This window comes from Pinus tabuliformis, chromosome X (genome assembly GCF_031772625.1).
Source record: "Pinus tabuliformis cultivar Carrire ecotype Pingquan chromosome X, CPIR1, whole genome shotgun sequence".
NCBI lineage: Eukaryota > Viridiplantae > Streptophyta > Pinopsida > Pinales > Pinaceae > Pinus > Pinus tabuliformis.
Genome location: NC_142308.1, coordinates 1,234,788,855 through 1,234,860,943, shown reverse-complemented (window position 1 = coordinate 1,234,860,943; position 72,089 = coordinate 1,234,788,855). Strand labels below are relative to the sequence as shown.

Below are 72,089 nucleotides of genomic sequence, written 5' to 3'. Positions count from 1 at the left end.
TTTTAGGATAGCCTTGCCAATCTTCTCTTCAATGATTGCTCTTGCTCTTGCTCGGGCTTTGTCTTGACCTCAGCTCCGATACCATGTTAAGTTATGGTATTTTCTATGCTTATAACAGTTTACTTCTTTTTCTTATTATATTCCACCGATTAGCAATCACATGTACATAAAGTAAAGTGCAGATAGAACATTAAACGGTCGACAGAAAACAAGCCAAGACAAGAGACACAAGATGTGGCGGCTAGCCAGGGACAAACCCCACAATGTGTGGGGAAACCCTTTGATCAAATCTTCTTTTATCTTCAATAATTCAGCAGAGAGAAATAGTACAATAAATCTGATTCATATCAGCAGTAGCAAACCCTAGATCAGTAGCATCAGCATTAGCGGCTTCATTATCAAACTAGGGCAGACCATATCTCACAAACCGACAGTCGGATTGACTTCATTCCACCACCAAAAGTTTCGGCTTCCAGGGAGGTTCAGATGAACCTACAGCGCAGTTTAGATGATGAGATCTTCTAGGCCACACAAGTCAATCTTTACTTCTACAGTTGCAGCTTCAGTTTTAGCAGTTTCCGGCTTCAAACTAGGGCAGTTGATATCTTGCAAACCGTTCGTCGGATTGACTTCATTCCACCACCAAAAGTTGCGGCTTTCAAAGGAGGTTTAGATGAAACTACAACGTAATTCCAAAGAGGAGATATTCTAGGCCATGCAAGTCAATCTTTACTTCTGCAGTTGCAGCTTCAAATTCAACAGCTTCCGGCTTCACATGTGTGAGAGAGAGAGACCCATTTCAGCGCAATAGAGAAGAGACTTATATCTGCGCAGAAGAGAGAGAGAGATGTGATGAGATGAGTGAGTCTAAATGAGGAAAAGTCCTCTTATATTTATACACAACATTGGTGGGTGAATAGATGCAACTGTTGGGATTCTGAGCCTACATGAGTTGTAGGTCGGCTTGATAATAATTCCATAATCAAAATAAATTCATATCTCCATGAATACTTATCGGAATTGGATGATCTTTATATCAATCCTACACCTCTCGACGAGAGGAATCTAATAAAAATATTATTAGCCATGAATAAGATGACCCACATGAAGTTTTACCCTGGTTTCCAATTTTAACAAGAAGGCACTAGGTGCTTGTTGAGTTGGCAACCGATCCAGTGTGTGCACGTGGTCGAAGAGGAGAGAAGGCACTAGGTGCTTGTCGGGTTGGCAACCAATCCATTGTGTGCACATGGTCAAAGAGAAGAGAAGGCACTGGGTGTTTGTCAGGTTTGGCAACCGATTCAGTGTGTGTACAGAAAGGACAAAGAACAAAGGCAGAAGCAAAGAACAACTTGAAGATAAGTATCAATATTTTATTTCAGTTTTGATTATGCACATAGTCTATTATTTTTATTTATGATGGTTGAGTTTTGAGCTAACCAAATGTGATATGTTTATATATGATTATTTGATCAAAGAGCTAATTTGACTTGTTGTCACAAGAAGTAAACGAAATTGCAAGTATCACCTTATTGACGAGCTATCAATGAGGTATGATTTGAATTTATTTGAATTCCTTTTAAGTCCAATGGAAATTATGTGCTTTCTATAGGAAAGCCTAGATATGCTCAGTTTGGGTGGTTGGAACTGGTTGTAAGAGTGTTACTAGCAACAGTAAAAGGAATTGGAACATGCAACGGTATGTTGATAAATGAATTAACGAGCAGGGCCATTATGGGACATTGGAACCCAATAGTGTCCATTGATTGCCATGAGCATGCTTGGTCGGTATGATGGTTTTGAAGTAGGGACATGCCTTGGTTTTTAGACCTTCTTATGCAAGGAATTATTGCCAAGGGATGGATCACCCAAGAAGGGTATGTCGGGGAACTTGGAAGTTGAGTGACTGCACGGAAGGGGGTGACCAGATTGCCTAAGGGACTGGGAAGCAAAGAAGGGAAGGCTGAGGAATAAATTTGTTTTGGTCATTAGAATTGTTAGATGGAATCAGAAGCACATTGGGAGTGTGCCCTAGAACAATGAGTCTATAATTGTTCCTGAGAGAATAAGTAGCACAAGGATTGTAGCATTGCACATGCTGGTAGATTTTGATTTTGGCAGTGGATTCTGGACTTCCAGGGAAGGAAGTGAATCTTGGTAATACTTTGAGGGTGGAGGTGTGAGCCTCTGAACTCCCTTGTTGCTAATGCATGTATTGTATTCTTCATTTATTGGTTAAAGCAAATGTGCATATATATATGTATGTGCATATCATTGTGAATACCGCATTGAGTTGGGTTTATAAAGCTCCATAAGCGGTATGTTTGTCATGTTTAAACAATTGGCGTTGTAATAATACATCGAGTTGTCTTTATAAAGCTCCATAAGCCATATGTGTTGATGGTCATAACTGCCATAGGACATCGAGGATGGTGCTCCCCCAAGGGGGAAAGTTTTATAACATCCCCTGGTCAATTTCACATGTAAATAAAAAGAAGACCAAGGTCATGGGACATGTATTCCAGGCTGAATGGTGGGCATCACTTGTGGTTTACTAATGGCTATGGAAATTAGCAAAGCAAAGAGGAAATAATTGGCATTTAATTATGAAAATAAAGGAAAATAGGAGAAAAGAAAGGTGAAGACACACAAATTTTCTTGCAAGGGAAATTAGAGGAAAATGAAGAAAAAAGGGGACATCAATGATAAAAAGGAATTAGAGAAACAATTCATAGATTTTGTCAATTTTAGCTTGGATCATTTGAGAGAGAGAGAGAGAACTCCAGGAGAAGAGAGCAAGCAAAGGACAAGCAAAGGGAAGAAAAGGAAAGCAAGGGAGCACAAGGAGAAGGTTGGATCAACAAATTCAGCAAGAGGATTTTGCAGGTCATAGGTTCCATTTTTGATTTCCTAGATGAGGTGTGAATGCATGGTACATGCATTTGTTTATTTGGTTCATTTTTTGTCATTGGCATGGATTTTTCTTGGTTTAACATTTGTTTCAATCTTGCCTTACCATTTCCTGAATAGCCATGGTGTGATAGGATTCATTTTTTTTTGAGATTTGGATTGTCGAAAGGTTTTGGAACCGGGTGAGGTGGTCTCAGGAAAATATCAAGGGTTGGGGGTGGAGATGGTTTTCTTTAGGAATCCTTTGATAGGTGGGTAGAGAAAGGAAAATTCCTCAAGGTATGGTGAGAATTTTGAGGCATCCAAGCTTGGTTTGGTTTTGTGATCTCGGGACTGGTTTAAGTGAGATCATGGTAGCTTGATGGAGGAGGTGGTTTAACCTCTGGATTCCATGTTTGATTATGTCTTGGTTTATCCCATGAGATCTCGCATTAATGCTTGGAATATGGCACGGGGATGATTGGATGAAAGAAAGATTTGGTTCATCCCAATCTATGGTCACGTGGTACGTGAAAGTCCCTAACTTGGTTGGCTTTTGCATAAGTTAATATGGGTTATTATTCTATTGTAATTAATGAGCTATGAGGATTTTATGGCTGATTTGTCATGGTTGCTATTTTGGTTATATGCTAGTTATATACCTGGTTATATTATGTGCTCTAGTTATGGATCTTGTTCATGATTTGATATTTTATTGAATGGTTTATGAATTCATGGGCTAACAAGTGTTTTTGTAACTGGATTGAGAGGGCATTCAAACTTCTTGGTGATTCTCAGATGAGGTTTAGAAGTTTATGATCAAATATGCGTTCATGACCTGTAGCTTATATGTTTATCATGTGTTTGACGAAATGTCTATCATGTACTAGGCATGTTCTGGTCAAGATCTTGTTCAAGTTTTGAATGGTTAGCCTTGTTATCATGTTATTTATGTTTCTGGAAACTTACAGGCAGTTTTAGGCAGTGGTCTGGAGGCTTGCCTGAAAAATTGGCATAGATCTTGCGATCACATGCACATAATAGGGGATTTTTGGTCATAACCACATGAAAGCATGCTTATGGGTGTGGTTGGAGCCTCATAATTACATGCATAGTGTGTTTAAGGGTGCGGTTGGGGTGTTAAGTAAGTGAAAAAGAGTTCCAGCTCAAGGATTGGTGGTTTTCAGGCTCCTTAGTGGTTTTTAGTCTCTGAGGGATGTTAGTAAGTTGTCAGATTGTGGGCCCCACTTCCATCACTGGAACTTGGAGGTCAGGTCATGTCATAGTAACACTTAACTCATGTTTACCCTGGAGAGGTTGTCAAAGCGGGTAAATTTGGGAGGGGGTGTTACAACCCCCCTTCACATTTAATTGTGTCTGAATTTTGGAAGAGGATTATAGAAAATTAGTCGAAGAAGCATGGAAGCCTCTTACCCAGAGCAAAGATGGATCTTTCACGTTTCAGTTTGTTGAAAACTTGAAGTTTGTAAAAATGAAGACTAAATTTGGGTTAAGGCATATAATGAAAATGTAATTCCATGTTGAGGGAGACAGAAGCAAAAATTAACAAATTGTATGCATTGAACTCTTCAGGTATTTTTTTTCTTGCTACAGAGAAGGAAACCTAGGGATTAAAGAGTTGTGCCATATGGATTTATTAGGGGGATAATAACATTAAGTTCTTCCATAGATGTGTCAATAATCATAGGAGTGCGAACATTATTTGATCCATGAAGGACGGTGACGAGAGTTATTTCTCCTCATTTCAGGACATTGCATGCATCAATGTTCATCATTTTAAATCCCTTTTCTCCTAGCCTAGAGGATGCCCCATTTTGGGGCTTCTTGATTCTCTCTTTGTTTCCTCCTTGCATATATGCATATAAATGCTTCCCTTACAGAAGAAGTCACAACAAGTGAATTTCAAGTAACCCTTTTCTTTGTGCAAAAGAAGAAAAGTCCTGGTCCTGATGGTATGATAGTGGAGTTCTACATTGGTTTTTTTTATTTAATCAAAGAGGATCTCTTAAAGGTTATAAAAGAATCCAAGAGTTCAGAACAAGTCCTAGGCACAATTAATTTGAATTTAATTTCACTTATTCCTAAGAAACTGGAGGTGAATTATTTAGATAACTACAGACCCATCTCATGTTGCAATGTGATTTATAAATTGATGTCTATAATTATTGCAACTAGATTGAAGCCTATTTTGAGCAAAATAATTACGGAGGAATAGTCTGGTTTTTTTACAAAACTGTCAAATTCATGATGTTATCTAACTAACTGAGGAAACTTTCCATTCTATCAAAACTAGGAACATCCCGTTTTCTCATATGAAAATTGATCTTCCGAAAGCCTACAACTGTGTGGATTGGACCTTCCTAAGGTTGGTTCTCATCCAATTGGGCATAAATCTCATCACAGTTAACTGGATAATGGGATGTATTTCCTCTTCTAATTTCATTGTACTTATTAATGGTCTCCCATTGAACTTTTTCAATTCCACTCGAAGCTTGTGCCAAGGTTTCCCCTTATCTCCCCTTTTCTTTCTTTTGGTGGTAGATTTGTTAAGTAGGATTTTGCGAGATGCCATTGAAAAGGGAAGACTAAAGGGCAATTGTATATCTCAAAATGTCTCCATCTCTCATGTGTTGTTTGTTGATGTTGTTTTTCTTTTTGCGATGGGAGATATGTGTTATCTTCAAGAGATCCCCATTATCTTAGATCGCTTCTCCCTTCTTACTGGAATGATAGTAAATATCCAAAAATATACTCTATCTCATTGTTGCCTGTTTGAAAGGATCTTGTATTTTGTTCAAAAATACTTTCATTTCAGTTAAAGCCAATCAAAGAAAGAGTGAAATATCTAGGATTTATGTTAAAACCAAACAATTAACGATTCAATGATTGGTTATGGATGATCAAGAATGAAGGCAAGATTTTTGTCTAGACAAACATATTTTTGTCAAGAGGTGGACATCTAGTCTCGATAAAATATGTTCTTGAGAGCATCCTTGTCTATTGGACCTCCATTGCAAGGATGCCTAAAGGTATTTTAAATAAGATAAGGAAGTTGGGTTTTCATAGCTAGCCAGCTCTCAGTACAATCCTCCTGGATGCTCATAGGCAATCAAAGCTTCTCACAAGCCTTCTCCTCTGCCCTTCAAGCTCCTATGTCCTTGCGTAGTTCCTCTAGGATGATCTCCTTCACCCAGTGGAACACTACTCTCACACACTGCTCTAACACACTGTCAGAACTGTGCAATCCTCAAGGAACCTTTTCTTGACTGCATGGATGAGTTTCCTTTATAAGAAAACACATGCAACTGATAGTAACCTGTCCTTGACATTTAGCTCAACTGGGTCTTTCTCTGAATAGACATGCGTGAGTTTCTGATAAGGGAATCTTCAATTATTTGGAGTACACTGGTTCAGTGCATGCATGTATCAACTCATTGATAACTCACAATTAGTTCCTCAAATAGTTTGGAACTAATTTAACTGGACTTAACTCAGTAAACTGAGCTAACTAATTACAACTCAAATATAACTCAATATTATCTCCTTAATTAAGGGATAATCTCCTTAATTTAAGGGAAAACTGTTGCATGACTGCAGAAAGACTTCTAACTTGAATTTCTCCAACTAATTAATCCATAATTAATTAATTAATTAATTCCAAGCAACTGGTGAGACTAAATTCGAATTTAATTCACAATTTTAATTCAAGGACAAATTAAAATTGGAATATTCTGGATTCTATTTTTATCATTTCTTGTTGTTATTTTCAACACTCCCTCTCAACAAGAAAGGAATTCAACTCGATCCTGATCCTGAACCTTTGGAATTTTCTGCATGCAACACTTCTCTCTAGTGTTGTTGCTCCAGCAACTCCAAAAAAAAAAAAAATCCAACCTGAATCAGTACAATACATCTGTCATCAAAGTCTTTGACTGCTATTGTCTCTGTCAACTGAAAACTCTGCACTTCTGCTGACTCAGCCTTTCTGCACTATTGTCAATCCTTCTCTGCGCTCTTCAGTATCTAACTGCTCTAGCCTCTGTCACTTTGATCTCTGACTGCATCAATCCCACTGATTCCTCCCGCTACTCTGTACTTTGGGCTCCCGTAGCAAGGTACGATCCATGAGATAAAACTTCTCAATGGACCCTGCCTAATTTCAGCCTTCTTGGGACTATCACTTCACATCGCCCCACCTCACACCTGGAGGTATGGCTACATGTGATCCCTCTACTGACTCTAATTGTGGCTCCTCCACAATTGTCTGAGACTTCTTCTGGGACTGCATGTTGAGAGGTAATTTACTCTCCCTCTCAACCACCAAGTCTCTAACATTTGCCTTGCTCCTCAAGGCTGTGCATGCATCTTGAACCTCAAGAGCATACAGGTTCTTGACTCGTGAACCGATCTGCTTCACCTATCTCGTGGTGATGTGTCTAAGGAAAACCTTTCCCTTACTAAAGACAACATCGTAGCCTTTGTCCTCCAACATCGTGACCGATACCAAGTTCTTCTTCAGTCCAGGCACATACTTCACATCAGTCAGGGTGATAGGAGCTCCATGCTCCCTCTAAAAAGCAACCGTTCCCACTCTTGAAACACTAAAACTTTCGTCGTCATCCATCTCTATGCGCATCTCGAGGTCTTTCTCCTCCAAGGTACTGAATAAACTTTTATCGTCGGTCATGCAGAATGAGGCTCCACTATCAAGATACCAACCACAACCCATCATTGATGACACCATGCATGCGATGAGGATGAAGTCCATTTCGAATTGAGAGGCTAATGCCTCACCTTCCGATCTTTCCGAGGATCCCTTCTTAGACTTTTTCGATAGGCAATTAGTCTCAAAATGTCCCATCTCGTTTTTGTTGTTGTTGTAAGTATGATATGAATTCAATTTTCACCTGCAACCCCGAACTTCAAACTTTGAATTCTCTTCTCCGTATACTGTTCACAACTTCGATAAACTAGGCTCTGATACCATGTAGAAATTTCTACATAGATCAGCTAGCTCTGATACCATGTAGAAATTTCTACATAGATCAGCAAGCTCTAATACCATGTAGAAATTTCTACAAATCAGCTAGCTCCGGTACCATGTAGAAATTCTGCAAATTCTCTACAAATCTCACTTTAAGACTATGTAGAAAATCTGACAATAGATTAACCCGATAATGCAATATACCAAAGCAAAATACTATAACTTACTTCTACTATCAATTTGCTTTGCGGAAGCTTAAAGATCGAGCTTAATCAGAGTTGAACACATATAACCAGAAAAAGAAGAATCAATGCACATGAAACACAAAAAATACTCAGGGGAAAGCCTCAGCTAAAAACCCCACTATCTGTATTATCATACAAGGTGGAAATACGTTAGAATTACACAAAGCCTTAGCTCTCACAGCTAGCCAACTCTCAGTACAATCCTCCTAGATGCTCATAGGCAATCAAAGCTTCTCACAAGCTTTCTCCTCTGCCCTCCAAGCTCCTATTTTTTTGCGCAGATCCTCTGGGATGATCTCCTTCACCTATTGGAACACTACTCTCACACACTGCTCTAACACACTATCAGAACTGCACAATCCTCAAGGAAACTTTTCTTGACTGCATGGATGAGTTTCCTTTATAGGAAAATACATGCAACTGATAGTAACTTGTCCTTGACATTTAGCTCAACTGGGTCTTTCTCTGAATAGACACGCATGAGTTTCTGATAAGGGAATCTTCAATTATCTGGAGTACACTAGTTCAGTGCATGCATGCATCAACTGACTAATAACTCAAAATTAGTTCCTCAAATAGTTTGGAACTAATTTAACTGGACTTAACTCAGTAAACTGAGCTAACTAATTACAACTCAAATATAAATCGATCTTATCTCCTTAATTAAGGGATAATCTCCTTAATTTAAGAGATAACTGTTGCATGACTGCAGAAAGACTTCTAACTTGAATTTCTCCAACTAATTTCTCTATAATGAATTAATTAATTAATTCCAAGCAGTTGGTGAGACTAAATTCGAAGTTAATTCACAGTTTTAATTCAAGGACAAATTACAATTGGAATACTCTAGATTCTATTTTTATCATTTCTTGTTGTTATTTTCAACACTCCCTCTCAACAAGAAAGGAATTCAACTCGATCATGATCTTGAACCTGTGGAATGTTCTGTATGCAACACTTCTCTCTAGTATTATTGATCCAGCAACTCCAAAAAAAAAAGACATCCAACCTGAATCAGTATGATGCATTTGTCATCAAAGTCTCTCACTATTATTGTCTTTGTCAACTGAAAACTCTACGCTTCTGCTGACTCAGCCTTTCTGCACTATTGTCAATCCTTCTCTGTGCTCTTTAGTATCTGACTGCTCTAGCCTCTGTCACTTTGATCTCTGACTGCATCAATCCCATTGATTCCTCCCACTACTCTATACTTTAGGCTCCCATAGCAAGGTACGATCCATGAGATAAAACTTCTCAATGGACCTTGCCCAATTTTAGCCTTCTTGGGACTATCACTTCACATCAACCCACCTCACACCTGGAGGTATGGCTGCATGTGATCCCTCTGCTGACTCTAATTGTGGCTCCTCCACAATTGTCTGAGACTTCTTCTGAGACTGCATCTTGAGAGGTAATTTACTCTCTCACTCAACCACCAAGTCTCTAACATTTTCCTTGCTCCTCAAGGTTGTGCATGCATTTTGAACCTCAAAAGCATACAGGTTCATGACTCGTGAACCGGTCTGCTTCACCTATCCTGTGGTGATGTGCCTAAGGAAAACCTTTCCCTTACTAAAGACAACATCGTAGCCTTTGTCCTCCAATTTCGTGACTGATACCAAGTTCTTCTTCAGTCCATGCACATACTTCACACCGGTCAAGGTGATAGGAGCTCCATGCTCCCTCTAAAAAGCAACCATGCCCACTCCTGAAACACTAAACCTTTTGTCATCACCCATCTCTATGCTCATCTTGAGGTCTTTCTCCTCCAAGGTACTGAATAAACCTTTATCGTCGGTCATGCGGAATGAGGCTCCACTGTCAAGATACCAACCACAACCCATCATTGATGACACCATGCATGCGATGAGGGTGAAGTCCATTTCGAATTGAGAGGCTAATGCCTCACCTTCCGATCCTTCCGAGGATCCCTTCTTAGACTTTTTCGATAGGCAATTAGTCGCAGAATGTCCCATCTCGTTTTTGTTGTTGTTGTAAGTATGATATGAATTCAATTTTCACCTGCAACCCCGAACTTCAAACTTTGAATTCTCTTCTTTGTATACTGTTCATAGCTTTGATAAACTAGGCTCTGATACCATGTAGAAATTTCTACATATATCAGCTAGCTCTGATACCATGTAGAAATTTCTACAAATCAGCTAGCTCCAATACCATGTAGAAATTCTGCAAATTCTCTACAAATCTCACTTTAAGACTATGTAGAAAATTTGACTATAGATTAACCCGATAATGCAATATACCAAAGCTAAATACTATAACCTACTTCTACTATCAATTTTCTTTGCAGAAGCTTAAAGATCGAGCTTAATCAGAGCTGAACACATATAACCAGAAGAAGAAGAATCAATGCACATGAAACAAAGAAAATACTCAGGGGAAAGCCTCATCTAAAAACCCCACTATCTGTATTATCATACAAGGTGGAAATACATCAAAATTACACAAAGCCTTAGCTCTCACAGCTAGCCAGCGCTTAGTGCAATCCTCCTGGATGCTCATAGGCAATCAAAGCTTCTCACAAGCCTTCTCCTCTGCCCTCCAAGCTTCTATTTCCTTGTGCAGTTCCTCTGGGATGATCTCCTTCACCTAGTGGAACACTACTCTCACACACTGCTCTAACACACTATCAGAACTGCACAATCCTCAAGGAACCTTTTCTTGACTGCATGGATGAGTTTCCTTTATAGGAAAACACATGCAACTGATAGTAACCTGTCCTTGACATTTAGCTCAACCGGGTCTTTCTCTGAATAGACATGCATGAGTTTCTGATAAGGGAATATTCAGTTATCTGGAGTACACTGGTTGAGTGCATGCATGCATCAACTCATTGATAACTCACAATTAGTTCCTCAAACAATTTGGAACTAATTTAACTGGACTTAACTCAGTAAACTGAGCTAACTAATTACAACTCAAATATAACTCAATCTTATCTCCTTAATTAAGGGATAATCTCCTTAATTTAAGGGATAACTATTGCATGACTGCAGAAAGACTTCTAACTTGAATTTCTCTAGCTAATTAATCCATAATGAATTACTTAATTAATTCCAAGCAGTTGGTGAGACTAAATTCGAATTTAATTGACAATTTTAATTCAAGGAAAAATTAAAATTGGAATATTCTGGATTCTATTTTTATCATTTCTTGTTGTTATTTTCAACACTCCCTCTCAACAAGAAAGGAATTCAACTCGATCTTGATCCTGAACCTTTGGAATGTTCTGCATGTAAAACTTCTGTCTAGTGTTGTTGCTCCAGCAACTCCAGAAACAAAAAAAACATCCAACCTGAATCAGTATGATGCATCTGTCATCAAAGTCTCTAACTGCTATTGCCTCTGTCAATTGAAGACTTTGCGCTTCTGTTGACTCAGCCTTTCTACACTATTGTCAATCCTTCTCTGCTCTCTTCAATATCTGACTACTCTAGCCTATGTCACTTTGATCTCTTACTGCATCAATTCCATTGATTCCTCCTGTTACTCTGTACTTTGGGCTCCCATAGCAAGGAACGATCCATGAGATAAAACTTCTCAATGGACCTTGTCCAATTTCAGCTTTCTTGGGACTATCACTTCACATTGGCCCACCTCACACCTGGAGGTATGGCTGCATGTGATCCCTCTACTGACTCTAATTGTGGCTCCTCAACAATTGTGTGAGACTTCTTCTAGGACTACATGTTGAGAGGTAATTTACTCTCCCTCTTAACCACCAAGTCTCTAACACTTGCCTTGCTCCTCAACATTGTGCACGCATCTTGAACCTTAAGAGCATACTGGTTCTTGACTCGTGAACCGATCTGCTTCACTTGTCTCGTGGTGATGTGTCTAAGGAAAACATTTCCCTTACTAAAGACAACATCGTAGCTTTTGTCCTCCAACATTGCGACTGATACCAAGTTCTTCTTCAGTCCAGGCACATACTTCACATCGGTCAGGGTGATAGGAGCTCCATGCTCCCTCTGAAAAGCAACCATGCCCACTCCTGAAACACTAAACCTTTCGTTGTCACCCATCTCTATGTACATCTTGAGGTATTTCTCCTCCAAGGTACTGAATAAACTTTTACCACCAGTCATGTGGAATGAGGCTCCACTATCAAGATACCAACCACAACCCATCATCTATGACACCATGCATGCGATGAGGGTGAAGTCCATTTCGAACTAAGAGGCTAATGCCTCCCCTTCCGATCCTTCAGAGGATTCCTTCTTGGACTTCTTCAATGGGAAATTAGTCGCAGAATGTCCCATCTCGTTTTGTTTTTGTTGTTGTTGTAAGTATGATATGAATTTGATTTGCACCTACAACCCCGAACTTCAAACTTCCAATTCTCTTCTCTGTATACTGTTCATAGCTCCGATAAACTAGGCTCTGATACCATGTAGAAATTTCTACATAGATTAGCTAGCTCTGATACCATGTAGAAATTTCTACAAATCAGCTACCTCCAATACCATGTAGATTTTCTGCAAATTCTCTACAAATCTCACTTTAAGACTATGTAGAAAATCTGACTATAGATTAACCCGATAATGCAATATACCAAAGCAAAATACTATAACCTACTTCTACTATCAATTTGCTTTGCAGAAGCTTAAAGATCGAGCTTAATCAAAGTTGAACACATATAACCAGAAGAAAAAGAATCAATGCACATGAAACACAGAAAATACTCAAGGGAAAGCCTCAGCTAAAAACCCCCCTATCTATATTATCATACAAGGTGGAAATACGTCAGAATTACACAAAGCCTAAGCTCTCACAGCTAGCTAGCTCTTAGTACAATCCTCCTAGATGCTCATAGGAAATCAAAGCTTCTCACAAGCCTTCTCCTCTGCCCTCCAAGCTCCTATTTCCTTGCACAGTTCCTCTGGGATGATCTCCTTCACCCAATGGAACACTGCTCTCACACACTGTCAAAACTGCACAATCCTCAAGGAACCTTTTCTTGATTGCATGGATGAGTTTCTTTTATAGGAAATCACATGCAACTGATAGTAACCTGTCCTTGACATTTAGCTCAACTGGGTCTTTCTCTGAATAGACATGCATGAGTTTCTGATAAGGAATCTTCAGTTATCTGGAGTACACTGGTAGAGTGCATGGATGCATCAACTGACTGATAACTCACAATTAGTTCCTCAAACAATTTGGAACTAATTTAACTGGACTTAACTCAGTAAACTGAGCTAACTAATTACAACTCAAATATAACTCAATCTTATCTCCTTAATTAAGGGATAATCTCCTTAATTTAAGGGATAACTATTGCATGCCTTCAGAAAGACTTCTAACTTGAATTTCTCCAATTAATTAATCCATAATGAATTAATTAATTAATTCCAAGCAGCTGGTGAGACTAAATTCGAATTTAATTGACAATTTTAATTCAAGGACAAATTAAAATTTGAATATTATGGATTCTATTTTTACCATTTCTTGTTGTTATTTTCAACACTCCTTCTCAATAAGAAAATAATTCAACTCGATCCTGATCCTGAACCTTTGGAATGTTCTGCATGCAACACTTCTCTCTAGTGTTGTTGCTCCAACAACTCCAGAAACAAAAAAAAAAACATCCAACCTGAATTAGTATGATGCATCTGTCATCAAAGTCTCTGACTGCTATTGCCTCTGTCAACTGAAAACTTTGCGCTTCTGCTGACTCAGCCTTTCTGCACTGTTGTCAATCCTTCTCCGCGCTCTTTTGTACCTGACCGCTCTAGCCTCTGTCACTATGATCTTTGACTGCATCAATCCCACTGATTCCTCCCGCTACTCTGTACTTTGGGCTCCCGTAGTAAGGTACAATCCATGAGATAAACTTCTCAATGAACTCTGCCCAATTTCATCCTTCTTGGGACTATCACTTCACATCGCCCCACCTCACACCTGGAGGTATCGCTGCATGTGATCCCTTTGCTGACTCTAATTATGGCTCCTCCACAATTGTCTGAGACTTCTTCTGGGACTGCATGTTGAGAGGTAATTTACTCTCCCTCTCAACCACCAAGTCTCTAACATTTACCTTACTCCTCAAGGCTGTGCATGCATCTTGAACCTCAAGAGCATACAGGTTCTTGACTTGTGAATCGATCTACTTCATCTATCTCATGGTGATCTGTCTAAGAAAAACCTTTCCCTTACTAGAGACAACATTGTAGCCTTTGTCCTCCAACATCGCGACCGATACCAAGTTCTTCTTCAATCCAGGCACATACTTCACATTGGTCAGGGTGATAGAAGCTCCATGCTCCCTCTAAAAAGAAACTGTGCCCACTCCTGAAACACTAAACCTTTTGTCGTCAGCCATCTCTATGCTCATCTTGAGGTCTTTCTCCTCCAAGGTACTGAATAAATTTTTATCATCGGTCATGTGGAAGGAGGCACCACTGTCAAGATACCAACCACAACCCATGATTGATGACACCATGCATGCGATGAGGGTGAAGTCCATTTCGAACTGAGAGGCTAATGCCTCACTTTCCGATCCTTTAGAGGATCCCTTCTTGGATTTCTTCAATGGGCAATTAGTCGCAAAATGTCCCATCTTGTTTTTGTTGTTGTTGTCGTAAGTATGATATGAATTCGATTTGCACCTACAACCACGAACTTCAAACTTCAAATTCTCTTCTCCGTATACTGTTCACAGCTCCGATAAACTAGGCTCTGATAGCATGTAGAAAATTCTACATAGATCAACTAGCTCTGATACCATGTAGAAATTTATACAAATCGGCTAGCTCCGATACCATGTAGAAATTCTGCAAATTCTCTACAAATCTCACTTTAAAATTATGTAGAAAATCTTATTGTAGATTAACCCGATAATGCAATATACCAAAGCAAAATACTATAACTTACTTCTACTATCAATTTGCTTTGCGGAAGCTTAAAGATTAAGCTTAATCAGGGTTGAACACATATAACCAGAAGAAGGAGAATCAATGCACATGAAACACAGAAAATACTCAGGGGAAAGCCTCAGCTAAAAACCCCACTATCTGTATTATCATACAAGGTGAAATACATCAGAATTACACAAAGCCTTAGCTCTCATAGCTAGCCATCTCTCAGTACAATCCTCTTCGATTCTCATAGGCAATCAAAGCTTCTCACGAGCCTTCTCCTCTGCCCTCCAAGCTCCTATTTCCTTGCGCAATTCCTCTGGGATGATCTCCTTCACCCAGTGGAACATTGCTCTCACACACTGCTCTAACACACTGTCAGAACTGCACAATCCTCAAGGAACCTTTTCTTGACTGCATGGATGAGTTTCCTTTATAGGAAAACACATGCAACTGATAGTAACCTGTCCTGGACATTTAGCTCAACTGGGTCTTTCTCTGAATAGACATGCATGAGTTTCTGATAAGGGAATCTTCAATTATCTGGAGTACAGTGATTGAGTGCATGCATGCATCAACTGACTGATAACTCACAATTAGTTCCTCAAACAGTTTGGAACTAATTTAACTGGACTTAAGGGATAATCTCCTTAATTTATGGGATAATTGTTGCATGACTACAGAAAAACTTCTAGCTTGAATTTATCCAACTAATTAATTCCAAGCAGCTAGTGCGACTAAATTTTTAATTCATAATTTTAATTCAAGGACAAATTAAAATTGGAATATTCTGGATTCTATTTTTATCATTTTTTGTTGCTATTTTCAACAATATCTAGCATAATATCTTATAGTACGGTCAAAGATAGCCCACATACATTATCTAATCATATTAATCCATTACGAGTTGGTTATTTAGAATACAAGTCTAGGAAGACTTATCGAGATGATGAGACACTTCTGTTTCAACCAATGGTTATGTCAAGCTCTCATTTGCTTGCTCTGATCTATGAAATAAATCATGCCAACAATAACAAAGTCCTTCCACAAGGCATTTCTCATTACATGATTTCACATGATTCTCATTAGGTATGTCATCCATCTATATATTTCTTTCAATATTTGTATATTATTCACTATATATATCATGATAGAATAAAAACATGGTTAGAGGAATCGTTTCGTGCAAAATCTCATTTAAATAATAATGTTCTTATCTTGCATATGATAGCTATAGGTTTAGATATTATTTATTTTTATACCTATAGTCTATTATGAATTCAACTTCTATTGATATTTTGTGATTAAAAACAATTGCGGATAAGAAACTTGAATGACTACATTGGCATTTTGATTTTATCTAGTTCAATATCAACTAATGTATTGTAGTTTTAGTAGTACATTAATTAGTTTTGTTTTTAGTAGTTTTAGCATTATTATGTTTTAATATCTTTTTGTAAATATCTAGGTATGAACTATCATGTTAAATCTTTAGAATACATTCAAGATTTATGAAAAGGAGAAGTGCATTAACTAAGGATTTTCTATTGATTTGTCATAAGTTTATTTTAATTGTTAAACTTTCTCTTATTCAACTTGTTGAACATTTTCTACGTCTTAATTCTATTTCTTTTAAAGAAGATAAGTTAGATATTGTTGAGTTGAAATCATATCTTGATGTTAATGATGAAATCGGATGTGATTCACAAGATAGTTTCTATCTTATTTCTCCATGTACATTTCCCACTGATAAACAAGAGATCTCTTACACAAAAAGTATGAGCTACTTGTTTGTTTAGATCCCTCTGGAAGAACTAGTTGTGGAAAGTAATTCATGTTGATGTTGAGACACTTTAGTTCCAACCAATTGTGATGTTAGGCTCTCATCATTCACCTTTATCTATAGGATCAGAGGGAAAACAAAAGGAGGAAGAATCTCTACCTAAAGAACCAAGAAAGTTGTCACCCTTTTGAATATTTCATAGACACTAGAGAAAATTTGAAGGAAAAACATTCTCTTGTAATCAACATTGTCATTTAGAATATCATCTTTTGTTTTAACTATAGCAAGTGAAGTTGCAATTTTTGAAGTTTCCCTCTTAGACCTTTTCGACGATGGTCTCTTCAAGATGTTTCTCAAACCTTATTTTGAAAATTTTGATGATATGCTTCTATGCTCTTCAACTACTTCTAAATACAATTCTTGACATAGATAATCTTTTGACTTCCAATGTATTAAAAGAGGATGAGACAAACATTATTTAATTAGTAGAAGAAGATGTTTCAAATGTACATGATATTAAACATGTTTTATCTTGTTTAAGAGAAACTAGAGTTGATTTTGATAAGGTTGATGGTGTTAATATATTTCCCAGATTAAAGCCTTTGAATGATGCATTAACAACTAATAATGAGTTACAAAATAATATTTCTTTTGAGGAGACTCTAGGTAGAGAAATTGATCATTACTTGATTTCTAATAGCCATTATTATTTATATCTTGATATGTTTGATGTTTTTCATGTGCAGATAATTATACCTGATATTCTTATGAGGCATTAACTTTTAATGATATACAATTTGAAATGATGCATTAACAACTACTAATGAGTTACGAAATAATATTTCTTTTGAGGAGACTCTTGGTAGAGAAATTGATCATTACTTGATTTTTAATAGCCATTATTATTTATATCTTGATATGTTTGATGCTTTTCATGTGCAGATAATTATATCTGATATTCTTATGAGGCATTAACTTTTAATGATATACAATTTGAAGATGGGAAAAATGAAGTGGCTTTTGGAATCATTCCAACTCCTAATCATTTGGAATACTAATTGCAATATAATAAGGAACATTGGTGTTGTGTCGATTCCTTATTTTCTTATTTCAGAATTAAATGACATTTTTTTGTTGTATGAAGTGGTGTATGAAGCTAAAGATGAACCATCATCTCTCCTGGGTTATTTATCATCTTGTTCATAATTAAATTCATTCAATATTCTTGTTTAAGTCTTACTTTTGATTTCTCATTATCAATTAAGAATTATAAGGAATTAGTTATGAAATGTTTAGGGCAATTAGTTTTAAAATTGTGAAGCAAGAATCATTTAAAAAAAACAAATTGATGTAACTGGATTGATAAAGATCTTAACATTAATATCATAATTCTACATTTAGTTAGAATTTATCTTTAGGATAGATAAAAAAAATTATTCCAAATTCATTTGTTTCATTTGATTTTAATAAAAAATCCCTAAACATCTCAACATCTCCTGCATTGGTAAATAGCTTTTATCTATCTTGATCTTAATTTAAAGGAAACAATGTACTTATATGCAAAATAATTGGAGGATCCAATACGGACAAGAGTTTAAATTAACACTTCAACATATCTCTCTGAATTTAGTTCATGTTTTCTTATTTGATATAAGATATTGGTTTATGCCCACGGGGCTTTGGATTGACGGTGAATGGGTGCACTGTTAAGGCACTCCTTACAATAGGTCACTGGTTCAAATCCCCTGTGGGTGCTTGCCTACCAAAAAAAGAAAGATATAAGATATTGGTTTACACATTTTTCCTTGATTGGAATGTTGGGATATTTAAGGTCTATCTTATTGCTTTAGGTTGTTTATATGTAATTTTTTTATAATAATAATGTTTCCTTCTTTTTCATGCTTTCAAGTTTGCTTGATTATTTTGATTGACTATGCTAATTTTTTTAAGAAGCGAATTGAAAACCTTGACAAAAAAACAATAAAATATTGTGTACAGCCGAAAACATCACATCTAATCATCTATACAAAATTCTAGGACTTAAAGATAGAACCTTTATATTTGTGGCGGAAGTGTTTTTGGCTATGGATTTATATCGAACACTAGCACACCAAACTTTAGGTCTCTTTCAAAACTTTTCTTTGAACTCCATCCACTTCACATTAAAGCTGATGTCTATAATGATTGAGAGAGGGAAGACTTTACGCTAAATTTTGGAATTGGTATTCTACCAAGCAAATCTAAAACACTCATGTACCACCCCACTTCCTTAGGCTAAATTTTGAAGTGGGTATTCTACCAAGCAAACTAAAACACTCATGCACCTCTCCACTTCCTTAATATCCAATTGCATATGGAAATCTTATAATAGAAATCAAAACGATGAAAAGAAAATTGAAGTTGAAACACTTTAAAAATGTGGGAAGTACAAGGAGATCCATCAAGGCTATGGACATTCACTGGCAACGAGTCAATCCTAGTATGCTACCAAGGAATCTTTGTCGAGACTATGGATGCTCGCTAGCAACAAAACAATGCCAAGAAAAGACAAACAAGGAATACACATAGGCAACTATGCTATTCACCTAAAGTGAAAAACCTAGGACACACCTTCAATCAATCATTTGTAGAATGAATGCTTAATACAATTAATTTTATAAATTGGCTCAAAGAGTTAGTCTGTGAATTACTCAATATTCAGTACTTCCAAAAAATATACTTGAAAAATTCATAAACACATGGTGGTAGTCATGATTAAGAAACATATATTTACAGTGATTGAGCTTATTTTTACCTTTAAATGTGAATAAGTTTAAGGTAATGTTATAAAAAAAATAATTGCTCCACCAAGTGTGTCACCATCTGTTGAGTCCTCGACAACTCTCTTTAACTTTTAGATAAAAAAATGAAGGGTCCCCCATTAAGATTTTGAAAATTGTTATCTTTGTCAACATTTGATCCTACCTTTCTTGATTTTAAAGTATGGTTATTTTTGTTGGACAACTTTTGTTTACCTTCTAGATTGTTTAGCTGTTTTTATTCTATTTGGCTTTTCATGCTTTTATGTTTGATTCTTTTAAGTTTCATAATTTCCTTTTTTTGAGGTTTCCATCATCTTATATTTTCGAGAATTTTCCGACTATATAAAATTTCCTTCATTCTGAGTTCTGGATGAAAATTTATGGCCCTAAGAGGTTTTGTAATATCATTGTGCCTTGACGATGTCGCAAATGACATGTCCCCTAAATCCACGTGGAAAACTATTCTAATGAACGTGCTAACATGGCGGTTGATGTGGTCGGTGATGTGGATTAATGACGTGTCCTCCAATCTAAAAGTTTTTACTACCAAATTACCTGAATTTGCATTTATGCATTTTATTTTAGATTATTGTGTTTTTTATTTATGTTATTATAATTATTTAATTATTATTATTTAGATCCATTTGAGAATGTGGGAATTAAGATGTTTCAAATTTGTGAACATTGTTGTTTCACTCAATTTCCTAGATATCTAAATTTACTTAAATAATTTTTATCCTCGATTGACTTTACTTGGATACATAATTGTTTCTCAAATGTCTCATGATTTATTTTATTTTGTTGATTTTTATTTTTTTAATCTTATTATTGATTTTTAATCTTTAATTTTTTATTTATTCAAATTTATTATGACGTCCACATCCAGGGATTTCTTTTTTTTTCCAGAGAAAAAAAATGTTACATTTTTATTAAGAGAATAAAAATTACATCTTGTAACCACACCAAGTGTGTATGTGATATTTGTAGAAAACATGTCGGATAAATGGAAATATAGAACAAAGTAGGGTCAAATAATGTCAATGACTTTTAAATACATGGACAGAAAGGAGAAAGAAAAACATATACAAAGGAAGATGATGGTAAAAAACCAACAAATCCACATCAATCAGAGTTTTTACCCTTCCTTTTGTGCACCTTGTGCCAACCATTTGACATAGGTTCGATCAACACCATTGCCAATGATCTATCTGCATCCATTAGGGGGGCTTCTTTATATGAGTCATAACTCTTTGATACATGAGCTCTTTTGGAGCCCCCTAATCCCTCTGAAATCAACGTGCTTGCAAGGAGAGTCTCGTTGAGTCTAAATAACCAGTCATGTACTATGTGGTGAGATCTCAACTGGTTGTTGACTACTCTGAGTCATATTCTCCTCTTCCACTTTATCTTGTACATTCTCTTTGGATTCTTCTACTTCATGCTCTGAAAGAGGAATCTTAGAGAAATGTCATCTTTTTGGTTGCTTAAGTTGCTTCTTTTTCCTTTTTGGGTTTTTCCTAGCCAATGAACAAGACTTATGTAGGTGACCTGTTTGAAAATATTCACGACATCTAAATGCCAAGTTCTCATAGTCCAAAACTTATGACCACTATAAGTTATTGTACTTCAAGACAATGTGATCTAGAAGCCCTTTCCTTAGATCTATTTCCACACATGTTCTGGCAAAGATGAAGAGACTTTTTCTTGTTCTTTCCATATCTCTTTTTTTTAATTTTCCCAATGCAATACCAATGTCTTCATGAACTTTATGGTGCCAAAAGGGGAGGGGAGGATTTGGGAGCCTCACTCAAATCGGCATGGTGATAACCACCATAGATGTGGCATTGAATTCTAGAAACCATGGTGTGATAAACAGTCCTGCATTACCCCAAAACCATGGCTCTTCTTGAAATACAAAGTCCAAGTCCTTTTAAGTATCATATCGGACTATGGAGAATCCTTTGTAGCACAAGTGCATATCGCAGTTTCGTGTTCATGACGAAAGAATCCATTGACTTTTGGCATTGGGGTTTGGCTAAAAACCATTGAATCTACAAATGATTGCCTTTTTTGGGAGGGTTGTAAAGAGAGAGAGACCTTTGTATTTTTGACCTCCAAAGCTAGGGCGTGTTCCATTTGCTCAAGAATATAGGGACTTGGAATATTTTGGTTTTTGTTCCATTGAACCAAAAGCTCTCCCTTTAATTGCATTTTTGAATGAGATAGTTGTACCATTTGCAAGCCTAGCACCAAGAGCACCTCCACATAGTATAGAGTTTAAAATTATTGTAGATAGATATATATACAAGTATCTTTGAGTAGTGTGAGGTCTTGGAGGACCTTCCCTTCACATTGCAGATATTGGTAATTTTGTGGTATGCCCTATTTCACTTCAATGACCTTTTTGAGGCATGAAACCGAATTAGTATATTTGACCCATATAATTGTAAATTCTCCCCCCATATATCTAATAAAAATCTAGAAATTCATTTTTTTTTCCAGCTCTGTATGGACAAGGCAAGTTTCGGAGGCGAAGGGTGCAAGGTATACCCTGACCCAAAACCTGCAAAAGTCGTGTGGCCTCATGTGCAAATGAAGCTAAGAGAGATGAAATAATTGTACCACATAGAAAGAATATGCCACAAGAAAAAAGGATTACATCTATGGTACTTGAAAGTTGTTTTACCCTCCTCCAAGTGACCTCTGATGTGGCTTTCAGTGAGATATTTGGTGGCTAAATAGAGGCTTCAAAAATGCCACGATATGATCGTCATACTAGAGGAATAATTGAGGCAACATTTATTGCCCACAACGAATCTGCAAATGAAACTCCCCCAAGAGGAGTCATCCTCATTCATACACCTCACAATAGTGATGTAAGGACATAGTGAGACCATATCAAGAATCGGAAACATCGAAAGTAGAAGCCACTAACGTGGCAACACCTTTGGTCTTGGAAAAGCAGAGTAGAGAGAGTCAGCCCATCATTCCTCCCATTATCACCCACATCTGAATATATACATACATATATATATACACACACCACAAATAGATTATTTTTATATCCAAATACATTTTCACCCCTCATACATTTCATATCCATAAATGGTTAGTATCTATTCAAAATGCATTTTATCTAAAATTAATTGTTATCCAGATTTTTAGGAACATAAATATGCACGAGCATGTGTGCAAAATATTAGCACGAGCTCCACGTTCTATACCTTCCATAACTTGTACAACTTATGATAGGAGGCAATAACAACATAAATACCACGATGTGTCTCCCCACAATGCATATGATATAAAGAATAAATTCTCAAATCAACGGTTTGTAATTAATTTAAAATATGAAATCAAAGTTCGTTGAGTGCTAACTTCCTAGAGCCATATCTTGAGTTTTAGAGTGCCAAATTCCTCCTGGAAAACTAGGGGTATGATGAATATGTTGGAGGGAATTTGTTTTTGTCAAATTTATAATGAAAATCCTCAAAAATATTGAAAATTTTGAAAAAAAAAAAAAGGTCACATTCACTATCTTTTATAAAGTTTATTTAGTTTATTAGCTTCATTTATTATTAACTTTATGTTTTGGATTTATTAATGTACAGGTGTGGATTTAAAATCCTACAAAAGTAATTTTCTTTTTCGTACAGATGTAATTTTCAAGGGAAAAGAAAAAAGCAAATCCCAATAATTCTGGAGATTTAGACTATGGCTTTAGATAATCATGTGATGCATTTTTCATTAAGATGATACACATAAATACATTAACTTATTATTATTGGTTTATCTTCCAAGAGGTCTCTTGGACTCCCAATGATTGTTCAAGTTCACTTGCAAGTTTCCATCTTTCTCTGAAATAAGTAATACAAATTTAAATTGGTTTATCTTCCAAGAGGTCTCTTGGACTCCCAATGATTGTTCAAGTTCACTTGCAAGTTTCCATCTTTCTCTGAAATAAGTAATACAAATTTAAATAATCCCTAAGGATTAGGTTCCCAACAATTTTCTTCCCTTGACTGCCTTGATAATCTTCTTCACAAGGCATGTCTCTTCCGAAAGATAAAACTTGTGATGACCCCAGGGTGCTTCCCACTCATCTGTCTTTACCATGACTTAACCTTCTTTCTTTGAGCTTTATAATTGAACTTGTGATATAAGAAACAATGATCGGTTCCAACTTTTGATACTATTATTACAATGTGTTGTTTTCTACCTAGTGTATCTCACTCTGAGATGATTGAGAAAAATTTGAATGAGTCATTGTTTTCTTGCAATTCTGTGGTATGAGATATTTCCAATTTAGTATATATGTGAACGAGTTTCATTTCCGTAATCCCAGATATTCTTCTGCATGTCCTTTCTATGTAATGGATGTCCTCTTATCCTTTCATAATAAGAGGAGTCTGTTCTTTCTACATCATAGATTACAATTCATCCAACCACAAAAAATAAGCAGTTGAAAATACCCTTTAGAAATCTCTAAAATAAAGGAAATCACAAGAAGTTGAAAGAAAGGCCCCAAAGTTTTCCCTCATCTATTGACCTTATTTTGGCACAAGAGGGTGGCAGTCATCAAAAACACAAGATAATCGACAATGCCTCCAATATAGAAGTGAACAACTCTTGATTGTACGATAATCAGCAATGCCTCCTCCAATACAAAAGGGAACAACTCCCGCTCAAGTATCAGCATCCTGATAGCTGCAGGCCCACCAGCCAAGGAAAGTTCTTGTATTGTACTTCAACTCCCACTATTGGGGCTTTGGCATTTTCCATATAACTCTTTTCTGAGCAAAAAGTTAGTAGTTACTTGAGATGATGTAGCCTTATTTTTAGTCATTGTTAATAACGGGTCCAATTTTACTAAAAATTTCCCAGCAACATTACATTTCTTAGCAAGAGTACAAAAGGAATGTTATATTAGGAGGCCTATCTATTTTAATAATTGGGAAAGAACTTTATCTTAAGATTAGATCCACCTTTAGGATAGCTTAGCAAGAAAATCCTTTAAGAATCTAGAAAATACTTATCTTTAGTTTCTAGTTTTTTTCAAAAGCCTTTGATAATGTACGTACTCACAAACAATACAAAGAAAGGCACAGTTTTGAGTAAGTGCATTCACACTCATGCTTCTACCCTTTTCCCATATCACAACAATTAATTTTATAACAAAGAACTCAAACAGCTGTTGCAACCAAGCTGGCCATGTAAGAGAGTCAAAGCAATGGATTATAAGTGATTGGAAATATCCTGAACTACAGATGTAATTCTGAGCATCGTTGCATGAAATTGTGGAAACATGGAATAAAAACACATTCATGTGTTGCAGGTCTTGATCCTTTATGAAAATGTAAAAAGTACAGCTAAAAGATCAAAGGAAAAGTCATTTGGTCAAGAACGTGGATAACTGACAAGAAACGTAAAAATGGGGCAATGGCATACCACAAGATGAACCTTATTTGAGGAACAAAGATCAGAAGCTTATTTTAGAAATGAACCGAGACAAAAAACCAAAATACTGAGCTTCTTTTAAAAAGGTCCATTTTGCCTTTCAACTTGACAGCGGGGCCAGGAGAGCAGTGTTTTAGAGCACCACCCTTGGAATACTGCTTATCTAATCAGATCTCCTCATTTAGTGAAGAAATCAGTATGGCCATTGGAACAATTGTAGTGTTGAATTCAAGTATATGGGACTCTGTATACAGCAATATTAAATAACCTGGAAAGGAACATTTATAATACAAGAAAGGTATGGGCATAAAAAAATGTTGAGTATAGTGTCATTAACTCAAACTAACAGATCTGTTTCTTAAAATAATCATCTTCCAAGACAGCTGGGGCAGGAAAAGCAGCGTTTTAAAGCACCATCCCTTGGAATACCACTTCTCTAATAAAACCCCCTTATTTGATGAAGAAACGAGTATGGCCATGGGAACAATTGAAGTGCAGAACTCAAATATATGGGATTACGTATACAGCAATAACTTGGAAGTAACATTTATAATACAACAAACGCATGGGCATAAAATCAAACTACAATGTCATTAAATCAAACTAACAAATCTGATTCTCAAATTAATCGCATATACATAGCCGAACTGGGATCTTAAAACTCCAAAACTCCTAAAAGGATTTAAATAACAATAACATGATCTCCAGAAACTGAACTAAAGAAAAACTGACAAGCTTTTTTCTGCCAGGTTAAAAGTAATCCCATAATTCATCAAATGCTCATGCTTTTTAAAGCACAGTTTGGTATCCAACCTAAAAACCTGCTTTACGGTATGACTCATACATAGACGCCTGTAGCTAAAAGCAAAAATAGGGATCCAAAACCCTGAAAATAAATAAGAAGCTGTCTTTAGAACTTATATGCAAGAATTTGAAAATTACAAAAGAACTGAACAAAAATGAAATAATCAACTGCCCTGATATTCCAATCAAGCAATAATTAAGAAAAATCTTGCAGTAAACTAGCACCTGTGACCTAACAAATAGCACAGTTGAAAGTTCACAAAAGAAATGACAGGAAAATCTAGCACATACCAAGAAAACTGATGCCAGACCACTGGTGGCAAGCTCCCTTGTAAGACTACGGCTACGTTTAGAAGTAGTAGCTTCATAGCTGAAATCATCAATTTAAATCGTGGCAAGTAAACATTAACAGGCAAACTACTCTAAAAACTAAATACCAATTCATCATCAAAAATCACTCAAATTTCTGACCTCTAGTCTCTAAAAATATTAACAAAAAATGCTTCAACAAGTCCTCATGACAAGCTTGTGGTTTATGTAGCTTGCACTCATGAAAATTTAGAAACACCTATTAGCAATATTCAATCACAAAATACGCAAGAGAATAGTATTAAAGTATTGCACAAGCAGATTGAGAATAAACACAACGTGTTGAAGGGAAAGAGGCAGAGTCAAAATCACTGATAAGTACAGATTTCAAATACAATTTTTAATTGTAGAAAATAAAGGTTTTTTTATCAAAAAAGGGAAGCGTTTTATCAGAGAAAGAGAAATGGGCTTGCAGAATTTATAGCATGCTCACAGGGACATTAGGTTATGCTCTTATATTTATAGATCTTTGGAATGTCTTCCTGGAAGAAGAATGATCCTAGAACATTTTCTATAAAACAATTATAAAAACTTCAGGAAAAATGTTGGAACGACAACCTACAATTGCAAATCAGTAGTACATAAAAAAGTATATATATTATAAACCTATCTATATGCATCAATCATGGCATGACCAGTACACATAATGTGAACTCTCCTTGCTGCATTCATAATTGCATTGCCTTCTAATTGCATTTGTGTTTTACCCCACCAAATAAATACCTTAATGATGCTCCTGAGAGCTTTTCACCTTTTAATCAATGCCTTCTGCCCTCAGATGTATTGTAGAGGACAACCCTAAAGGCCATCAAGTGCTAGCTTACATTTGCCCAAATGTTATTGCTGACTAATGTAATTTGGGCTTTCTTATTCTAAATAAGTGGCTCAATCATAATCCAAAAATATTTTCATTTCTTAAAGGATGCCTTCAGATGCATTGTAGAAGACGACTACCACTTAAAGGCCATCAACTGCCAGCCAACATTTGCCCAAATGTTATTGCTGACCATATGTACTTTGAACTCTCTGCTTATTCACATTTCAGATTTCAGAACAAGAACCATGCCTCAAAAAGAACCTCAATAAACTCTATTCCTATTCAATTTCTACTTTGATACCCCTAAATTATCTTGCTTTACGGCTGCCATACAGCCTTCAATACTAAACCCTACACTAACCCTTCCAACTCCAAATTGAACTCCCCTAAATCAAAATTCAGCAGACTTAACAGTTTTCAGAATTTCAATATCGGTATGATTGCAATGTTTCCATTACATTCTGTCATGTATGAGGGTATGGAAATTGCAATTAATCAGGAGCACCAAACCCTCTGTGTACCTCAACGTTGGTGGCATTAATTGTTCAATTCCTTTGTCATGACACTAGTAAAAAATCACTGATTTGGCATGTTAAGCTTTTCGTATTTTATTTTATTGCTTGTGATATTGATGATGAGGATCCCAATATAGGCAATGACTTTGATGGTATGTAGTTATTTTTTGTACCATGATTTTTTTGGACTCTAAAGGCCATTTATAGCCTCTTGGTCGATGTATTTTTGGTCAGAAATGGATTTCTCTGGGTGCTATTTTGGTTGTATGCACCCTTACTTGCTATATACATGAGAAATGGACTCTGAAAGAGTCCAGCCTCTAGTGTCCTCTACCAGTGGGCTGGTGCTATTTTGGTTGTATGCACCCTTGCTATATAAATGAGAAATGGACTCCAACAGAAGGGGCTGGACTTGGAAGTAGCACCAGCCCACCAGTAAGGATGTCAGAGTCTAGCTTCTGCTTCTTCTTCTTCTAGAGGACGTCAAAGTCCAATGCCAGCCCCGAGGCCTTCTTCAAATAAAGGATGAGACATTTCTAGAGTCACTAGCTTTTCCTGTAAAAAGGGCATAGGAAATCACTAGTTTATTTATCTCATTTCATTGTAGATGATTCATGATGATAAGACACATTTATTATATTTTTCGATGATATTTTGAGGCTTTGGATTTGGGACTCGAGACATATGATTCAGTGTTGATGTGTGTGATGTATCATTAGACATCTTACACATATTATATATCATTTCCCTTTTCATATTTATGTGGGGATGCATTTATTTAATGATGTTGCCCTAGATGTTTAAAGAATTGAAAAAAATAAATTATATATATATATATATATATATTGCCAATATTTTCTGATATTTTCCCCGATGTTCCCAATATTATATTTTCCAGACCCTCAGCAATATTTTTGCCGACATGATGTTTGCAAACTTGCTCCTAACAACTAATGTAAGCAATAATTCTAGTGATGATAATATTTGATATGTCTGGGGGTATGGAGAATTACATCGTGGTAGGTCCAATTTGAAATATCCATCTGGAAGACAAATCAGTGAAAACTGCTTGATCAAGAAGACAAGTCATCTCAACAAATTCTACCATAGGATAAGTGCTTTCCACCAAAGACATCCACCGGGGAGGACTCTTGAGACATATTTGAAAGGATCGGTAAGTTCATTAGATACCACATTACCTGTAATCTGACCATTGATATTAACCTTTCATATAAGTTTGCGGCTAGTTTCAATTTATACTTGCACCAAAGCACACAATGTGCAATCAAGTATCAACGTTTGAAACTTGTCATCTCTTGCAGAAAGGAAAATCTCTTTTATTAGGACAAGCAGTGCATCTCATCACTTTCAAATTTATAAACTCTACATCTGGAGAATGAACTAATGCATATCTCGTTGACAATTTTTTTTTAAATGTCTTGTATTCAGAGATATATTTACAAAAGCAAAAGCAAAGGCAGAGGGGTATATACATTCGAAAATCATATCCTCTTCACAGCACCATTAGTGCAGAAATAAAATATGAATAAACATGTGCATCTAATTCATTGACATCTTTAATCAGAAGATAGCTTTTGGCCAACAGTTGCATATGTACCTCTTCCTGCTAATTACAACAAAAAGACTTAAGTGAACCAAACTCATGAGCAAAAACATGTTTGCACCCTAAATTCCAAACTATGGACAGTGCAGTGACTATTAGGCAGTGCCAAATTCCTGTAAAATCAACAAGGACTGAGTATCTGGCGTCACCAAAAAGAGCAGCTCTCCAATGTGCCTTCCCCTTAAATTAAAGTTGAATGCTGATCCTGGATATACTGCCAACAGCCCCAGGCTATGTTCCATTCCCAAAACATATTTCTCTCATGGTGGACATAATTTTCACAAATTCATCGTGTTGTCTCAAGTTAGTGATGATAATATCGCCGAATATTGAAAATATCGCGATATTTTTGGTGAGCTGAAATATCGCCGAGAAAATATCGCGATATTTCTGAGATATCTCAGCAAAAAATCGCGAGACGACGTAAAATATCGCCGGGCGTGTTTTGCTGCAGCTAGAAAAAGAGTTAAATCTTTTTTTTCTTCATTTTTGTTTTTAAGTGTTGGAGAAGGAAGGGGAAGAGTTTCGTGGTGGTTGTCAAGGAGGGTTTGAGGATCAAACAACAATCATCACCACCAAGGTTTTTTTGTGGATCAAAGATTGAAAAATAGTGAGACAAACATCATTTCTTCCATTAACAGGTATGTTCTTAAAAACCCCTATGTTAATGATTTTTTCATGGATTTAGGGTTATGCTTGCTTGCCTCTTTGCCTACCAACATTTTGTTTCTTTGTTTTTTTCCATTTGCTATGATTTTCGTGCCCATGAGCCAATGCAAGGGTTTTCTCCATATTTGGACAGCAAGCTTCATTTTTTTTCAACTTTCTTATGCACCCTCTTATTGCCATTTTTCATTCACATTGCAAAATGCAAATAATGTAGTAATTTTTTTTAAAAGAGGTGGTATTACTTATTTTTTTTGTGTTGGGGGGTTTAATGCCAATTTTTTGTTTGTTTTGTGCCCTAGGTTTGAATTAGTTCACTACAAATGTCAAATATGCCAAAAGCCTTGGACCCATTTTGGGAGTATGGGGAGGCTGTTGGTGGGGCAAATTGGGCATATATATCATGCAAATTGTGTGGGACCAAGATGTCAGGAGGGGTTACACGATTGAAATACCATCTAGCTAGACTCTCTGCACATGATGCAGATGTAATGCCTTGTATGGTTTCTAGTGCAGAGGTTATACAAAAAGCTTTTGAAGCAATTGCTAAACAAGACAGAAAGAAGTTGCTAGGGAGAGGCCAATGGTCTCAGATAGATTAGCTGCTAGTTTTATTTGTTTTGCAACTTTTGCTACATATAAGATTATAACTCATGATGATGAAATACTTTTAAAATTTTATATATGTGATGTTATTTTGTTTGAGTCCTTGATTGGACAATTATCAGGGATCAGCAGGATATGTGACGTTATTTTGTTTGAGTCCTTCATTGGACAATTATCAGGGATCAACAGGATTTGGTATCGCCTTTGAAGTTTGATGTATCATTTCTATTTGACATCATATATATCAGTGCTTTCTTCATATTTATTTGTCAATGTGTTTAGTTCATGTTGTTATTGCTTTATATGTTTAGAAATCTGAAAAAATGAATATATTATGCATTTTTTATGCTTGCCGATATTTGCCGATATTTTCGCCGATATTGTCGATAAGATGTTTTTTGGACCCTCGCTAATATTTTGCCGATACCGATATTTTCAACACTGACTCTCAACAACCTAGATTTGATACCATTTTAGAGATAATGTTTCAAATATGGATTGAATATTATATTTGCCTCCACAAAAAACAAACAAATATGCCTAAAGGTATGCAATAAGCCCAACTGTAGTTCAATACAACAGGGGCGAACCCTCTAAGATAGTGAAATAGTGAAAGGAACATGACCTTTCAATCACATTATACATCAAGTCAAGATTATACATAAACAAGATTCACCAAATAAGCTTATCAATTATAATTAGGTGTCCCACATAATTCTTTGGGTCCCTCATCCTAGATTAATAACATGTCTAAACCCAATGGACACACTCAACTTATTTCAATCTTTGGGTAGCCCTTTGTTAAAATTGGCAACTAGGGCCAAACTCCATGTGGGTCATCTTATTATGGCCGCTAATATTTTTCTTGGATCCCTCTCATCGAGAGGTGTAGGATTGATCTAAAGATCATCCGATTCTGATAAGTATTCATGGAGTTATGAATTTATTTGCGTTATAAGACAATTCGTTAAGGTCAACCAGCAACCAAATAAACCCCACATGTGCTCAACGATTTAGTATAAATAGAGGTGGCCTTCAAGTCATTTCAACACACTTGTCATCTCTTCCTCTCTCTACTTGTCTTCTGCAATTTATGTTTATGTTCTATCTGCAGTTTACTTTAATGCTGATGTGATTGCTAATCTGGAAAAGATATGGAGCTACTTGTGAAAATTGAAATAAATTGCTCTAAGCATAGAACATACCTAAAATTAACATGGTATCGGAGCTGAGGTGAAGACAATGCCCAAGCAAGAGTGAAAGAGCAATCACCGAAGACAGTTGGGAAAGGACAAAAGGATCAGTGGATTTCTCATCCCTCTTCAAATTCACCGAGGGTGAAGTCGAAGCAAAGAATATTATTAGAATGGCACAGCGGAAGTTTTTGATGGCCTACCTAAAGATCACTTCATTAGGAAGTTCGGATCTAAGGGTGGAAGGAAAGGCGGATTCCTTGGTTGCAATAAGTTCAGCCATTATGCGAAGGAGTGTCCAAATAGCAAAGACACATCTCCTGATGAAGATAACAATCATTCCAGGGACATCTTCAATGATCAAAGGAATGATAGAATGATAGGTAATGCAGGTCATCAAGGAAATGGTCGACTCTTCAAAGAAAGCAAGGAACCCCAGGTATGAAGAATCAAATGTTGTTTCTGATAAGATAAAGAAGTGTTATCTTGTATTGGCCCTCTCCTTCAGATTCTTTGGGAATCTGGCTTATTGATGGTAGTGCTTCAAGGCACTTCATTGAATAGAAGGGTGCACTCTCTAATTTGGTAGAGATGGAAACAATCGTGGGATTATACTTGGAGTCGATGCCACCTATCCTGGAAAGGGTGTAGGGAATGTTAACTCTCAATTGAATAAGGGTAGCTCGATTCATTTATAGAATCTCTTTTATGTACCTGATCGCAAGAAGAACCTGGTGTCCATATCGGAAATGAAAGTCAAAGGTTTCAGGGTGGCATTCATTGATGGAAAGGTACGTGTTAAAAAATATAATTTTCAAAGATGCTTTTTCTCATGGGTCCAGGGTTGGCAATTTGTATCAAGTTGCAGGATGGTCCATTGGGGATCATGTCAATTGACATATCGCATCTATAACACCAGAGGTCTACCTTTGGGGCCCTACCCGATGTGAGTCAGATGGTGATAGGGATGCCTAAATTCAAGAAGAGCATGAAGGTACATATCTGAGATGTACTGAAGGAAAATCTTATAAGAAGACCATTCCCTTCATGTAGCAAGTCCACAGGTTTGGAACAACTCGAGGAGTTTGAGATTCATGATCAGGAATCTCATGTATACAGGTGGAAGAAAGCCCTCTATGGCTTGAAGCAAAATACCCCGGCGTAGTATGAGAGGATTGATAGCTGTCTGATGAAGCTGAGATTCACTAGGAGTGAAACCGATCCAAACCATTACCCAAAGGTTGTGGATGATAGACTTCTCATACCAGCACCTTATGAGGACGACATATTTTTGACAGGTGTAGACCCTCTCATTTATAAAAGTAAGAGGGAGTTGGATTCCGAATGTGGAATGATAAACTGCAAGCCTGTGACTACCTCTAGGATCTCAACTTTCAAAAGTTATATGGTAGTGATGTCGGACCAAATTTGGGAAATGCCTCTTAGTTTCTTAAACTCATTCGCGTTGATGTTCTAACTTCTTGGTGAACTTCCATCCGGACATATGTTTTGCAATTAGCATGGTGAGCTCATATTTGGTTGAGCCTCACTGGATTGGTGCCAAGAATCTTCTGAGATATCTTCGGGGCACAATCTCTCATGGATTGAGATACACTGCCGGAAATATGAAACTGCATGATTATTCGAATGCTGACTGGGCAGGTAGTGTGGAGGATCATTAGAGCACTTCTCAGTGCTGGTTCTCTTTGGATTCTGCTTCGATATCATGGATGAGCAAGAAGCAGAAGTCGGTTGCTATAAGCACCACCGAGACCGAATACATAGCTACGAGTATGATCTCGTGTGAAGCTGCATGGTTGCAGAAGCTCTTAAGTGAGTTGTTTGTACACATGATGAATACCACTGTGATTCTCTGTGACAACCAGAGGGGGGATTCGATTATTGAGGAATCCCGTATTCGATGATTGCTCCAACAGATAGACATCAAATACTACCTTATCTGCGATATGGTAAGTCGATGAGCGAGGAGGCTCCATCGCATTGAGACTGATGTATAGGTCGCAGACATTTTGTCAAAGCCCCGAGGAAAGGTCAAATCTGTGAATTTCCCAGACGACTTGGAGTCGTTGAGAGACCTTCTTATAAGGGCCCTACATGTTGCATGCATTGGGCTCTGGGAGCTTTGGGGGACTTGGGGTACTTATTAGAGCAACATACGACCACAGGGTGACTCACCCTCCCCTGGTGGTGCGCTATGAACAAGATGATTAGTTCTTTTGTGGGCCAGGATGATTAGTTCTCCCGTGGCAATTGTGGAACAGGATGATTAGTTCTCTTATGGGCCGGGATGACTAGTTCTCCCGTGGCAACTGTGGAACAGGATGATTAGTTCTCCTGTGGGCCAGGATGATTTATTCTCCGTGGCAACTATGCAACAGGATGATTAGTTCTCCTGTGGGCCAGGATGATTTGTTCTCCGTGGCTATTGTGGAACAGGGTGATTAGTTCTCCTGTGGGTCAGGATGATTAGTTCTCCGTGGCATCCACTGACAGGATGATTCGTTCTCCTGTGGACAAGATGATTAGTTCTCTTGTCGAGGCATCCTACCCATGTAGTCTCGGACTCATGGGAAGTACCTCTCATCTGATCAATGAGCAGGGAAATGAGGATAGGGACCATAGTAGTACTATCGATGGACGCATCGTTGTATCTACCGTATTCCCTATGCTAGGATAACCTCCATTCATTCGGGATCAATGAAACTGATCTGGGATCAGTATGAGTGGTTTGAGACTCTCTTGTGACATTGATCTGGGATCAATGAAACTAATCTGGGATCAGTATGAGTGGTTTGAGACACTCTTTTGTGTTATTGATTTGGGATCAATAAAACTGACTTCGGGTCAGTAAGAGTGATGTGACACACTCTCTTCAGATGAAACTGACTTCGGGTCAGTAGAGAATGGTATGAGACATTCTCGATCAATTCTTCTTCTTCATGGTTCAGCAGAGCAGAGCAGAGCTCAACAAATCAAAGCAGAGCAGTGCAAGGCACTGATGGCAGAGATAGTACAGTCAGACATATGGATCAATGGATGGAGTTCTCCCTAGTTGAGAGGGAGTGTTAAAATTGGCAACTAGGGCCAAACTCCATGTGGGTCATCTTATTTATGGCAGCTGATATTTTTCTTGGATCCCTCTCATCGAGAGGTGTAGGATTGATCTAAAGATCATCCGATTCCGATAAGTATTCATGGAGTTATGAATTTATTTGCGTTATAAGACAATTCGTTAAGGTCGGCCAGCAACCAAATAAACCCCACATGTGCCCAATGTTTTAATATAAATAGAGGTGGCCTTCAAGTCATTTTCTGCAGTTTACTTGATGCTGATGTGATTGCTAATCTGGAAAATATATGGAGCTAACTGTGAAAATTGAAATAAATTGCTCTAAGCATAGAACATACCTAAAATTAACACCCTTCCTACTTGTTAAAATATTCATGGTTTCGTTGCTTAGCAACCAACCCTTTCCCAACCTAGACATAGCTTCTCCCATATAATTTGGCCAATTTGGGGATTCCCAATTAATCAAATTGACATGAAATATGGAGTCCTACGAAAAATCCATGAAAATATGTGCTAGCTACATGATAACATCACTACTACTAGTTCTATACAATGGACCTTTGTTCCCAAATCATTTTTTGGCATTTTCCCGTTTGCTAAGCACTAATGTGCATTTCCCTATGCTCATGCATCTCCCAAAGAGATCCATAAAAATAAATGACCTAAAATTTTTGCAATAAAGAAACAAATATAAGTCAAGACATAAGAGAGCATCAACAGACATTTCAACAGCAATTAGGCTCATCTATGAAGATTTGATGAAAATTCTTTTGGCATTTGCATGACCATGGAACGTCCAAATTGAAGGAAAGCCCATACATTGGGTGTTATGTAAATGCATCTGACTTCATTGCGTTCACCATCTTTGTTGTTTGGCTTGTTTGGTCTTTTCTTTCAGGCTTATTAGGCACATAAGGAGAGTCTAGATCTGACTACTTGGAGATCTATTCCATAGTAATTAGTAAATAAACTTGTTAGAGTCATAACACTCAATAATATTTAGTGTAAAGTGAGACAGGTGCGTAAGAAATGAATAGGTGCAGCATTACAAACTTTAGTCATATTACTCTCTTGATGCACCATTGCATGCATGAATCAGTGTTGAAAAAATTGGCATCGGAAAAAAATCGGTGAGGGTCCAGAAAACATCTTCTCAGAAACATCCCAAATATTAAAAAATACAAAATATATTCATTATTCAAAATCGGAAAAAAATCAGCAAAAATCAGGAAAGGAAAAAATCGCGATTTTTTTGGGCCAAAAAAATCACGATTTTTCAGCATATCGCAGAAATATTAGTGATTTTATCAACACATGCATGTATCCTAATTTCCTACATGGTATCAGAGAAAATATCAGAGCACATGAGCCTGTAGAGACTATAAAGTCAAATTCGTGGATGGCAACCTTACAAGGAAGCTGAGCAACCACGTAAAAGGTAAACAAAAAAAAACATGATATGAAAGCAATGAATTTTCTTTTATTTCAAAAAGTGAAATTTTCAATTTAAAAAGACTGAATTTTGAATACAGGAAAATCCAGGAAAAAAAATAAAATTGAAGTTCAATAAAAAAAGGAAAACAAAAAAAAGAAATTAGGTAGGTCGAATGCCATAAGCACTTGTCCTACAAAGCCAGAAACCAAGCACACAGCAAATATAGGATTTTAAAGGTACATCAAAACAGTTAATCTGTCAAGGCTCAAATTCCATAAAAAATTTGCAAAAATGTAACCACATGAATGCAGCACATGACAGATAGATCCCCACAGACAAGAAACCATGCAGCCAAGCAGCCAAAATATCCCAAGACAAGCAAACAAAGTAGAAACGAAAAGTAAAGTGTAGCAGACCTATAACTAAGAGCATACCAGGAGCAAAAAATCTGCCCAAAAGACCAACATTGACAGATAGAAAGACAGTTGTTTTAAGCTGGCAGCATAATAGACACATGGAGAAACAATGACAGACCTGACAAATCACCCATATTTTACAGCAGATAAAGACCCATGAAAACACACCCTCACTCTTCAAGTAATCATCTCAAAAGTTGGGAAACAATCCTCTAAGGCCTTTTGTTGTATTTAATATTTTAGGAAGGCTTTCGATTTTGTGCCCAAGAACACTCTACTTTAGAGGATGAATGACATTGTCATCCTGAGCCATTCATTATCTCTATCATGACACTATGAGATAGTAATGGCCCAATTTTGAATGGCCCAGGGAGTTAAAAAGGGGTCCCTCTAACCAACTTTATTTGGGATCTAGATTGATAGCTTTGAGGAGTTGCTCAAGTAAAACATATATAATGAGGGGTGTCCTCTACACCACATCTTGATTACATCTCATCATTGATGATGGGCATCCCCTACAACATGTCTTGATCACATATACTGTTGGAAAATATATCTAGGTTCGGTCTTCATAATGATCTTTGTACTTATGTCATTGTACATTGATGATGGGCATCCCAAGACAAGCAAACAAAGTAGAAACAAAAAGTAAAGTGTAGCAGACCTATAACTAAGAGCATACCAGGAGCAAAAATTCCGCCCAAAAGACCCAACATTGACAGATAGAAAGACAGTTGTTTTAAGCTGGCAGCATAATAGACACATGGAGAAACAATGACAGACCTGACAAATTACCCATCTTTTACAGCAGATAAAGACCCATGAAAACACATCCTCACTCTTCAAGTAAAGGCCTTTTGTTGTATTTAATATTTTAGGAAGGCTTTCGATTTTGTGCCCAAGAACACTCTACTTTAGAGGATGAATGACTTTGTCATCCTGAGCCATCCATTATCTCTATCGTGACACTCTATGAGATAGTAATGGCCCAATTTTGAATGGCCCAGGGAGTTAAAAAGGGATCTAGATTGATAGCTTTGAGGAGTTGCTCAAGTAAAACATATATGATGAGGGGTGTCCTCTACACCACATCTTGATTACATCTCATCATTAATGATGGGCATCCCCTACACGATGTCTTGATCACATATACTGTTGGAAAACATATCTAGGTTCGGTCTTCATAATGATCTTTGTACTTATGTCATTGTACATTTTATGTAAAAGCAAAAAGAAGAAAAAAAAATTACTATTATTATTATTTTTATTAGTTAAGTATGTTCTTCATGCTTCTAGGATTTGTTGAGTCAAAGTCCTATTTGGACTTCTTGTAAAGAAAAAGAGAAAAAAATTTCTAGATGTAATTTTGGGTCAAAAATGCCTCTAGATGTCAAGTCAGCCCTGTCCCAAAGGACATGTCTATTCAAACCCCTCTGGACAGTATAAATAGAGGATGAGATCAGCCCATTTGGACACACACAATTCACTTGATTGATTCTGAAATTTCACAGGAGGACCAAAGTCTGAAATTGAAGAAGGGTTTGTGGAAGTTCTGCCTTATCATATCTCTTGTTGAAGATTTGTTGCTGGTCTCTTGTTATTGATGGATTTGCTGTGCAGAAGGAGGGTTTGACTTGGCATCTAGAAGGTTAGTATCTTGGGTCTTGGATATCTCACTTTAATCTGATTCTATAAGAAAATATTTTTTTGGGTTTTCCCCTTGGAGGGGTTTTGCCCTGGCTTGGAGCCTATATCTTGTGTTCATTGTTTTCTTGTGATCTTCATGTTTACATTTTTGGTAATTGTTTGATGAAAGAACATAATAAAGATTAATAAAAGGCCAACAAACTTCACAAACAATTATCAAAGAAAGAGAAATCTAATCTAAATCGTAAGCCTCCCAATTTCTCAACAATTACTGCTATTCAGTGTCACAGGGTTCGCCGAACTTGAACGTTGGGGTTCGAAGTTTGGCGAACCTTAAATAAACTTTAAATGTGGCTCAAGTTCAACTAAGGCTTGACTGTAATTAAGGTCTTCAGTTACCTCAATAACAGAAGATGAGATGTATTAGAACTGCACTCGAACCTCCAACATTAATTGTGCCCTTTGATGGCCCATTTGGTGGGAAAAATTCTAAACTGAAATTCTATCACTGCAGCAACTGATTTATTTCACCTACTTATTATTCTCAATAAGTTATTTACGAAATTCCTTCAGCAAATATTAAAATAAATTCTACCACAGTTATCACACAATTACCCGGAGAAAAATACATGCACAAGAATCAATCACATCAACACAATTATTTTTGGACAATTGCCCCCGGAAAAACCCAATGCGGGAAACCGGTCCAGCAGATGAGGGCTTTATTAATCTTCAGCAACAATTGCTTTTACAAGGAATGATTTTACAAAGAAACTGAAAGAAAACACCTGAGACTTTCCCTTTGAGACTATATGACACTTTGGAGACCCTGCTCCCACTTCTGTGTCACCCCCACGTCACTTTGATTGATCCAGCGTAGCTCTGCGTCCCTTTGCATCAATCTGCATAGGTCCTGCGTCTCTCTTTCTGCGTTGTCTTCCATTGACCTTGCGTCACTTCCTCCTCGATGACTGCCTGCTGCTAAAGCCCTCCTCTTCCTCCACCCTCCAACTCCCTCTGAAATCGATCTCCTCTTCCTTGAGAATCAAATTTCCTTGAGATACTGAGTATTGTTGGTGTGTCTCCAAATGACCCTCAAGTCTTCTATTACACTTTTCCTGTTGATGAATCAACAGTCGAGATTAAGTCCCTAATCAACAGCTAAGATTAAAACAGACTTGATCCCCGTCTCTTAGAAGCTTCTCATCCTTATCTTTATTGATACCCATTAATATTTTTATTTTCCTAAGTTTAGACTTAGGAACCCATTAAAAAATATTAATTATTTTAAAAACTCCTCATCCAGATGGAATTTCTCAAAACGATTTCTAGGTCTTGGAGATCTCATGCGCCTTAGCCTTAGCCTCTCCTCCAAATTTCAAGGCTAAAGCACATCCAATGGTACCAAAAATCAACATTTGGCGTATATGACCATCAATTTTTACATTGAAAATCCTCGAATATCTCTCTAACGTTACTTTGGCGACTTCCCTGACATATATTTCAAAATATTTTTGAATAGCATGAAACGAAATGCATAAAAATTTCCCTCGGACCTCAACTGTGAAATGTGTCATTCGATGAAATTTTTGGCATGACCATCAATTTTTAAATGGAGTTCAAAAGAAAACCTACAAGTAACAGTCAAATGTTACCTTAGTGACTTGTCTGCATATCACTATGTTTTATTTTAATGATGGTCAAAAGAAATTATGAATTGTACACGCTGAACAAAATGTGATGGTTGAACCAAATTATGAATTGTGCTAGGTCAAAGAAACGTGCTCTCGCACAACTATTCAAAGTTATTAATGGAGCAGCCAATTTCCATCAAGTGGCCAATTTCAAATTCCAACTTGCAATTTAAATAAAAGATAAATAAAGGATAGTTAAATCATTCATGGTTACATTAATAAATTATAATTACAACGATATAATATTATATAAATATAAATTTTATCACAATTTTTTCATATGAACACAAAATTATATATTATATTTATATAATAAAATATTATTGCATTACTTTTTTCATAGATTTATTAATATATATGAAACTTGTTATAAAATATGTTAATTTATGTTTATATATATATAATGGTGAACCTCATCGAATTTGAACCCTAACCATGTGACATAGCTTCTATTCATTCATGATGTGGTCCCCTTAGCATTCTCTCTCTAAAGCTCTTAAAGACAATTCAATGCCCTAGCCTACTTTTGTTGTCATCAACAGCTTATGGTTAACCAAGGCAAGAATAAGGCTATGGTTTTAACACCTTAAAGAAAGCTCTCTCCAAGTTTCATTTCTTCTTCAAGGTGAAGCCAATTTAGATAAACATGCTTTGAACTTACTTGGGGGATTACTTTATTGGTCTATCTTCATATTTTGGTCAACATCCCAATCACAACTCAATAAGGGGCACATCTTCATCTGTGCGTTAGTGTTACTACTTCCATAAACATTTCAAGATATAACTTCAAAGATGCACCTCCTTGACAAGATTGTGTGCTTGTTGTTCTTTGTGGCTTTGAGGCTTGGGGGGCCAGCGTAGAGCCTACTAATTGAGCATAAGTGGAGAACTTACAAGCCATTCTACTCTAGAATATGATCAATTACAAAAAAAGTATTCCTCAATACATTATCAAGGAAAATTTTGGAGTGCACCCCTTTCACCTCAAGGGCACATTCGCATTTCTAGAAGCAGAGGCTCTACCTTCACTCCAGAAATTGCACAAGCCTCGCCCAGCACTAACCTCCGGGCTTGCATTGCGCAATTCTTGGAGGTAGTGTCCTGCTAGCCCCAAAAACTGCGCAATGCAGTTTGCTGGTTGCATGTCATTGCTGACTGAAATTGCGCAATTTCAGTCCTCAACAGGCCAGGCTGGACTGTGCATTGCGCAGTTCCAGCAGTCAGTTAGCCTCCTAACAACGCAGACTGTGCTTTGCGCAGTTTTGGTAGTCAGTTTCCCGACCACCCAGCGGAAATTGCGCAACCTTCATAATCAGTCACACAGGCATGTTGCAAGTCAGTTCTCAAGTTCGTTTTGGTTTTCGACTAACAGATTGCTTGCCATGAGTGTTGCCATGTCCACAGGTATCGCAATTGTTCATCTACCTCTCAGCAACACAAGTACAATGGCCTTCAGGAGAGAGTCAAAGGACACCGTTGAGAGCACAATGTGGATTGCAGCCAAGCAAGTGTCTATGAGCTTACCTACCTATGAAGACACCAAGTTGTTTGTAGACAAGGACATCAAGATAAGATGGCGGCAGCATCACAGCATGCAACACCATCTGTTGGAATTTCTAAGTTTAACCCATTAGAAATTCTTCCTATACTATCTGATTTATTTCTTCCTACTTGTTCAATTACTTAACAATTTATTTACCATGTAAATACTGAAAATAAATACAAGTACAGTACCAACACATACAAATCATCAACTGAAAATAAACAAGCACACAAGTGACACCGTTGTTTTTGGACCAATGTCCCCGGAAAAACCCAATGCGGGAAACCGATGCAACTATTCAGAGGGTTTTATTATTATGCAGTTTCAAAATACAACCTGGGTGCCAGAAATGGCTCACCCAACAAAGAATGCCCTCGGTAGTAGTACCTCTCAGTCGAAGACAGATATTCTAGCTAAATCACCGGATGAACGATCCCACAGCAACAATGCAGCTTCTGCTGCTCTGCATCACTCTGATAGGGACTGTGTCACCCTATCCGGCTCTCCAGCTCCTAGTCTGTCCCATGAAATCCTCCAGCGCTGCCTCTAGGCCCTGTGTCAGCCTCTCTGGCCTCTACGTCAGCTTCTGGAGCCTCTGCGTCAGCCCCTAGACCCTCTGCGTCTCACACGCTGGCCTCTCTAGCTCTGTGCAGCTCCTGGTTGCCTCTGCGTGGCCTCTAGCTGGCTCTGCGTCAACCTCTCCCGGCTTTGCGTTGATCCTCCTGGTACTAACTCTGCCTCTCTGCTATGTATTCACTACCCCTCAGCTGCAACTCAGATCACTCACTCGATTTCCTCAGCAAACCTTGCCCCAGAAAATCGAATTCTTGATCTCTCTTGGTGTGTTCTCCAACTGACCCTCAAGCCTTCTCTTATACTTTTCTCGTTGGTCCATCAACGGCCGAGATTAAATCTCTAATCAACGGCTAAGATTAGATTTGACTTGATCCATGACTTTTGGACCCTTCTAACCCAGTTTTATATTAATACCCATTAATATTTTATTTTTCCTAAGTTTGGACTTAGAAACTCCATTAAAAATATTAATTATTTTAATATCTCCCAAACCAGTTAGAATCTGCCCAAACCATTTCTGGGTCTTGGAGATCTCATGTGCTTTAGCCTCTCCACCAATTTTCATGGCTAGAGCACATTTGTTGCTACCCCAAATCAACACCATCAGCAGTAGCAGAAGGCAGCACACCCACATGCGGCGAATGCAAGAGGAAGGTTGTTGACAACGCAAAGGCGAAACAAAGTTGCAAGTTCAAGTAGATCCACTTGTGATGACAGCAACTTTGGAGATTGAGGCTATGAGGTGACAGCAAGACCAGACGATCGTGCGAAAGCAGAGAACGGAGCAGAGAAGGAGTTGCATGTGCTGAAGCAGCAACTCAAGGAAGAACAGGAGCTGCATAGACAAGAGAATGAAGTGCAGCAGGAACAGGTACAGCAGGGGGTGCAACATGCACAGACGGATGAAACTGCACCTGTACAAGTTATAGATCCATCCCAGTAGCTGACATGGAGCAGACAAGGTGAGCAGTGTTGTTGATCGCATGCAAGGGAATTCAACAGCATGCATGTCATTGTGCGCACGCATGCGATCCCACCCATTTGGCACACTCACCGAGGCAAAGACAAGAAGCAAGTCCAACTGGAGCTGAACATGTATTTTGACAAGTTGATGCGCACAGACACCAGCACATGCTTGGAGATCAGCGCAAACACTATGCATCAACAACATGTTGCTGGTTCAGCCGCACCCAAGAAGACCATGCGCATGTTAGCAGACGAGTTGGATGGAAGAGCCACACCAATGCACCGAGATGCAACGGAGGCAAGAGTTTGCTTCAGCAAGATGTCACCATGGAGCGCATGCACACCATCACAGACGACCAAGCTTAGCATCAGCTCACCACCTTCACCATCACAAACATGTCAAAGAGTTGGTCTCATCACAATGGACCGAGTGTCAATGATGTTTTGCATGGCTTGCTCAAGCCATTTTTTTCTCACATGGGCACATGTGCATTGTAATGTAACGTCTTGTCAAGTAGAAGTTCAAGTGTCGATAGTTGGATGTAACAGTCATAGAGTAGATGAAGAGTCATGAGGGTAGATGAAATGTCACAAAGGGGAATGTCAAGGGTCACCCCACCCTTTGTTATAAATAGAACCTCATAACTCATTGTAAAGGCTTTTGGTCAACCAAGCTTCCAATAAGACTATCTTAGAGAGAGCTTGGACAGTATTGTAACGAGCCTTGGCTTCTCCACTGCGCAAAGCTAGTATATCTCTTTGGAGGAGCAGGCGGTTGTGGCTGTAACATTCCGCTATCGGAACTAGTGGTTGGACATGGATGTATTGTATGACTAGAACTTACACTTCTTAATACAACAGAGTCAGCACGTTTCATGCATATGTCATATTGTATTCCAGCTATCTTGTTACTCTAAATGGTATATGTATTTGTTTGCTTACACATGCAAGTATGGACTATTTTGTATAAGTATGTATGAATCTGACTGAAATGTGTTGATTGGTTTAACCATCACTTTGGATTGTTAGCTAAATTGCTTTCCAGTTCGTGATGCATCTTCGCTCGTCTATTCCCTTCCAAGCCGCGTGTTATCACAGGTTTCCAAGGGGCGCACTCACCCAACTCTCTGTGTTAGAACCGTTCATGCACCTTCCTTGTCTTATTGCAGTTGTCACACCCTTGCTACCAATAGAGTTATCTTACTTGCTTCTGTACAAAATCGCGGTCAAGGCATTACCGTACGACCCACTATTGGGACTCCTACACCAAACGGTCTAAGGTCTAATTTGGACTTCTTACTAGGGAGATCCCTTGACATGTTGGCGAGTCCAACACCGTCAACATTTCTAGCGCTAGAAGGAGGGCCAAATGACAAGCTATGTCCTCTCATCCTGTTTTGAACCTTTGCATATCTATCATGGAGTCTTGCACTCTCAACCCTCCATGATGTTTTTCACATGCCGAACCTATCCACATCACGAGGGAGTTTTTTGATCTCTTGTCTACATACACGTATGATGGTGAAGGCGAAGTGGCCTAGCCTGTGTTCTTACATGACTTCCTTGCCATGCTTGACGAGGAAGATGGATGTTCTGACGAACAGGCCAATCTGCTGCTTGCATACACACTTCGCGAATCCCCACATCGGTGGTTGTGCAGCCTACCAGCTGACAGCGTGCACTCACTTGAGCACTTCTATGATCTCATTGAAGATACTTTCCATCATTTTGATCTAGAACATCTTGACCACAAACTGTTACAACAACGGAAGGCTCTGCATGAATCGCCTGATGATTTTTGGCAACGCTTCCGTGTTTTGCAGTTTCAAGCTCCGAGAAGCTAGATGAAGTTTCAATATCTCATTGACAGATTCGAGTATTGCCTTATCAAATCTGTCAATCCCAAGAAGAAATATGAGCCCAAGCCTCGCTCAACATACTTCAGTGATGGAGTTGCGCAATCACAGACGGATACGGTCACTGTCACAAGTGACTATCCATCGTCCCTTCATCAAACAACTCCACCACTGCAGAGTGATGCAGGAGATCAGGCACACACATCAATTCAACTGTCACATCTTCCCAACATCACTTCGCTTAATTTTTGCGCAGATTTGGTTGTGAGTCCGTCAAGTTGTCATATGCATTTTGTACAACCTCCGTCTTCATACTTGGATGATCCTCTGGATGATACTGTCTTGTGTTCTTCCATTCCGGACTCTACACTTGTTGTGAACGAGGATCAGGCCATTGATGGAATTGGTGTTGCACAACCAACATGCGTTGTCATTCATGAAGAGTATGACTGGGAGCTTGAGTATCAACACTCGACAAAGGATGACTCTCTCCTATCCGAGCCCCCTCCGTTATTTCCTAACATCTTTGGTGAACCTGCCATCCATGATTTCACATGTACCTTCATTTACAAATGCACCCATTGTTGATCACTCGCAAGACACACAGAATGTCAGTGCATCATCAAATAGCGAAGAGGATAAATTATTCATTGAAAATCCACTTGACTTTTCATCTGCCTTTTCCGGAAACACAGAGGGTGAATTTGTCCGCTTCTCATCTGCCCCTCTGTTTGATTCATCAGATCATGAGGATGCCGATGAAATCATTGATTTTGTTGATCGTAGTTGTCGTGATCTATTTACTCCCATATTTGATCACGATGATGATTCTATCACAATTGATTTTTCGAAGCCACCGGTTTATGATGATCTATCTGACGATGAAGTCGAAACCCCCCAAACTGTCGAGGCACTTCAGCCCAAGCTGATGGTTATGTCAAGCCCTCGCTGTCCTGAGGTTGGTTTCACTTCCGATCAGGAAATTGTTGAAACACCCAAGGCTCCTCATCACTCATCTGTATGCATTGAAGATCAATCTCACACACAGATCATACTTCCTCCACTCAAACTGCACGATCCCATCACTCATGCATTGGAGGAATCTTACATTGAAAGCACATGTGCACGACGCAAGTTGTCTTTGTTTCTTTCGTTTGCTTACATGTCACAGTCAAGAGTATGTGTATGCTTCACAGTTGCATGTAGTGTCGCACAGCACCGTGACAAGTCCAAGGACTGCATGTCATGTACTCACTCATGTTCCGTGGACACATTGAAACATGGAGTGTGTTTGTCTTCATTGTTATATCTTTCTTGTTTATTGGTTCACACAACTGGGTTGCTCGCGGACCATGCCTTCACCAACATGGGTCAACCAATGCATCGATGGCTACATTGGAAGTATCACTTCATGTGATTAGGCCCATGCACCGTTAGCTTAAGAGTAGGAGTAGTGTTTGCTTTTGGTTGTTTGCTTGCATGCTTGTTTGCTTACTTACTTCACATGTTTGTTTGTTTTCTTGCTTGTTTGCTTTCCACTTTGATTTCGCATTTACTTCTGCTTCTGCTTTGTGTTATGTTTGTTTGCTTGTTTTGCGCTCGTAGTTTAGTTTCACATGAAACCGTGTGTGAGTCTTGAAACAAGCTAGGTAAAGTACAAGAGGACTTGTACAGCGACCAACATTTGGTTATTTGTTGTCCGCTCTCTTACGTAAGAACTTGTTATCTTCAGTCCATGATACATCAATGGAAAATACGTACTGTTCGAAGTGAACCTTGGTGAAAACACAACACTTGCGCACTAACTAGTATCACCTACTCTAGTCGATTGTTTTTGGGTTAAGCCTTGTCAGCTCAGTCAAGTAGAGTAAAGTGAGGGGGAAAACCTTAACAAGCACGTCAAAGGTATATATAAACTACTTCTCTGAAGAAACAACCTCTTCTGCTCTCAATAAGTCAGGATCCCTCTTCCTCCTCTGAAATGAATAAGTGGTATGCACAGTTATGAAAAGGAAAAATAAAATAAAAAATGAGAAGTGAAAAATTTCGAAAAAAATGAAAAATGAATAAGGCGAAATAAGAGAAAGGCTTCTTGCACAGAGAGGTGATGCAAGTAACTCCCTCGAGGTAATGACCAGGCTCATTGGTAGCAGAGCGATGCTTGTGTTCTTGCGTGACTCTGCCGGGGTACTATCCAGGCCTGTTGGTAGCGGAGCAACACTAGAGATGAAACTAAGATTTTGACGACTATATTGCTTGTGCACCAATATACCCCTCATCCCCAATCGAAAAAACTTTGTTGGCTTGGCTTGGAATGTGTGTCGACCGACCAAGAGCTTGGCAGATGCTACATCTTACAATCAAGCAAGTGTGGAAATCAAGACGAGCTGAGAACTGAGAAATACTTCCGAAGGTGTTAGACTAGCTTTTCATGAACAAGGTCCATTCAGAGAGTTGGAGTTCTACCAATGTGTCGCCACGTGTTGTAGCACCTACAACCACCCTCTAAAATTTTTCCTTAGAGACATTTTGGAGCCTCCCTACCGACCATCCTCAATAGCATGTCTTGCACTATCAAGCACATCAACTTCAGTTGTTTCATAGAGTCTTATTAGCTTATGCATGCAAGTTTGTTCCACCCTCTTCACAGGCCGCTTTCCGGACTTGGTGTCAGTTGCTGGTTTAGCAGCGCCCTCTGTGAATTGCACAATTCTGAAGGGGAACCAGCCTTCCCTCCAAAAATTGCGCAAACCCATCTGGAAACCCAGCTGGGCTCCAGAATTGCGCAAACCTAGCTGGACACCCAGCTGGGCTCCAGAATTGCGCAATTCTTCCTGACAGTCTTCCTCCCAAAAATTGCGCAATTCATCCTAGGACAGCTGCTTAGCCCAGAAATTGCGCAATTCTGGGCAGCAGTCACTTGTTGCTCCCAAAAATTGTGTAATCCCTTTGGGACAGCTAGCCCAGCAGCTAGCAGAAATTGCGCAAATCCAGCCAGGTAGCTTGTTGGGCTCAGAAATTGTGCAATACTGTCAGACATGCTTCCTTGAGAAAATTGCACAGTCTGACCCAAGACAGTTGCTCAACCCAGAAATTGTGCAATCCTAGGAGACAATCACCTGTTCCTCCCAAAAATTGTGCAATCCCTCTGGGACAGCCATCTCTGCTCAGCCCAGAAACTGCGCAGATTTTCATCCCAGGCTCGCAGACCGATGCATGTGCCTTCAGGTTGACCGATTCCCTCCGGGACTGAGCAAAACTGATTTGCATGCATGGACTGTTTCTCCCAAGGCAGCATGCAAAGGCATCTGTTGATTCAGAGATCTATTTTTAACAGTTGGATGGTTACATGCAAGGATCATTTCATAAAACCTCCCACCAAGTGTCACTTTTCCTAGATTTGTGGCATGTGTGTCACAACCTCGATTTTATCAAAACTCACCAACTCGACACTGCAGAGCTCGTTCCTCAAATCGACCTTGCTGCTTTGACATCCCACATTGCATCTAAGAGTCGTCGACACATTCAACTCAGTTGTTTTGGGGTAAGCCTGCCTTTCATGTCTTGCATTGCGTTTCTGTCGCTTTTTGTGTTTCTCTTTGTGTGAGTGTTGTCTGCTTGATTTTAGTGAGCGCTTGTTGTCATTTTGATGTATGTTAGCTTGTGGGAGCACAGTTTCAGTTTTCGTTCGCATCTCAAACCTGTTGCATGCATGACACTATATTTGCACAAACGGTCATTGTTGCGGTAACTCGCTTCACACACATGCATGCTTTCTCGTTTTTTGAATCCTGCACTTGTTGTTTTCATGTATGATCATTCACTCTTGTTTGCACTCATCCCACCATGCATTCAAACTTCTCATGTTTTTAGTCACCTGTTGGCCACCCCGGGCTGCCTTGGCCTAGACCGTGCCTTGCTCGACTAGCACTGCGCATTTCCAGAAGCAGAGGCTTTGCCTTCACTCCAGAAATTGCGCAAGCCTAGCCGAGCACTGACCTCCGGGCTTGCATTGCGCAATTCTTGGAGGCAGTGTCCTCCTGGCCCCAGAAACTACGGAATGTCCTCAGCAGGCCAAGCTGGACTGTGCATTGCGCAGTTCCAGCAGTCAGTCGGCCCCCTGACAGCCCGAACTGTGCTTTGCGCAGTTTTGGCAGTCAGTCTCCCAACCTCCCGGTGGAAATTGCGCAACCTTCATGATCAATCACACAAGTATGTTGCAAGTCAGTGCTCAAGTTCATTTTGGTTTTCGACTAACAGATTGCTTGCCATGAGTGTTTCCGTCCACAGGTATTGCAGGTGTTCATCTGTTTCTCAGCAACACATGTATAATGGCCTTTAGGAGAACAGAGTCAAAGGACACCGTTGAAAGCACAACGTGGGTTGCAACCAAGAAAGTGTCTATGACCTTACCTACCTATGAAGACACCAAGTTGTTCGTAGACAAGGCAGCAACATCACAGCGAGCAGCACCATCAGCAGCAGCAGAAGTCAGCACACCAACATGAGGCAAATGCAAAAGGATGGTTGTTTACAACACAGAGGTGGAACAAAGTTGCAAGCTCGAGCAGATCCACTTGTGATGAAAGCAACTTTGGAGATTGAGGCTATGAGGTGACGGCATGACCAGACGATCGCGCAAGAGCAAAGAACGGAGCAGAGGAGTTGCATGTGTTGAAGCAGCAACTCAAGGAAGAACAAGTGTTGCATAGACAAGAGAATGAAGTGTAGTAAGAACAAGTACAACAGGGAGCGCAACATGCACAGACGGATGAAACTGTGCTCGTACAAGTTATAGATCCATCCTAGCAACTGGCACGGAGCAGACAAGGTGAGCAGTGTTGTTGATCGCATGCAAGGGAATTCAACAACATGCATGTCATTGTGTGCATGCATGTGATCCCACCCATTTGGCACACTCACTGAGGCAAAGACAAGAAGCAAGTCCAACTGGAGTTGAACATGTATTTTGACAAGTTGATGCGCACAGCCACCAGCACATGCTTGGAGATCAACACAGACACTATGCATCAACATGTTGCCGGTTCGGCCGCACCCAAGAAGACCATGCACATGTTAGCAGACGAGTTGGATGGAAGAGCCACACCAATGCACCGGGATGCAACAGAGGCAAGAGTTTGCTTCAGCAAGATGTCACCATGGAGCGCATGCACACCATCACGAACGACCAAGCTTGGCATCAACTCACCACCTTCACCATCACAAGCATGTCAAAGAGTTGGTCTCATCACAACGGACCGAGTGTCAGTGATGTCTTGCATGGCTTGCTCAAGCCATTTTGTCTCACATGGGCACATGTGCATTGTAATGTAACGTCTTGTCAAGAGGAAGTTCGAGTGTCGATACTTGGATGTAACAGTCATAAAGTAGATGAAGAGTCATGAGGGTAGATGAACTGTCACGACAATTATTCATTTATTCTAAAAATTAAAAAATAAAGTTATGTATTAAGATTCATTTGTTAAATGTTACAATTCTAATAAAATAAATTAAAACTTAAAACTCATCCTCCACTTTATATTACAATGCCTTGAGGCAACACGTAACAGATGACTAATGAGTCAAATTGGATAAGGGCAGTGGAAGAAGGCAGCGACCGCCTGAGAACAAGTATTTATCCAAGCACAAAAGAACAAAGGAGCAGGGGGAACGAAAGACGAAAATTACAGAGAAGAGGAAATTCCATGCCACTGATAGAAAGAAGTCTGAGCTTAGTTGTTCTTGAAATTTTGGGCACAGGGGACCTAAGGATCAAAGTAATCGACAGAATCTACTACTAAACCACACGAACCACCTGCTTCTCTTGCTACCTTTGCTTCTCCTACGACTTAAGCTGGACAAGAGAGTGGGTTCATTAAGGGGTGGGAAATGCTGCAAATATGGATTCGGATGGGTCATATCATGCCATATACTTAGTTAGATATGGAGATGGGTATCCTACTTATACACAGACGGATATCTCTATATAAAACCTCAAATTCGAAGTACTTCAAAGTTGGGTACTGAAGGTGTGTCCAGTTTGGCAAGGAGGTTTTGGTCATTTTGGTAACGCAGCAGGAGCAAGGATCGCGACAAAATAGACAGGGTGGTACTCAATAGAAGAATTGATAAATTCTATATTAAAATTATATATACTGGTATTTTATGAGCAAAATTTTATTAAACCCTGTTAAATTTTAGATTTAGGGCTTCATAGTTATTCTCAATATGAATTTGTTAAACTTTGTTAAATTCTTTAAAATTTAGGGCATTAGAGGGCCCTTAAATCTTGCTTTAAGGTCCAAATATATGGCTTTATAACAAAAAGAGATACCACAATTTTTTGATCAGTGGTTAATGTTATCCCATTCTCTTTGGTTTGAGGCCTCAAAGTCAAGAAACTTTACCTTTCTTGATCAGTGGTTAATGTTATCCCATTCTCTTCAGTTTAAGGCCTCAATGTCAAAAAGCTTAACCTTTCTTGATAGGTTTATCACAAGTTCAACAAATTTAAAACTACTCCACTAGGCAATAAAGTCTGGCAAGAAATATTGGCACAATGTAAGTGGAACATCTCAACCAACAATTGACCTATAACATTGGCTTCATTATATATGTTTCATGTTGTCCTCCTTGTTTGGCGAGTTGCAATTTACTCACAAAGAAATGGTACACATCGTAAGAAAGGATCTTGGAACTTTTAGTCATTATCATGTTGACAATTGAACAAGACATAAATTCCAACCATCCATGTTAGCAATTATTTTTTGGATTAGAAGGAGGACCCCTTTAAGGTGGTTGCAAAAGAGTTTCTTTAGAGTTTGTAGAAGTCCTAGCCAATTCATGTAAGCATCAAAGTCTTCACACAGTCAACACTTGTTAAATTTGGCAACTAGGGCCAAACTTCACCTTGGACAACTCATATGAGGCAGCTGATATTTTTATTGGATTCCTCTTTCCGAGAGGTGTAGGATTGATCTAAAGATCATCTCATTCTGACATGTACAAATGGAATTATGAATTTATTTCTATTATGGACAAATTGTCAAGGTTGGCCAGCCATCTAATTTAGACCCTCAAGCCCACAACGTTGCATATAAATAGAAGGAGCCTCCTCATTTAGACACTTCACTTCACTCACATATCTCTCTCTCCTTTCATGATTGAGTACAAATTTCTAAAGCAGCTCTCCACACGTGCGAAGGACAGTGCTTTTATGTTCCTACGTTGACCGAAGTTGCAAGAAGGGTTTTGACCAGCAGCATTGACCTGTTTGGCTGCGATTTTGTGAGGGATATCTCTGTTTGGGCAGGCCGCATTATGGGCACAAAAATCGAGGCAGACTGTACTGTTTGACCAGTGTTGACTACAAAAGGGTTTGACTGCAGCGTTGACCAGATTTGACTGAATATTTTCAGACTTTTTTGGGCTGATTTGATTTGTTGTTGGAGAGCAAGTTGACTAAGTTTGAACAAGCTGTTTTGGAGGTCAAAATCTGCCCTGTTGACTAGCATTGACTTTCTGGTTAGGGCTTTCTGTGGCTGTTGTTTGACTAGACAGAATTCACTTTGATTGGGCAAGTGAATATTGCGTATTCTACTTTCTCTCTCTCTCTGCTGAACTTTTGAAGAATAATAAGAATTGATCAAAGGGTTTCTGCACATTGGGGTTTGTCCCTGTCATACACCATATCTTGTGTCCTCTTGTCTTGGCTTGTCTTCTACTGTTATTATTTATGTTCTATCGGCATTTTACTATCATGTTGATGTGATTGCTAATCTGGAAACTGATATTGGGCTAATAAGAAAATTGAAGTAAATTGCTCTTAAGCATAGACCATACCATTGTCATCTAAAATTAACAACACTGTATAGTGCCAACACATATGCTCAAGTTGTCACTATAATCCCTTAGTTATTTTGAGAATGATGAGGTCGTCCTTGAATTTCTTCACACAAGATAGGATCAATTGCCTCATACTCACAAGTTAAAATTTAGCATGTGACTTTCATTTCATGGACCCTTTAGTTTAGAGCATGATGCATTTCAGCTACAACACAAACACAGAGATATACTTACATGGAAATACAAGGACATGGAAGGGATAGTGTTTCCATCATTTAAACATAACATTGTCTGTAATCTTGAAGGTAAGACAATTTGACAAATGTAAATGCTTATGTCCCCCAATAAACCTTCTCACTCAGAAAAGAAATCCAAGAGTTATTGTCCTTGTAAAAGATATCCAAACTATTTCACAAGGTTAATGACCACCCTAAATGGGTAGCAAATATAATGATAATGGTTAAGAAAATACTTTGGGGGAATTAGGGATAAAAATGACTCACACTTGGTCAAGTTCAAAAGGCTAACTAGCTATTCCAAATGGGTATAACAAATATCATGTTAGTGGTTAAGAAAATATTGTCGAGGAATTAGAGATCTTTAATAACTTGAATAATAGTGGTTAAGAATCATTGAGGCCCCGAAAGAATTTCCATGAGACAATTTAAAATTCTCCCACAACTAACTCTAAAGAAGGAATTTCTAAAGATTTGTTGACTTGGACCTCAAGCTATTTCCATTCCATGCAAGAATGCCACTATTCCACATTCTATAAAACATGCCAATCCAAAAAGCCCATTTTTGCTAAGTTACCAGGATTCGGATACGGATCCAGATCCGGATCCAGATTTGGATCCGGATCCGTCATATTTTTGAAAATCCATGATCCGGATACGGCAAGGAAACGACAAGTAATATATATAATTTGGATCCGGATCCGTCATATTTTTGAAAATCCATGATCCGGATACGGCAAGGAAACGGCAAGTACTATATATATAGTTACAATACTTATGGCTACTAACATAATCTCTCTTGATACAATTTAATGACCTTGACATGCAACTACATCTTTATGTGTAGACAAAACCTAGCTACATAAACTAATCCATTGGAGTTACATAAGGGGCAAAATTATGTTCTTATCAAATGCTTTAAGTCTTTGGTTGTTAGCTTAATTCCTTATGTTTTGAGGAAAAAAAGATTTTAGCCAATCAACATTTTTTATATAAAAATACAACTTAAATAAAAAAATTTAAATATGTATAATTTGTGTTGTATGTATCTAAACATTTTAATAATATATATATATATATATATATATATTATTTTTTTTATAATATACATATAAAACATATATATAATAACATATATAATCTTTTAAAGTATTTAATTTAATAATTCCTTTACTAAACCCGACAGAAAATAAAGCATAATATATATATATATATATATATATATATATATATATATATTATTTTTTTTATAATATACATAATAGACATATAAAACATATATATAATAACATATATAATCTTTTAAAGTATTTAATTTAATAATTTCTTTACTGAACCCGACAGAAAATAAAGCATAAAATAAATTAACATATTTATATTTATACACTTTTTACTAACTATATACATAATCTTTTAAATTAAAAAATCTTTAATGAACCCGACAGGGAAAATCAGAGCTAAAGTAAATTAATATTTTAAATATTTAAATGTATATAAATTTTTATTTATATTTGGATATATAAATTAATATATTTATATTTACACACTTTTTTAATAACTATATTACCGAACCCGACAGAAAATCAACGATAAAGTAAATTAATATTTTAAATATTTAAAAGTATATAAATTTTTATTTTTATTTGAATATATAAATTATATAGTATAATTATATAATATAAATAATATAGATATAAAAATAATGCATACGATTATATAATCTAATTAATATATACCATATAGACACACTTTAATAACTATATACATAACCGTTTAAATTAAAAAAGAAAGGAAAAATTAGCGAACCGGACAGAAAGCCAATGTATCAACAATTACACGGTTTGGTGGTGACATTCGGGTCTTTAGTGAACCCGACGGGAAAGAAAGTGTGGGATGGTGAAATTCGGCTTTCCTATACACGCTGCTCACCATGTGACGACACTTTGAAAAATTACTATTGAATTTGAATTTTGAATTAAACGCATCCACGATTCGCTGTCCAGCTGTGAATGAGCACAGGCATTGAAATTCAGCTAATACGAAACTGCAGGGAAACCTTGTAATTTTTATATTTAAAAACCCAAAAAGAACAAGATGCACATATGAATCTCGGGATTCGTTTTATAGTGGGACACATTTCTTTCCATCAGCGCATGAAACATTTATCAAACAGATTTTGGGCGGATCCAGTCGAATCCGAATCCGGTTCCGGATCTGATCCGGGGATCCTTCCCCCAAGATCAACAGGTCAACGGATCCGGTAACATAGCATTTTTGTCGTTTCTCATGTTTCCTTATACTCATGTATGTTCTACTATGATCCTTGTAAATTTAAGGCCCAAAAAAATCACATTAAGAACACAAACACAGCTGGAGACAAAAGAGAGCAACAATCATTTCAACAATAAAAACCAAGCTATAGAGTACAAGTCTATCTCCATCAAGGATCAACAACAAAAAAATTGCCATGTTCATGGTGGTGAGCATTTTTATGTGAAAAAGGAGCTTGCCCTTTTACTGGTACAATCATACAATGAATGAGTCCAATATTGCTACATCGAAAACCTCTACCATCTAGTGTTATTAGAATCGGACTGGACCAAGCTAAACCAATTGGTTCAACAGTTTTCAAAGGAAAACAGATTTGAACCAGTGTCCAGAGCAACAAAAGGCCAGTGCAGTACCAAACCAGCTAGTTCATGTACAGAACCGAACCTGACTTTTTTCACTGAACTAGCTGGTTTTGTACAATGCTACCAAGGTCCTTTTGAACGCATTTAAAAAAAACAATAATTTATGAGTGGGAAAGCCTAGTATTTGACCATATTTCCCTACTAATGCTATGCAATTAATGGTAATGTTAAATTCTTAGAGTAAAAGGAATTACTTAATTTTTTAGCATTACCATTAATCGACTCAGATAGTTTTAGAGTGGTTCCAACTTCATTGGATTTCATATGGAGAAAGTAGAATTTTAGATCCCACTCAAAATCCAATAGACTTAACAATTATCAAGATCTCGGGATTGGGGGGATTGCAATGTTTCTATTGGATTTTGTCATGTAAGAGGGTATGGAACTAGCGTTTAATCAAGAGCACCAAGCCCTCTACGTAGCCTGATGTTAGTGCCATTGATTGTCAAACTCCTCTATCGTGACCCTACTAAAAATGTACCCATCACTCACAAAATCTTGACTTGGCATGCTAACATTTTTTCTATCTTATTTTAATGCTTTGAGGGTGACATTGATGATGCAAATCCCAATATAGGCAATGATTTTGATAATATGTAAGTATTTGTTGTAGCAAAATTATTTTTGGATGTTAGAGGCCATTTAATGTCCCAAACTAGATTTTGCAATAATCTTCACAATTACTATCGAGGCATTTTAACCGACACTTTGCAAAAATGGCATTAACAATGATTTTCTACTAATTATTAATGTAAGAACATTGTTACATTTTGTCAATCAATTTAACATGAAACCCTCATTTGACAATAAGAACAAGTAGCAAACTCAGCCTTATTATATTAAATATGAATCTAAATATACATGAAAACTTGTTAAGACATCAGCAAGATGGCACAAATGGTTGAAGATATAAATCGTTGACAATGACCTTTTCGATGAATTCGATGATGCCCTGATGAGAAACTTGGATGAATCCTCCATATACTTGTTAAGATTAAATCCACAAATTGACACAGTGAGGAATTTGAGTGATTCCTCCTTCAAGACTAGTTAGGGTGGGAGTCGTTCACCACTGAAGCCTAGTTATTTTGATCAACTAGGTTGGGTAGTTGCTCCATCGAAGAAGATCATGCTCAGGGTTATAAACCCTCCACCGAAAATCTAGACATGCCTAAAGAATGATCTTGAGCTCCCTTTAAAATCTTTTGCCATCCCAATACCATGGATAAGTATTCCATGGATATTAATACCATGGGTAAGTATTCCATGGGTGCCAATACCATGGGTGCTAATACCATGGTTAAGTATTCCATGGGTGCCAATACCATGGGTGCTAATACCATGGGTAAGTATTCCATGGGTGCCAATAACATTGGCAAGTAATCCATGGGCACCAATGCCATGGGCAAGTAAATACATAATAATGTGACTTTATAAAGTTCCCCTTGTTCTCCTAGCCACATTTTAATCTAATTAAATCAATCATTTCCCCTGTAGTGATCATTAGAAAGGGGACATGACAGTCCTCCCTCTCGAGATTCCTTGTCCTCGAGCAATGCCATAAGTTGTGCATCAATACTTCGGTCCCAAATGTGCCATTGTGTTACTCCATGCCATTGTATTATCCAACCATCAATAAATCCCTTAATACTTGGGTCCCAAATATACCATTGTATCATCTGGCCACAAGTGGATCTATTGTAGTGTGAAGTTGTGAACCATCCCTCAGAATCATCCTTGGTAAATATGAAGGGCATATCTCCTCATGTGCCAATGGGGGTGTCACTGTTGCGTTAATCATCTGCTCCCCTAGAACCTAATCCACCAAATGAAGACCATCTTCACCATGCCATGCCCGACATTGTGTCATGCCAATTCCATCCCACTTAAAAAGATCCTAACAATGCACATTGGAGATCCTGTTATCTTGGTCACTGAGAGTATACCTAAACATCTCATTGGGCCTACACACTTCCTTGCCAAACAATCCTTCCCCCTAGGCTAACCTGTAATCCAATGGGGTCACGAAGGGACATGCGAACTCAATCACTCAATTGAATATTCTATCAATGTAACCACATCCCTACACCTCTAGTAGACCTATAAGGTCCACAGATACACTCTTTGATTCTAAATCTAGATTAGGTGAGTCTTGGAATAAGCATGTTAAACAATCATGCCTTGATTTGTCTTGCTGACAAGTCATACACTCCATCTCATCACCTGGCATAACACCCTCGAGGCCCTCCCCATAAAACCTCTCTCTGACCTGACTGTAAATGTGGCAATCCTCAAGATGAACTATCAATAGTGAAGCATGGACCACTCTCATAGTCTTGTCCTTGAGTGTAGACTCAAGGACTAAGAAAATGGTGTTGTCCTTTACTATATACATGCCATCTTGTACGTGTCCATCCCTCAACTTAGAGGCAAACCTATTCTTTGAATGCTCCATCCCCAAGTGGAATACCCAATCTCTACATGTTGTTGGTCTCCTGGATAAAATACTTGTAACAATGTCATCCATGCTCTCCATAAACCTAATAGTGCACCCCACCACTCTGTCAAAAGATCTATTTGATCTTATTGCCCGTGATATCTCACCCCAACTAGTTTCGAGAATTCATTGTTGCATCAAACAAATCTTGTACACCCTGTCAAGCTCTATCACATGATGACATGATCCATTTGGATCCCATTTCCCATTTGGGATTTTGTCATCCCAAATATCCAAGGGCTTCTATTGTGTTATACCTTTGACTAGAAGTATCTTTCCAAACATCACTAACTCAGTGGGATACCAACTCATAATCTCTCTCCATTCCATCTAAAATGGACTTCTGAAATAGGAAGTATCAACAAGAATGATATTACTTTTAGAGTCCATAACCTCCCACGAAATGTGTCTTCCATCATCTTTAGTTATCAACAACTCCTGAAAAAGACCTCGTGTATAAATGCCAACACAAGGAATATTCCCACCATGTTGATGTTGCACCACTTTGCTTTCAACTAGAATGCTCATATACTGAAGCTTTATCTCACAATCTTGGTCAACCTGTAAATGCAATAAAAAATATTTGGTTCCTTCTTCCTCATACCAACTCACCTCCCCACTATCCAAATGTGGATTCATGGTATCACAAGCCTTGTGTTAATTTTCGTTAACAATGGTATGTTCTATGCTTAGCACAATTACTTCAATGTTCCTTTAGCAACCCAATGTCAATTTCCAATTTAGATTTCCAATAGTAAATCACATTGACAGTAACTATAGATAGAACATAAATAACAAAATGCAGAAGACAAGCCAAGACAAGAGAACACCAGATTTGGCAGATGTTGGGGAAAAACCCCAATGTGGGGAAAACCCTATGATCAATTCTTCTTATTATTATATCAAATGTTCAATAGACAGAGTACAAAAAGTCAAATATGGTCAATGCAACAGTCAAACTTGCCTCCTTGAGCTCAATCAACCTTAGTCAAACTCGACCTTCCTTGCTGGTCAAAGTCAACCCAAAATAGTCCTTCGAAGTCCAATCAAATTCAACCAAAAGAGAGAGAAAGTCTACTATAATTTTTTGCAGTCAACCCTAAAGTCAATGTTGGTCAAAGTGCCCAAATTTTCTCGATTTCTGTGCCCAACAACTTGGCCTTCCAAGATTAAACTTATGACTGAAACCATAGTCAAACTTGGTCAATGCACCGCTTGCAACAAAATTATGAAATTTCAGCCTACAATTCGTCCTCCTCGCCACACGTGTGAGAGAAAATAGTTGCCCAATAGTTGTATGACCCAATCAAATGAGGAGAGAGAAGAATGTGTGAATGATGATGATGCCAAATGAGGTGAGAGGACACTTGTATTTATACAAGTCATTGAGGGTGAAGAGACATGTCTATTGGGCTTCATAAACCTACATGATGATGTGGTCGACTTGATCAATTTGCACATGTGTGGGCATAAAATCAAAAACACACTTCTGCTTGTCCAAATTAAATGATCTTTAGATCGATTTTGGTCCTCTCAAAAAGAAGAATTCAATGCAATCATCATATCCATTAAATGAGTTGTCTAAAGTGGAGTTTGGCCCTAGTTGCCAATTTTAACACCGTCTCTATGTACTCTTGAAAAGAGCTACTCCGCAGTGTTGGAGTAGGCTTCTTTTGTTGCCTCATTAGAAACTCTTAAATGTTTCCCAACACGGGTAAGATTGGCAGTTGTCCTAGCACACCTAACTCCAAGGAACTTAAGCTCATTGTCCTGTTGTAATATGGTGTCCTTGAGCATCTTGGTTCTCCTTCATTTCTAGAAGGCCTTCTTTAAGATGTTTAATCTCTTTTTGAGTATGTTCCTGGTGACTATCATTGGAAAGTCTTGTAGAAGAGATTGGTGAAGTGATACAACTATCCTCCTCATGGTTTGTGGCTACCATATAAGATTGAATTTCCACACAAGGCTCATCCATCTCCTTTGGTTTGAACCCTACCAACTCCCCATCAAGCAAGGGTTTAGCTTCCCTTCACATTGTTTGACAACATCTTGTACCAAGTTATAAGCAGTTGTAGAAGTGACCTACTTTTGTTTCTAGACAACCAATAATAAAGATATGATGGGCTAGAAAATAACATCACTTTCATCACTCATCAATAATTGTACCCATGATGATTCTCATGTGCTCATGAATGGATTTGCCATGGTCTTTACTGATAGCATCGATGAAATAATGAAACAGTTGTAAAACAAGATCATGATAACCATAGTCAAGCATAATAACACATGACCTTACCTATGCCATTAATTTTAGAATATTGGCCCTCTTGCCAAAACATGGATTGTCCACTTGATCTAGCCCTTAGAAGCTTCCCACAATCAGTTGAAATATTTTCTACATTATAAGGGATTTCAAGAGTTGTGACCCTTTAAACTTCACTGAAACAATGCGCAACAACAAGCCTTACCTCTCCATCCTTATGCCTTAATAGCTTGTCCCCACCCAAGTGAGTCACTACTTGAACCATAGCTACTAGAGTCAACTGAGGAGGTGGTTGTCCCACCATTTGTAATTGCCTTATCACTTCCTCTAATGAGCTAAGAAGGTCATCTTTGGATGGACACAATTTTCCAAGTTGATAACCTGCTTTAAAAAGTAACTACAAAAACTTCATCAAGGCACTGAAACTTGATGTTAAAAGTAACCTACCTTCCACTATTGAACCTCATCAGACTATAATATACCCTTTAGACAAATAGCACACTTATCACACAAATATTTATGGGGATTACTGTGTTCATCAGATTAATTTTATGTTGTGTATTACAACAAATACATCATTCCAAATATTTGCACATTCAAAACAAGCAACACTTTACAAAGAAAACATCTATCCTCAATAGTTCTTCCCCATACTATTTTAAAGGTTTTCACAAGCATGCAAACATTTTGTATGTGGTTGGCTCAGACTTCTACTAAAAATTATTGTTGTTACAAGAATACTATATGTTATTTGGTAGATATATTTTCAATGAGTGACTCATACCACTGGCAAGATTTGACTCGGCACCCAATTCTTGGCTGCATACACTATTAGTCAGTTCCTCGGGAATTGTTCATTAGTCTAGTAATACCGTGTCTTGCTCGATCTCTTGGATTGCATTACACACCCTCCTCATGCTATTCGAGATTAACACAAGATCATTTCCAATCTACCCAATTGTTGGCATTCACGTTCATGCACAAATTAATTTGGGCCCTTTTCTCCGTTTCCTTGTTTTTCACATCAGTGAATGGTGATACTGAGCTCGACAACTCTTGGTTGCATGCACTATTAGTCGATTCCTCAAGAATTGCTCATTAGTTTGGTAATACCCTGTCTTGCTTCATCTCTTGGAGTGCAATACACACCCTCCTCATGCTATTCAAGATTAACACCAGATCATTTCCAATCTACCCAATTGTTGGCATTCACGTTCATGCGTAAATTAATTTGAGCCCTTTTCTTTGTTTCCTTGCTTTTCATGTCAGTGAATGGTGATCCTAGGCTCTCCACTTCCACCCAACAATCTAGGAAATGTATCCCCGTCTTCAGATATTAACTCAGCCAAGCTTCCTAACAAGTTCTTAGCAACGTGTTTTCCCCTGTGACTTGCTTCACGCTTTCTCATTGCGCAACGCAATAATCCACAAATCAATTCAACCCTAGATGGCCCCACCACACAAACCAAATGCGGTCATCTAGGGTCAGATATAAATGGCTAACAATGACCTCTCCAATGAATTCGTTGATGTCCTAATGAGCAACCTAGATGGCTCCTTTCTATACCTGTTAAGATTAAATCCACAAATTAACCCAGTGAGGAATCTAAGTGATCTCTCCTTCGAGACTGGCTATAGGGTGGAGTTTTTCACCACCAAAGACTAGTTATTTTGATCAACTAGGATGGGCAATTGCTACACCAAAGAAGATTGTGCTCAAGTTTATAAACCCTCAAGCAGCTCCAAGAGCCAAAGTAAACAATCCATCGGATATCTCTTTGAAAATTCTCTAACCTAAAAAGTCTACTCAGAGCTTTTATTTTCATATTTCTAATTATTGCTATGTAGCAACCTGTAATTCTGGAAAGTTATTTCCTGACCAAAATTGTTAAATTATGGTATGTTCTATGCTTAGAGCAGTTTACTTCAAATCTTTTTATTAACCACTGTTTAGCAATCACATAAACATAAAGTAAAGTGCAAATAGAACATTAAACAATCAACAGAAAACAAGCCAAGACAAGAGACACAAGATGTGGCAGCTAACCAGGGACAAACCCCAATGCAGGGAAACCCTTTGATCAATTCTTCTTTAATATTCAATAGTTCAGCAGAGAGAAATAGTACAATTTAGAATTCTGTAATTTTATAACAGCAACAGCAAACCCTAAATCAGCAAAGTCAAACTTGGTCAAAACATCCCCGAATTGACTTCTAGTCAACCTTGAAGAACTCGGTCTTCAACAACCAACTTCAGCAGCCCAAAATAGTCCACAATACTCAGTCAAACAGCAGTCAACATCTGGTCAAACCTACGATAGCTTCTTGACAGTGAACGCAAGTCAGAGGAGTGGTCAAACCCGGTCAAAGGAGCTGAACAGAATTGTGACTAGCCTAGGAGAGGTTGCCCAACCCAAACCGCAGTCAAGAAGGCCTCCACGCTGGTCAACACAATCCAATCTGACCACCTACAACTAGGTCAACCCAAGTCAACGCTGCCCTAACTAGAAATCAACATCTTTCTTCTTCAGCCACACGTGTGAGAGAGAGAGGCTCTTCTAATGAGTAGGAGAGAGAGAGGATTTGAGATGAGATGAGTTGATAATGAATCAAACTCACTTGTATTTATATGATTTGCTGGGCATGTGTGCCACACATTTAGCTGTTGGCCGACCTTGACAATTTGTCAAGTAAATATAAATAAATTCATATCTCCATAATTACTTGTCGGAATCAGATGATCTTTGGATCAATCCTACACCTCTCGACAAGAGGAATCTAGGAAATACATCAATTGCCACAAATAAGGTGACCCACATGGAGTTTGGCCCTATTTGCCAATTTTAACACTCCCTCTCAACTAGGGAGAACTCAATCTGTTAATCTGTCAGACCGTCAGTACTATCTCTGCCATCAAATAAGGTGACCCACATGGAGTTTGGCCATATGTTGACTCAATGTGTGTGGTGAGGCTCAACCATATGTTGACTCAACGTGTTGACTGCAAGACATATATCCGGACAGGATTTCACCAAGAACATCAATGCTCCGATGAGTTGAGGATACTCGGTAACATTTTGTAAAACAGGTCCGGCAGCACTACCACTTAACTTCTTGAAGTCAAGCTCCATCGAGGTAGTCACAGGCTTGCAGTTCACTATACCGAATCTCTCCAATATCTTCACCACATAAATTCTTTGAGATAGGAAAATCTCCCCTGGCTTCTGCCAGACTTCTAGTCCTAGGAAATAGTGCATCAATCCTAGGTCCTTCATCTCAAACTCAGAAGCCAACTCCCTCTTACATTTGTGAATGAGAGGGTCTGCCCCTGTTAGAAAGAGGTCGTCAACGTACAACACCAATATGAGAGGTTTGTCATCTTCAACCTTAAAGTAAAGGTTACGGTCGGCTTCACTCCTAGTGAATCCCAGCTTCATCAAGTAGCTATCGATCCTCTCATACCACACTCGGGGTGCTTGCTTCAACCCATAGAGGGCTTTCTTCAACCTGCACACGTGAGATTCCCGGTCATGAATCTCAAATCCTTCGGGTTGTTCCACATAGACTTCCTCTTTGATCGAACCATGCAAGAATGCGGTCTTGACATCCATCTAATGTAGGTTCCATCCTTGCGAAGCAGCAAGGGCTATGATCGAGCGGATGGTGGTGTATCGGGCAACAAGTGCAAATATCTCGTCATAGTTTATGCCTTCCTTTTGAGAGAAGCCACGAGTGACAAAACGAGCCTTATACTTTTTAGCACTTCCATCAACTCCATGCTTTATCTTGTAAAGCCATTTTGATGTGACAACGGCTTTGTCCAGGGGTCTGGGAACCACATCCCAGACATCGTTTTTCATGATGGACTCATATTCCTTAGTCATAACATCCCTCCAGACTTGATGCTTGACAGCTTCTGCAAATGATGAAGGCTCATTTTGGATGATCGTGCTCATGATGGTCAAGTATCCCTAATACTTGGTCAGCTTCTTACTTTCCCAGAAAGTCCCCCTGGGTGCAACGTGTCCTTCAGCATCATCAAGTGTCCGCCTCAGCCATGAATGCAAAGGGGGATCAATAGGATCCATAGGTTCCTACCACATCAGGCATCATCTCATCTTCCTTTTCCTTCAGTTCCCTGGTGTCAGCTTCTTTAGATCCCCTTAGAGTAGGAAGACTGTCAACTTTGCTAAGCGCCATATCTTCGTCAAAGGTGACATCATGGTTAATCTCAACTTCCCTTTGACCAGCCACATAGATTCTATAGCCCTCAGTATTTTCGCTATAGCTCATGAATATTCCTTTCTTTCCAGATGCACCCAATTTATTCCTTTTCTCCTTCGGCACATGAAAATATACAGGACTTCCAAAAATTCTAAAATGAGATACGTCAGGTTTCTTACCAGTGAACATTTCTTCGGGAGTCTTGGAACCCAATGCTTGATGAGGGCATCGGTTTTGCACATATACGACAGTATTCGCAGCTTCGGCCCATAGAAACTTTGGAAGTCTTTGATCATGGAGCATAGCACGGACAACTTCCACAATTGTACAATTCTTCCTTTCCACCATATCATTTTCCTCAGGAGTATATGGTGTTGTAGTCCCCCTCTTAATGCCAACCTCTTTGCAAAATTCATGGAACTCATTGGATTCATACTCAGTCCCATTATCAGTCCTTAAGATCTTGATCTTCTTTTCGGTTTGATTCTCGATCAAGGCTTTGAAGTGACAAAACCAGGACAACACTTCATCCTTCTTTTTCAAGAAGTATATCCAAGTCTTGCGAGAATAATCATCTATAAAAATGAGGTAATATAACTATCCTCCCAAGGAGTTCACAGGCATCATACTAGATATATCTGAGTGAACCAACTGCAATATATGGAACGTCTTGCTATGGCTTGAGGGAAATGGTCCCCTTTTGAGCTTTCCTTCGGCACATCCCGGACATACACCTTCTTGCTCTACTTTGAAATCGGGCATCCCTGTCGCCATTTGTCTCACATCAGGTAGAGCTTTATAATGAAGGTGAGCAAACCTCCGATGCCATAGTTCGAACTGAAGAGAGATGTCACAAGAAATGACACCTAGCGGACTTCCTCCAAACTGATATAATGAATCAACTCGAAACCCAAGAGTGAAAGCATCTTTGAAATTCATTTTCCATACACGTACCTTGCCATCAATGAAAACCACCTTGTAGGCTTTGTCTTCCATTACCGAAATGGACACTAGGTCCTTTTTTAGATCAGGTACATATAGGACTTCTTGTAAATGAATTGTATTACCCTGATTCAATTGCAGAGTGACATTCCCTGCACCTTTCATGGGATATTTGGAGTTGTCCCCAAGAATAATTTCCAGGTTAGTATCCTTCTCTATCAAATTAAAGAGAGCGTCTTTATAACCAATGAAGTGTCTTGAGGCACCACTATCAATAAGCCAATTTCCCAGCAAGTCTGGGGGAGTAGTAGTAGAGAGGGTCGCTGGTAGATAATATTCATCTTGCTTATTGTTAACAACGTTAGATTCATACCTGGAGTTTCTTGCCTTCTTGGAGGGTTGACCTCTTCCTTGATTTCCGGCATTCCTTTTGCCATTGAACCTGCCATTCCTTTGATTGCCACGGGAGTGATTTTGATCATCGTCATGATGTGAGTCCCTTTTATCAGGGCACTCCCTCGCATAGTGGCCCATTTTGTTGCAATTGTAACATCGTCCTTTTCTTCCACCCTTCAGTCCGGCCTTTCCTTTGGATTTAGCCCCAAAATAGTTTCTCCTTTTAGCATGAGAGGAGAAAGCAGAGGGATTGCCTCTAAGTGCAGGCATTTCCTGTTCTTCCATCCTTGTTTCTTCTTGAATGCATCTCGCCATCAATTCCTCAAATCCAGGAATTACATTATTGTTGAGGAGAGTGGTTCTGAATATATACCATTCAGATGGGAGCCCTCCGAGAGTTGTGATAGTCATTTCTCTGTCAGGAACTACTTCCCCAATTGATAGGAGATCATTCTTGATCTCGGTGATCCCTAAGAAATATACTTGCATACTCCCATCTTTGCCCTTCTTAATTTCCTTAAGCTTATTTCTGAGGAAGAAAACTTGATTTGCATCATTAACTTTAAATAAACTCACCAGTCTATCATAGATTTCCTTGGAGGTGGTCAACTCAGAAACATAGGCCAACAGGCGCTTGTCGATAGAGTCTTGGATGATCTTCTTTGCTTTGACTTCTCCCTTGGTCCACTTGTTCCTTGCAGTAGCGGATGCATTTGATGGAGGCTCAACGATTTTGTCTCTCACATGGTCCAACACTTCCTGCTCTTCTAATGTCAAATCAAGAGACATCTTCCATCTGTGATAGTCAGACTTCTCACGGAGCTTGTCTTCAGCGGGGAAGTGTGATGAGAGGAGAAAGCAAGGGGATTGCCTCTAAGTGCAGGTATTTCTTGTTCTTCCATCCTTGTTTCTTCTTGAATGCATCTCGCCATCAATTCCTCAAATCCAGGAATTACATTATTGTTGAGGAGAGTGGTTCTAAATATATACCATTCAGATGGGAGCCCTCCAAGAGTTGCGATAGTCATTTCTCTGTCAGGAACTACTTCCCCATTTGATAGGAGATCATTCTTGATCTCGGTGATCCCTAAGAAATATACTTGCATACTCCCATCTTTGCCCTTCTTAATTTCCTTAAGCTTATTTCTGAGGAAGAAAACTTGATTTGCATCATTAACTTTAAATAAACTCACCAGTCTATCATAGATTTCCTTGGAGGTGGTCAACTCAGAAACATAGGCCACCAGGCGCTTGTCGATAGAGTCTCAGATGATCTTCTTTGCTTTGACTTCTCCCTTGGTCCACTTGTTCCTAGCAGTAGCGGATGCATTTGATGGAGGCTCAACGATTATGTCTCTCACATGGTCCAACACTTCCTGCTCTTCTAATGTCAAATCAAGAGACATCTTCCATCTGTGATAGTCAGACTTCTCACGGAGCTTGTCTTCAGCGGGGAAGTGTGATGAGAGGAGAAAGCAAGGGGATTGCCTCTAAGTGCAGGCATTTCTTGTTCTTCCATCCTTGTTTCTTCTTGAATGCATCTCGCCATCAATTCCTCAAATCCAGGAATTACATTATTGTTGAGGAGAGTGGTTCTGAATATATACCATTCAGATGGGAGCCCTCCAAGAGTTGCGATAGTCATTTCTCTGTCAAGAACTACTTCCCCATTTGATAGGAGATCATTCTTGATCTCGGTGATCCCTAAGAAATAAACTTGCATGCTCCCATCTTTGCCCTTCTTAATTTCCTTAAGCTTATTTCTGAGGAAGAAAACTTGATTTGCATCATTAACTTTAAATAAACTCACCAGTCTATCATAGATTTCCTTGGAGGTGGTCAACTCAGAAACATAGGCCACCAGGCGCTTGTCGATAGAGTCTCGGATGATCTTCTTTGCTTTGACTTCTCCCTTGGTCCACTTGTTCCTAGCAATAGCGGATGCATTTGATGGAGGCTCAACAATTCTGTCTCTCACATGGTCCAACACTTCCTGCTCTTCTAATGTCAAATCAAGAGACATCTTCCATCTGTGATAGTCAGACTTCTCACGGAGCTTGTCTTCAGTGGGGAAGTGTGATGAGGACCCCATGAAGTCTTTGAGATAGCTTCAATAGCCTTTAGTGATTTCTCTTGCTCTTGCTCTTGCTCTTGCTTGGGCTTTGTCTTCACCTCAACTCCGATACCATGTTAAATTATGGTATGTTCTATGCTTAGAGCAGTTTACTTCAAATATTTTTATTAGCCACTGTTTAGCAATCACATAAACATAAAGTAAAGTGCAAATAGAACATTAAACAATCGACAGAAAACAAGCCAAGACAAGAGACACAAGATGTGGCAGCTAGCCAGGGACAAACCCCAATGCGGGGAAACCCTTTGATCAATTCTTCTTTAATCTTCAATAGTTCAACAAAGAGAAATAGTACAATTCATAATTCTATAATTTTATAACAGCAACAGCAAACCCTAAATCAGCAAAGTCAAACTTGGTCAAAACAGCCCCGGATTGACTTCTAGTCAACCTTGAAGAACTCGGTCTTCAACAACCAACTTCAGCAGCCCAAAACAGTCCACAATACTCAGTCAAACAACAATCAACATCTGGTCAACATCTGGTCAAACCTGCGGCAGCTTCTTGACAGTCAACGCAAGTCAAAGGAGTGGTCAAACCCAGTCAAAAGAGCTGAACAGAACTGCGGCTAGCCTAGGAGAGGCTGCCCAACCCAAACCGCAGTCAAGAAGGCCTCCACGTTGGTCAACGCAATCCAATCTGCCCACCTGCAGCTAGGTCAACCCAAGTCAACGCTGCCCTAACCAGAAATCAGCGTCTTCCTTCTTCAGCCACACGTGTGAGAGAGAGAGGCTCTTCTAATGCGTAGGAGAGAGAGAAGATGTGAGATGAGATGAGTTGATAATGACTCAACCTCACTTGTACTTATATGATTTGCTGGGCATGTGTGCCACACATTTAGCTGCTGGCCGACCTTGACAATTTGTCAAGTAAATACAAATAAATTCATATCTCCATAATTACTTTGGATCATCTTTGGATCAATCCTACACCTCTCGACAATAGGAATCTAGGAAAAATATCAGCTGCCATAAATAAGGTGACCCACATGGAGTTTGGCCCTAATTACCAATTTTAACAAAAATAATTATTAAAAACTCAAAATCCTTCACTAATATTTTGCTATCAAATTAATCTGAGGACCCATATCTTATAATGAAGATTAAAAAAAAAATCAAGACCCTTGTCATACACTGAAAAAGGTCCAGAACTGTAAGACATGAAATAGTCATGGTCTAAAAGCTTTATACATCCAGAAGCAGGCTTTGGAAGCAAATATCTGTGTTGGTGTGTTTAAAAGCTCCATCCTTCTGTACTACCCTTCATTGATGATTTTTGGATGTTATCTTAATCCATTTCACTATGATTAGGTTACTCTTGTCTCAATGTCTCAGAGATTGTTGTACACCAAATTCGGCCATAATATATTCCTTTATGGAATGTTGGAAATATGCTACTACAATTAAATTCCCAACTTCATACACATATGGAATTACTATTAAGTACGGATCTAACATGAACCGAAAGAGATCAAATTTCTTCACATGCAAGCTTCATCACTCAAAATTAATTATTTAACCTGAAATTAAGTCTAAACATTTGAGGTTTGAAGCCCTTATATAAACCAATTCGGCAAATTTATCTAAGACATTGACAGCAAACTGCCAGAGTGGTTTGGATCAGAAATGAAACTGAAGGAAATGATGTTCTACATTATTGCAAAACATTTTGACTGAAATGTTTTCATAAGATAACTCAGACAAAAATGGCATCCAAAAGTCAATTGCTAGTTAGGAGCAGAGAAAATCACAAATTCTACGTTACTGACTAAACTTTATCTTAGATTTGATTTAACACGTATGTAGTATATACTATATACCAGACAGCTGAGATCGTTTGCCAGCTGGAAGAGCCTAGATATTATAGGTCATTATCCAGAGAAAAAGAAAACGGCCATGACTATGGAATGCAATAAGGAGTATGCCATTTTGTTGTTCAGTATATCTAAACTAGCAGTTGGGGTATATAATGAACACCACCAACAAGTCAACAATGCGAAAATACTTTCGCCAGATGATTTCTAAACAAAACAATTCAGACAGGGTACTTTGGGCTGATCAAGTGCATCATTCTAGCATACAATAGTCAGCATTCTTCGGTTACTGATCAAATAGCAACAGAATGCTATGAGACATCGCACAAATTCAGATCCAACATCAAAGAAAGGGAATCATTGCATTAACCTTCTGCAAGCATGTTATACCTAAAGTGGGCAGTCACCAGATCATGCACACACAATTCAGACATGAAAGCGATAACATGTGGGAAAATCCTCGAAAACCTAACATATATTCTAACACACAACAACAAACTCAAATCCTAGATCTATGCAATTCAACCTGAAATTTCTCGTGCAAAGTTTAACCCACATTTAGTCCTTTACAGAGACAAACTTAATCTCAAGCATGCAGAAAGGAGAAAATTGTGTAATGATCGTAGCTAACCAATGCCTCCTACTTCATTAAAACTACTCTTGAAAAGGAAAAATGAATGGGAAAATTCTCATATCCTTGAGTTTCTGGCGCTTCTGAACAATTCATCGTAATGGCCTGCGAAGGGAAGAAAGAATATCTTGCTTACATGAAAAAACTCGCGGTGACGACGAGGCCGATGAGGAGAAGCAGAACCGCCAAAGGTGGGTACCACCCTTCGGGTACAGGAGTGCTCAAGGGTTTCGATGCCTGCACAAATGCAGAATGAATATACACATTATGTATATCACCCTTTTGCAAAACCAACTGAATCCTGACAGAATAAAACATACATCCGTCCTTACCATTGGAACTGAAATTGCCTAGATCCACTGCCTCTTCCGCCTACCGATCTTAGCAGGGACGATTGCCTGTGCCACAACGAACCTGGTTTACCGATGTGAGTAAAACCACATGGAACTTATATCGAAGACTTTTGGAGTAAAAACATATGGAACTCATATGGAAGACTTTTGGTTTAAGATTATTAATTTTTTAAATAAATTATTAAATTTTTTTAAAGATAATAAAAATTTCGTTGGTCGAAATTTTCTTTTATTGACTTATTAACAAATTTAGACAGCCTATGTGGGTGGAAGGGAAGGGATAGGGATTATTTATCCTTTTTATTGGGGATAGGGAAGGGAAGGCATGGGATAGGGATTATTTATCGTTTAATGGTAAATACTTTTTTGTTGTATTTTATTTTATTTTTAAATTATGATGAATTTGTAATTTGTTATAGTAATATGGGCTAGACATATTGAGAATTTATGACTTAGCAAATTTCATAAAAGGTAGGGAGCTTACTCTTAAAGCCTTATCACAATGGGTCAAAGGTGTCCTCTATGGGATTTGAAACCAGGTGCACTTCCATGGGATTTGAAACCGGGTGGAGGGGATAACATTTCATTGTCAAGAAGACTAGTAGGAAATAATAAAACTATATACTTTTAAAATTTCGGTGTTGTTACATTTATTAAATTATTAATAAATTTAGACACATTATTTGGGGCAACAAGAGTGGGGTTATTTATAATTTAATATGAAATATTGAAATCACATATTCTTGGAATCTTGGTATCATTACCAATAATTAATCTGAGGCCTGTGCTCTCCTACTAGGTTTTGAATTGGCCGTCTCTCTTAGTGATTAAAATATGAATAGCATGGGTGACTCCAAAAATACCATCTCACATCTATGTTTAGATATTAATCCCATTGATTCGTCATTAAAATTCATTTTCATTTGGATCCAACTCTTTTTCCCCTCTTTTTCTAAGTTAGCATTTTTCCACACCCTTGGATCCAGCAACTCTTTAGTGAACCTTCAAGCAAATCAATCACCTTTAGAAAATGTTAAGATCCAAGTTATTAATGGGCAACGTTCTACAATCCTAATTCCATGACAAGACTTTTATTTAAACTTCCTCACGTACCCATAAAATTCAGGTTCCATTAGTATCATTTCATGATCATGCATGAGATGTCATCCCCATCACCCCATAT

General features: G+C 38.3%; 1 protein-coding gene across 1 annotated transcript; it reads right to left on the bottom strand.

Annotated features, from left to right (window-relative positions):
* Positions 1 to 25,633: 25,633 nt before the first annotated feature.
* On the bottom strand, positions 25,634 to 71,041 carry LOC149144409 (uncharacterized). The gene is made up of 4 exons (XM_089447460.1): positions 70,886 to 71,041; positions 70,690 to 70,790; positions 26,157 to 26,235; positions 25,634 to 25,947 (listed from the first exon to the last, which is right to left on the bottom strand). The coding sequence occupies exons 1-4, from the start codon at positions 70,886 to 70,888 to the stop codon at positions 25,900 to 25,902; spliced, it is 231 nt and encodes a 76-aa protein (XP_089303586.1). The 5' UTR covers positions 70,889 to 71,041; the 3' UTR covers positions 25,634 to 25,899.
* Between the last annotated feature and the right edge of the window lie 1,048 nt (positions 71,042 to 72,089).

What these genes read in the sequence shown, in the direction of transcription:
- LOC149144409 (XM_089447460.1), bottom strand. An exon ending in GTCACCGCGAGTTTTTTCAT is followed by an intron (nt 26,236 to 70,689) that starts GTAAGCAAGATA and finishes TGATGATTTCAG; the next exon opens with CTATGAAGCTACTACTTCTA. An exon ending in GTCTGGCATCAGTTTTCTTG is followed by an intron (nt 25,948 to 26,156) that starts GTATGTGCTAGA and finishes ATTTATTTTCAG; the next exon opens with GGTTTTGGATCCCTATTTTT.